The sequence below is a fragment of the Budorcas taxicolor genome, chromosome 8 (assembly GCF_023091745.1).
Source record: "Budorcas taxicolor isolate Tak-1 chromosome 8, Takin1.1, whole genome shotgun sequence".
In the NCBI taxonomy this organism is placed as follows: Eukaryota; Metazoa; Chordata; class Mammalia; order Artiodactyla; family Bovidae; genus Budorcas; species Budorcas taxicolor.
In genome coordinates, this window is record NC_068917.1 from 85,703,441 (window position 1) to 85,775,529 (window position 72,089).

General features: G+C 39.3%; 2 protein-coding genes across 2 annotated transcripts in view; both read right to left on the reverse strand.

Moving 5' to 3' along the window:
* Positions 1 to 1,406: 1,406 nt before the first annotated feature.
* SLC35D2 (solute carrier family 35 member D2) lies at positions 1,407 to 59,683 on the reverse strand. Its single transcript, XM_052645326.1, has 12 exons — positions 59,532 to 59,683; positions 50,414 to 50,447; positions 48,325 to 48,411; positions 37,272 to 37,339; positions 30,969 to 31,040; positions 29,538 to 29,606; positions 23,637 to 23,739; positions 22,082 to 22,174; positions 17,167 to 17,234; positions 3,502 to 3,580; positions 2,307 to 2,389; positions 1,407 to 1,584 (listed from the first exon to the last, which is right to left on the reverse strand). Exons 1-12 carry the CDS (start codon positions 59,681 to 59,683, stop codon positions 1,482 to 1,484), a joined length of 1,011 nt encoding a protein of 336 aa, XP_052501286.1. The 3' UTR covers positions 1,407 to 1,481.
* Positions 59,684 to 64,750: 5,067 nt separating this feature from the next.
* Positions 64,751 to 72,089, reverse strand: part of ZNF367 (zinc finger protein 367) — a 22,771-nt gene continuing 15,432 nt past the window's right edge. The window contains exons 2-5 of the mRNA XM_052645412.1: positions 71,654 to 71,804; positions 68,721 to 68,840; positions 67,570 to 67,708; positions 64,751 to 64,973 (exon numbers count right to left, since the gene is read on the reverse strand). Coding sequence (XP_052501372.1) covers positions 64,751 to 64,973; positions 67,570 to 67,708; positions 68,721 to 68,840; positions 71,654 to 71,804 — 633 coding nt within the window. The remainder of the gene's footprint in view (positions 64,974 to 67,569; positions 67,709 to 68,720; positions 68,841 to 71,653; positions 71,805 to 72,089) is intronic.

The following is a 72,089-nucleotide window of genomic DNA, read 5'->3' on the forward strand; positions in this document are numbered from 1 at the left end:
TGGCTACACAACACTGTGAATATACTTAACACTACTAAACTGTACACTTAGAAATGGTTACACTGATAATTGTATGTTACGTGTATTTTACAATTAATTTTTTTAAAGTAAATTGAAACATGTCAACATAATCATTCTTTCATTTGCTGCCCTGTCCATCTGGTTTGCTGTCCTGTCCATCTGGTTCAGCTTCTATAAACTTAGAAAGTCACAGCTGGCAGGGATTATAGTTATAAAATGGAATACAGTTCCATTTTACAGATTAAAATATGGAGGCAACCATGGCAAGGTGACTTGTGGAGCTCTCAGTGAGTCAGCAGTGAAGACAAGACTGTAAAGAAGGGCCCCTGCTTCCCAGAGTGGGGCCTTACCTTGCACCACAACCCCTGTGAGGACAGTCCATTTCTAAATGGTGCCGTACAGTGCGTGCGTGCACAGTCATGTCAGAATTCTGCAACCCAATGGACTGTAGCCGACCAGGCTCCTCTGTCCATGGGATATCACAGGCAGGAATACTGGAGTGGGTGGCCATTTCCTCCTCAGAGGATCCTTCTAACCCAGGGATCGAACCCACCTTCCTGTGCCTCCTGCATTGGCAGGTGAATTCTTTACCACTGAGACACCTGGGAGGAGATGATAAGAACTGTCATCCAATCCGAGGTTCCTTCCCACACACCATTGGTCTGGGAAGTCAGGCAAGCCCAGGGAAAAAAAATATACCTTGGTTAAAGATGCTGTGATCTGAGTTTCAGAGTCCCCTAAACAAACCTAGAAGGAGAAGAGGAGAGAAATACAACCTACTTAAATGTTGACAGAGCACACTGCGTATTGTTTTTTCCATTGAGTTATTTTGTAATTTTCCCCAACATGAGTCATTTATTACCCTTCAAGGCAGACTGAATAAAATGACTTACTGTTTGCTGCCTGCCTATACATAACAGTATGAGGCATGCATATAAATTACTTTTTATTTTACTTTGATGATTGTGAAGATACCAACATATAAGATCAAATCAAAGCTAACAACTTTACTGGCAGTTAAGTGGTTGATTTTACTACAATGAAGACATGTCTGCTTAAACCAAAAAAATGTTCTCACTGGCACTTTGCTTTGCCTGGGCCCTTTGAAATTAAGGCCAAGGTGCTGATAAGCACCCTCAACAGCATCGGCCTTTGACCGCCTCTGAAGCACTTTGGATACCTGGAAGAGTACACAGGTGTGTGGGCCCCGCAAGTGCCTTGGAAACGATCCCTTTCACCAGTTGTGTGAAAAGAGTCACTTTCAGCTGGTAAGGCTTGCCCGGGTACGTTTCTCGGGGTTGATGATGGCTCCTCGTGCAGCACGTGAGGTAGATTCGCTTTGCATTTTGCAGACATTCCTGTTGTGCCTCAACCAGAGGGGCGCGTGCCGCAGCCAAAACAGCTGGGAATATTCCCCCTCCCCACAGTCTGGAAGCCAGTCTGCAATTCTGCCCCAGGTTCTAGACCTTCAAATCTTGAGAGACGTCTTCTTCATCCACAGGTTGTTTAGGCTTTAATTGGCTGCCTAGAGTTAAAAAGGAATATCTCAAGCCTCCTGCCATGCTGAAAGAAGAAAAAAAAAAAAAACAGTAAAAATAAATTCCATAGGTGGTACCATCAGCAGTTATACTCTTGATAAATATAATCAGCCTAATTTTTTTGATACTTTGGCTACTTATTTCTTTTTTCAAATTTTGTTGAAGTATAATTGATTTACAATGCAGTTGGCCTAATGTGAAGGAAATAATAGAACCCCCTGTTTTACTTCCTCAAATATGTGGATTAATTAATGAGAATTAGCCCTCTTATTTACAAATCTTTGGCAGTAGAAAAAGAGCAGGTCAGATCTAATACATAAACTTGGAGAGAAATAGGCACCTGGTTATTATTGGAATAAACGATATACTATTATCCTAAAATGGTGTCCTACCTCTGAGACCCCAAAATGCCTTTTGAAAGTATCTCCCAACATCTTTAACACAAGTGCTTTGATGGAGCACAGATTTAGTGAGGCCCATTCACAAAAGGAAGGCCACAATGTAGGGTCTTTTCTGTGAGGAGGACACGTGAATTAAATTCAGATCTCAACTCTGAATTTTCATTACACACATCACCATGAGCCACATGAGCAAGTATGTCATAAAGAGATGAACTGAATATTTCAAGTAAAATTTATCCTAGGAATTGTAACATCAAAATACCTCCTGCTCTTTCACTTATAACATATTAATCAGGCTTTTAAAATTCATGTTACTAAAATGAATTCATTTAAAAATCCCACTTACCAAATATTTAACCCTACAAAGTTTAACACAGAGAAAATGTAGTCTCCACCTACTAACATTCCAATGTAGGCCACGGATACATTCTGCAAAAAGAGAGGATTAGTGATCTTAGAAGTAAAAGATTTGGGGGGAAAATACATATATATGGTGAAATCTGAAACAAAATATTTTAGTTACTTTTCAAAGAGATTTGCATATAATAGGGACTCGTGGAATATTGAATATGTGAATAAAAACTATAACATATGGCTTTATAAAGAAAATGAAGTAAACTATAGCACTATAATCACAGAACTGCCATAATCCATACCTTCTTCCACATACTATACCAGAAAAAAGATGTAAGAGTTGGGTTGTAATCAGCTTTTCAGATCTCATCTCTTTATCATCACTGGGTAGGGAATTTTAATCATATTAGTCCTAAATGTAAACTGATCAAGACAGCTGACAAATTCTAAGCAGTACTCTGTCCAGTATATTCTCAATGGTCTTTGGGTAGCCAAAAGATACGTCTACTGATGAAGCACTCACTCGTCATAGAAGCTCATGTGAACAGAAACACAAAGCAGCTGCAGAAAAGAATTCAGAATACCTCACCTTCCAATTCATTAGTGTGTATACTCAAATGCTGTACACACACACAGCATATACACCAGTCCCAGAGTTAATCACCTATAACTGTGTGCAGATCTAGACTGAAAACAGTTCTTTATAAGGATTCCCTTAGTCAGCAATATTCTCCCAGAAAATAAAAATGTAGATCACACTGTATATTGTCACAGAAATTTGTAATTTTTTCAGCTGTTTTACTTGGTTTTCCCATACCATCCCTTCCTTCCATTCCCAATTTAAAAGTTATAGAGGATGAGGTGGTTGGATAGCATCATTAACTCAATGGACATGAGTTTGAGCGAGCTCCAGGAGATAGTGAAGGACAGGGAAGCCTGGCGTGCTGTAGTCCATGGTGTTGCAAAGAGTCAGACACAACTGAGCAACAGAACAACAACCTTTAAATTAGCAGGTCTTCCCTCTGTCTTGTGGATTAAAAGATTAGAAAATGTAAGAAGGGATTACCCAGGCATAGCTGAAAATATCACAAGCCTCCATTCTTACTATACCACGGATAATAACAACAATAAAATCAAACAGTCAATTCCCCAATTCAGTTGTTTATTTCAAGGCTTCAACCACTTACCTTGATGGCTCCAACCACTGCCGTCGTCAGGGCTGAATTGTAATAGCTGCACAAAACTGTGGAGTACATTAACAGAAACCTGGGACAAGGAAGCAAACACCTGAGTGAAGAGTCAGCAAGCATTTAAACACAGCTGTTTAAACAAATAAAAAAGAAAAACATACTATGAAGCTTTTAAAACCTACATTTCAAAACATCTCCTTATTCAACTTTTTACAGGAAAATGGTCTAGTTGCGCATTGGCCAAACTTTCTACCTTAGGTGTCCTTTTCATTTTATCTGTGCATTTCCCATCAGTGTTTCCACAAAAAAGGCATAAAGACAATAAGATTTTTTAAATGATCTGAACTCTTTCACTTAACAGCTATGTTACAACAATGGTTTTCAATCCTCCCTGTGGATCAGAATCGCTTGATGCACTTTTAACACTGTGATGCCTGACAGACAGTCTCCTTCATCTGGTTTGAGGTGGGGCCCCAGACATGTGCTGTATCAAAGATCTGTGGATGATTCTAACGTGCAGCTAGTTTTGAGGAACACTGGTGTTAGCAGGGAAAGCTGCTGAACGATTGCTAGCTTTGGATTAAGAAGATTTAAATAATGGGTTCCACATGCCTATAATACTCCTGTACCCTACTACCAAAGTTAATTCAACAGGTATTCAGCATTGACCAGTATGTCTGACACTGGTCAACAAAATAACTACAGAATCACGACCGAGCATCAGAGAAGAAAATATATATACACATACACAGAAAAGAATGAAGAATCCGATCAAAAGTAAAGAAATACATTTATTTCATTCAAGTAGTAAAGAAAATTCGGTGTAACCTAAGTGGGATGCAAAATTTCATCCAGTGGAATCAGAGGATTAAATGTTGAAAGAGGTTATCATCAAAACTGGTTAAGAATGAAACTGGAAAGATAGATACAGAGAACATAAGATGTGTTGGATTTTAAAGCTAAATCCTAGCTTGGGAACTGTACTCTAAGAAAGGGCTTAGGCCCCAGGCATTAGGGAGACTCCCCCTGGGGCAATGTACCTATCAGTTTCAGGTCCAGGTCCAAATTTCTGATTGTAAACAATAGAATCTAGATCACTAATATGCAACACAATAACCATTTTTGCCTGAATATGTTCATTACCAGGGATGATAGAGAAAAAATACTAGAGATAATATACATCAAGTTTTTATACTAAGTTAAGGAACAAACTCAATTACAAATAAATTTTGTAATCTTCAGAATAATGTATGTCTTTGTTATTTAGGTAATTACAACAATTTGACAAGTGAGAGAATCCAATATCTTGACTTTTGTTGTTTGTATCTGAAATCTGAAATCTATATTAAATTTGCAATTTTCACTTGAAAAGAATACGAAAATCTAAGTCTGTACACAGTATTCTGATGTTTAAAAGGTGATTTACCACATTGCCAAGTTTGGTTTACTAGATTTCAAAGAGTTTCTAGGTTTATAAAACAACCTGGCCCATCAGCTTCTCTAGGTGCTCATAACACCTTGGAATTGCTAGAAAAAAATCAGGTAAATTACATTTGTAAATCACATTTAAGATGTTTATTTTTTTTAATTCACTAAGTTATGAGACTGGTTTACAGTAAGTTGTTTAGGAGATTTCAATCACTTAAACTTCACTTAAACCATTAACCAAATAATGAAAGTATTCTTATATTAATACAAAAGTTAATAATTTTTATAAATAAAGCAAGAGTATTTATAAATTGGCTTAAGAAAATCCAAGTTTTTTTTTTTAGTTTTAATAAATTCAACATTAATTTATAGTCCCAGGTAGCTATAAATAATCCAAAGCATGCATAATAAAAAGATTAAAAAATCAACCCAATGTTGTTTGTTGCCTGCTTTTCTGGGCCTGGGTAGTAAGAGCACATAAGCCACAGCATCTGCCCTGGAGGAGCTAAGAGTCTAATAAAATAACAGAAATCACAACTCCTGGGAGGGGCCCAACCCAGTTTCCAGGACACAGTAAAGCTTCCCGTAGGCTTCCTAAACTGGAGCGGAGCGTTGTACCCCAGACAATCATGGATTTTCTTTATGTTCCAGTTTTGCTTAAAATTTCCTAATCCAGGGTTCCAAATGTGCAATGTTTTCTTCATTCCAAATTTTAGTGAAACCTCCTTGGCCAATATCCATCTACCATGAATGTGGGCCACTAGGACACTCACCCACCAGCTGGGCTGAGTGAGGGGAGGAGTCCCTGTCTCCAGGCTCCTGGGGGAATCCGAATTAGCAGCAGTTCTCCTAAGTGCCAGATGGCGTCTGATACAGGAACAGCCACTCTCTGCAGACAGACAGGCTGCATCTCTTTTGTTGTTGTTGTTCAGTCGCCAAGTTCTGCCTGACTCCTTGTGACCCCATGGAGGGCAGCACGCCAGGCTTCCCTGTCTATCACTATCTCCTGAAGTTTACCCAAACTCATGTCCATTGAGTCGGTGATGCCATCTAACCATCTCATCCTCTGCCGCCCCCTTCTCCTCCTGCCCTCAATCTTTCCTAGTTACAGGGTCTTTTTCTAGCTTCATATCTGGTGGCCAAAGTAACGGAGCTTCAGCTTCAGCATCAGTCCTTCCAGTGAATATTCAGGGTTTACTTCCTTTAGGATTGACTGGTTTGATCTCCTTGCAGTTCAAGGGACTCTCAAGAGTCTTCTCCAGCACCACAGTTCAAAAGCATCAGTTCTTTGGTGCTCAGCCTTCTTTATGGTCCAACTCTCACATCCATATAGGACTACTGGAAAAACCATAGCTTTGACTAGACAGATCTTTGTCACCAAAGTGATGTCTCTGCTTTCTAATACACTGTCTAGGTTTGTCGTTACTTTTCTTCCACAGAACAAGCATCTTTTAATTTCATGGCTGCAGTCACCATCCACAGTGATTTTGGAGCCCAAGGAAACAGTCTGTCTCTGTTTCCATTGTTTCCCCATCTAATTCCCATGAAGTGATGGGACTAGATGCCATGATCTTAGTTTCCTGAATGTTGAGTTTTAAGCCAGCTTTTCACTCTCCTCTTTCACCTTCATCAAGAGGCTTTTTAGTTCCTCTTCGCTTTCTGCCATCAGAGCAGTATCATCTGCATATCTGAGGTTGTTGATCTTTCTCCCAGCAATCTTGATTCCCACTTCTGATTCATGCAGCCCAGCATTTCACATGATGTACTCTGCATAGAAGTTAAATGAGCAGGGTGACAATATTCAGCCTTGATGTACCCCTTTCCCAATTTGGAACCAGTCTGTTGTTCCATGTCCAATTATAACTGTTCCTTCTTGACCTGCATACAGGCTTCTCAGGAGACAGATAAGGTGGTCTGGTATTCCCATCTCTTTAAGAGTGTTCCACAGTTTGTTGTGATCAACACAGTGAAAGGCTTTAGCATAGTCAATGAAGCAAATTTTTTTCTAGAATTCTCTTGCTTTTTCTATGATCCAACAGATGTTGGCAGAGAGAGTAACTATTATATAAAATGACTAGGCCCAAAGGATATTAAAATTTTCTAAGAAATATAATAGTTTTCTATATGCAAAGGACCTATACAGTCCTTTGGCTAAGACCAAGATTCTGAACTAAAAGACCCTCCATTAACTCAGTGCAAAGGAAACCACTTTTAACACCAAAAATGTCAGTCTTCACATGATAGTTTTGATTCTAGCATCTATGAATTAATAAAATGAAAAGACATTTAAAAGCACTGCTGAAGTCTCAGTAGCTTTCTGCCATGCCACACTTTTAAAATCATACTTATCATCTGTGTACATCTGAAAAATGATGGCACAGATACAAGATACATTTATTCAGACAACAGATACCAGCTGGTGTTTATAGGGCCCCAAGGGATGGAGGTGCTCATGTGGAAACGCCCTGGACCAGAACCCCTGCTCAAAGGTTTCTTCCTGTTTCTGAAAAATAACACAAAAAATAACTGATTAACCTAAAAGTTGGATGGCACACTCCTGGCAGTCACAAGCAGAACCTAAATGGCCTTGTTTACATCTTGTTGTTGATTACTATTCCACGTACAAGCATATATAGAAATCCAACACAAATGTTCGAGTACTAAAAGGCCACTTCCATACTCCTTTCACCAATCACAATGATATCCAAGCATAACACTCTCTTATTCCAGATTTCAAAGAACATCAAGTACTCTCATCTTGCCCAACTCTAGTAAGAACTCGCTCTTACCCCAGACCTCAGTGGTGTGCCAAGGAAGCCAAAGTCATGGGATAAATATGGCCCATTTTCCTGGAGCATTGAGTTCACACTAGGATGTGCTTTGTTGGGCAACGATGGGGATATCCAAACTCTTTGAAGGTTCTGTCACTCCAGTGCCCAAGCAATCAGCAGAATCATTTTGTCTTGGACCCTACATCTTGGCAGTATCGGTGAAGTTTCCAAGCATAGAACATTTTTTATACTGTCAGCAGGGAAAACAGATACTCTGGTATTTCTATTAAGGAACATATTACTGCTTCAGTGAGATTAAAGAGGCTGCTGTGTGCAGGCTCAGGTGCTTCAGTAGTTGCCGACTGTTTGCAAGCCTATGGACTGTAGCCCACCAGGCTCCTCTGTCCATGAGATTCTCCAGGCAAGAATACTGGAGTGGGTTGCCACGCCCACCTCCAGGGGATCTTCCCAACCCAGGGATCAAACCTGCGTCTCCTGAGTTGCAGGCAGACACAGGGACATTTAGGCCTTTACTGACTCAGCCAGCAGGGAAGCCCATCAAAGACGCTGCTACTGGGGCAGAAACAGAGTGAAATAATTGCCTCCAGGGCCTGGGGGCTGGTGCCAGCTGCTGGTGGGAACGAACCGGAACCTGTCACTTCTGGGCAAGATTAAAAAGACCAGCAGAGCTAGCTTTTAAAAATCTAGTTTGTCTACTTAAATTTCAGTCTTATTTTACTTTTGCCTGTATTAAATTATCATGGCTCCCACAATCCGGTTTACCTGCCTGATGCAATTTCACTTCATCATAAGTTTTATTTACAAATTCTTGATTACAAATAGCATTCCTTAGTTTAATCCTTAACCATAGCTCAAAATAAAAATCTGCCCTTTTCACCACTTGGTTGGCTTCTTAATGTACATTTTCAAGGTTTTTAAATCACATTTTCAACTCTGGATAGAGGTTGGGTGGTCAGAAAAAGCAAGTTGGAAACGCAAACTTGCAAGCAGTGAAAATAAGAAAGAAACTGACAGAGTTCTCTGAAGTCAAGGGTTGGAACGTGCACACATTAATCCTGTGGCTCCTTGAGCTTGAACCAAAGCGAAGGGACAGTCTGAGCCCAGTCCCAGCTGCTCTGAAAACCAAGGATGTGCTCAGAAGCTTACAATGGTTTGTATTACTGCCAAGAAGAAAATGATCTGATCACAGTGTCTTCCGAGTGAGAAACTGTAAGAAAGCAGCATTCTGAAAAATGCACCATGAAAAAATAGAAGATTTCTTCTAAATCAGTTTCAGACTTAAAACTGACTGAAGATGAAGTACACATAATAGAAGAGATAATAAAAAGGTAGAGGAGCCAGAGATCAAATTGCCAAGATCCACTGGATCATCGAAAAACCAAGAGAGTTTCAGAAAAACATCTATTTCTGCTTTATTGACTATGCCAAAGCCTTTGACTGTGTGGGCCACAATAAACTGTAGAAAATTGTGAAAGAGATGGGAATACCAGAACACCTGACCTGCCTCTTGAGAAACCTATATGCAGGTCAGGAAGCAACAGTTAGAACTGGACATGGAATAACAGACTGGGTCCAATTAGGGAAAGGAGTATGTCAAGGCTGTATATTGTCACCCTGCTTATTTAATTTATATGCAGAGTACATCATGAGAAACGCTGGGCTGGAAGAAGCACATGCAGGGATCAAGATTGCCAGGAGAAATATCAATAACCTCAGATATGCAGATGACACCACCCTTATGGCAGAAAGTGAGGAGGAACTAAAAAGCCTCTTGATGAAAGTGAAAAGAGGAGAATGAAAAAGTTGGCTTAAAGCTCAACATTCAGAAAATTAAGATCATGGAATCCAGTCCCATCACTTCATGGCAAATAGATGGGGAAACAGTGGAAACAGTGTCAGACTTTATATTTTTGGGCTCCAATATCACTGCAGATGGTGACCACAGCCATGAAATTAAAAGACACTTACTCCTTGGAAGGAAAGTTATGACCAACCTAGACAGCATATTCAAAAGCAGATACATTACTTTGCCAACAAAGGTCCGTCTAGTCAAGGCTATGGTTTTTCCAGTGGTCATGTATGGATGTGAGAGTTGGACTATAAAGAAAGCTGAGCACTGAAGAACTGATGCTTTTGAACTGTAATGTTGGAGAAGACTCTTGAGAGTCCCTTGGACTGCAAGGAGATCCAACCAGTCCATCCTAAAAGAAATCAGCCCTGGGTGTTCATTGGAAGGAATGATGCTGAAGCTGAAACTCCAATACTTTGGCCACCTGATGCAAAGAGCTGACTCATTAGAAAAGACCCTGATGCTGGGAAAGATTGAGGGCAGGAGGAGAAGGGGACGACAGAGGATGAGATGGTTGGATGGCATCACTGACTCGACGGACATGGGTTTGGGTGGACTCCGGGAGTTGATGATGGACAGGGAGGCCTGGTGTGCTGCGATTCATGGGGTGGCAAAGAGTTGGACACGACTGAGCAACTGGACTGAACTGAATCATAAGTGATTTGATTTAGGTCATACCTGAATTGCCTAGTGGTTTGATTAGATCTGATAGAGTACCTGAAGAACTATGGATTGAGGTTCATAATACTGTACAGGAGGCGGTGACCAAAACCATCCCCAAGAAAAAGAAATACAATAAAGCAAAATGGTTGTCTGAAGAGATCTTACAAATACTGGGCAAAAGAAAAGTGAAAGAGAAAGGAGAAACGGAGAGATATACCCAACTGAATACAGAATTCCAAAGAATAGCAAGCAGAGATAAGAAAGCCTTCATAAGTTTTGAACAATGCAAAGAAACAGAGGAAAAAATAGAATGGAAAAGACTAGAGATCTTCTCAAGAAAATAGGGGATAGATGCAAAGATGGGCAAAATACAGGACAGAACTGGTATGGACCTAACAGAAGCAGAAGAGATTAAGAAGAGGTGGCAAGAATAAACAGAAGAATTATACGAAAAGGTCCTAATGACCTGGATAACCATGATGGTGTGGTCACTCACCTAGAGCCAACATCCTGGAGTGTGAAGTCAAGTGGGCCTTAGGAAGCATTACTACGAACAAAGCCAATGAAGGTGATGGAATTCCAGCTGAGTTATTTACAATTCTAAGAGATGATGCTGTTAAAATGCTGCACCCAATATGCCAGTAAATTTGGAAAACTCGGTAGTAGTCATATGGCTGGGAAACATCAGTTTTCACTTCAATCCCAAAGAAAGGTACTGCCAAAGAATGTTCAAACTACCACACAATTGCACTAATCTCACATGCTAGCAAGGTAATGCTAAAAATCCTTCAAGGTAGGCTTCAACAGAATGTGAACCAAGAAATTCCAAATGCTCAAGCTGGATTTAGAAAAGGCAGAGGAACCAGAGATCAAATTGCCAACATCTGTTGGATCATAGAAAAAGGAAGAGAATTCCAGAAAAACATCTACTTCTGCTTTGTTTTCTATGTTAAAGCCTTTGATTGTGTGGATTACAACAAACCATGGAAAATTCTTAAAGAGATGGGAATACCAGATCACCTTACTTGCCTCCTGAGAAACCTGTATGCAGATCAAGAAGCAACAGTTAGAACCAGACATGGAACTACAGACTGGTTCCAAATTGGGAAAGGAGTACATCAAAGCTCTATATTGTAACCCTGTTTATTTAACTTATATGAAATGCCAGGATGGATGAGGCACAAGCTAGAATCATAATTGCTGGGAGAAATACCAATAACCTCAGATATGCAGATGACACCACCCTTATGGCAGAAAGCTAAGAGGAACTAAAGAGCCTGCAGATGAAAGTGAAAGAGAAGGATGGAAAAGCTGGCTTAAAACTCAATATTCAAAAAAACTAAGATCATGGCATCCGGTCCCATCACTTCATGGCAAATAGATGGGGAAACAATGGAAACAGTGACAGACTTTATTTTTTGGGGTTACAAAATCACTGCAGGTTACTGCAGCCATGAAATTAAAAGATGCTTGCTCATTGGAAGAAAAGCTATGACAAACTTAGACAGCATATTAAAAGGCAGAGACATTACTTTGCCAACAAAGATCCATATAGTCAAAGCCATGGTTTTTCAAGTAGTCATGTATGGATATGAGAGTTGGACCATAAAGAAGGCTGATCACCAAAGAATTGATGCTTTTGAACTGTGATGTTGGAGAAGACTCTTGAGAGTCCCTTGGACTGCAAGGAGATCCAACCCGTCAATCCTAAAGGAAATCGTATATTCATTGGAAGGACTGATACTAAAGCTGAAGCTCCAAATCTTTGGTCACCTGATGTGAAGAGTTAACTCATTAGAAAAGTTGGGATGCTGGGAAATCTTGAAGGCAGGAGGAGAAGGGGAATGACAGAGGCCAAGATGGTTCCATGGTATCACCGACTCAACAGATATGGGTTTGAGCAAGGTCCACAAGTTGGTGATGGACAGGGAAGCCTGGCATGCTGCAGTCCATGGGGTCACAAAGAATTGGACACGACTGAGTGACTGAACGACAACAACAAAATGCAGAGTGCATAATGCTGGATGAATCACAAGCTGGAATCAGGACGCCAGGAGAAATATCAATAACCTTAGATATGCAGATGATACCACTCTAATGGCAGAAAGCGAAGAGGAACTAAAGAGCCTCTTGATAAACGTGAAAGGGGAGAGTGAAAAAGCTGGCTTAAAACTCCACATTCAAAAAATGAAGATCATGGCCTCCGTTCCCATCACTTCATGGAAAATAGATGGGGAAAAAACGGAAACATGACAGGTTTTTTTTCTGGGGCTTCAAAATCACCACAGACTGTGACTGCAGCCCCAGAATTAAAAGACGCTTGCTCCTTGGAAGAAAAGCTATGATAAACCCAGACAGCATACTAAAAAACAGAGACATTACTTTGCTGACAAAGGTCCATATAGTCAAAACACAGTTGTTTTCAGTAGTCATATACAGATGTGAAAGTTGGACCATAAAGAAAGCTGAGCATCAAAAAACTGATGCTTTCAAACTGTGGTGCTGGAGAAGACTCTTGAGAGTTCCCTGGACCACAAGGAGATCAAACCAATCAATCCTAAAGGAAATCAGTCTTGAATATTCATTGGAAGGACTAATGCTGAAGCTGCAGCTCCAGTACTTTGGCCAACTGATGTGAAGAGCTGACTCACTGGAAAAGAACTTGGTGCTGGGAAAGACTGAGGGCAGGAGAAGGAGCCAACAGAGGATGAGATGGTTGGATGGCAGCACCAACTCAATGGACTTGAGTTTGAACAATCCACAATTCACAGAACTTTACAAATCAGCTATGTAGCCTCATTGTTCCTGTTTTAAAGATAAGGAAATTGAGGCTCAAAGAGAGTAAATAACTAGTCCACAGACTCAGAACTAAAAAGCGGCAAAGCCAGGATTCAAATCCAGGCCATCTGATTTCAGAGGAGAAGCACCAAACTGTTAGATTGATGCCATGAATTAATGTCCTCAAAAGACCCCCTTTAAAAACTGTTGCTTAGTCACCAAATGGTGTCTGATTCTTTTGCAACTCCATGGACTGTAGCCTGCCAGGCTCCTCTGTCCATTGGATTTCCCAGGCAAGAATATTGCAGTGGGTCACCATTTCCTTCTCCAAAAAACTGGGACTTACTAATTTTCATCTTTAAAGTTGTAGAATCTGAAATATTGTTTTTATCACTTACTGATTTATTTTTAATTACTATGCCTTTATTAGATTTTACTTGCAAAATGACTACTCATAAAATAACAATTAAGAACATTTATCAAGAGCATCTTTATTTTCTAGGAAGCACACTATTAACTAGAAAAAAAATGTGTAGAGTTGTAGACAGATGGGGTCAAGATTCTGACAAAGAAGCCCCAGAAGCTGCCAACTCACATCTAGGCACTGCTTACCCCACCACTCACTGCAGACAGCTGACACCAAAGGGTTTGTTTCTTGATTTTCTGAATGTAATGGCTACAAGAGCAAGTGAAAAAAAAAAAAAAAGTAAAGTGCAGTGAAAAAAAAAAAGCAGTATCTCATCAAGTTTCTAATGACATAAGATAAACCTAAAACTTGACTGTGCTGTTTACATATAGGTGAACATTAGGCTTAGGCAAGGAAAGGTACTAGTCTGAGTCTGTGTGATATGAGTTGAATTTTTTATTATCGGAATGGGGGGAAGGTAATTGACAAAGAGTAACACAAACACAGGTTAGTAGATTTTTTTCAAAATTCTTTGTTCTCAGTCAGCAGCTGGGATATAAATATCTTACTATGGTTAGGCATTCAACAATGGCAGCCTAAGTTCTGGGAGCACTTAGTACTCAGCATTGCCAAACAACCAATGCCTGGAAAGAACACATTATTTGAGAGATTGCTGGTTTGAAAGAGGCACAAGAGGTTGCCCAAAATCCCTCCTTTGAAAACAGGAGAAACTGGGTACAGGATCAGAGTTCGTCAGGGCAGAGGCCATTGCGAAACAACACTCTCTGGGCCTGAGCCCTGGGCCAAACCTCGAATGAGAAGAGACACTAGCCCACTGAGCCCAGACCCTCAAAAAGGCCAGAGTGGTCCAAGTCAGGAGCACACCTGGCTACCGATGAGACTAAAAACAATTTGTCCATTCACGAAAGTTTCTCAAATTCCTAATTTTGGTCCATAAAATTATGATTAATTAAGATTAATCCTAACATTCAGATTGAATCATATGCTTACAAATCACAGGTCACCAAATACACAAGAAAACAAACCATAATGACATTCACAAACACATATTGAGTGAACAACCTATACATTTAGATTCTCAAGAACTGCAGGTATTAGAATCATCAGATACAGAATAGCTATGTGTGTAGTATTTAAAGAAATAAAAGATACAGTCACAAAGATAACCAACAAAAGAATGTCATGAATGAACAGATTAAGTTTAAAAAAACTGTGGAACTTTTACAAATAAAATTCTTAAAATCAAAAACTCCAGTGGGGAGGAGTGAGAAAGGAATAAGGGATTAAGATGTACAAACTGCTATATATAAAATAATCTATAGGGATATATAGTACAACACAGGGAATATATCCAATACTTCATAATAACTATAAATGGAGAACTATAACCTCTAAAAACTGTGAATCACTATGCTGTATGCCTGAAACATATATAATTGCTGTTGTTTAGTCACTAAGTCATGTCTGACTCTGCGACCTCATGGACTATATAGCCCACCACGCTCCTCTGTCCATGGGATTCTCTTGGCAAGAATACTGGAGTGGGTTGCCATTATATATTATTGTACATCAACTATACCTCAATAAACTACAAAATTTTTTAAAACTCCAAGAAATAGGTTAAACATTAAATCAGACACAGCTAAAGAATTACTGAGCTGGAGAATATACATAAACACTTTTACTGTATGAGACTACATTGCTGCAAGTAAGATCAGGTTTAAGAATTGAAGACTGTTGATCAAAGACATCATGAGTTGTCTCAGTCAATCTCACAACAATGAAAACTGTAGTACTAGTAATCAAAAATATAATAAGGGGAAATTCATCTTTCTTCATAGGAAAAATCTTTTGACAAGTAATTCCAAGACAGTCATTCAAAGACCCTTTCTCATGGGGTAAGACACAGGTGCTTGCGTGTACATGGAGCCCAGCCCAGGAAGGATATTTCAAAGACTTCAAGCAGTGGAGAGGAGGTCTCTTCAAAACTTCTAAAGAGGAAAACTTCAGTGAGTGCCACAAGGCAGGGAAGAACAGAGGGTAGCTTATGTTCCCCTGTGCAACCTTTTGCAGCTTTTGAATTATTTACCTGTTGTATGTATTATCTTATTAATATTAACATATTACTTAATCTATATTAATTAATTAATATATTATTTAAGAATTAAATTTTCTAATTAATATCTTATTAATATTGTGTGTATTAACTTATATGCAGAGTACATCATGAGAAACGCTGGGCTGGAAGAAGCACAAGCTGGAATCAAGATTGCCAGGAGAAATATCAATAACCTCAGATATGCAGATGACACCACCCTTATGGCAGAAAGTAAAGGGGAACTAAAAAGCCTCTTGATGAAAGTGAAAGTGGAGAGTGAAAAAGTTGGCTTAAAGCTCAGCATTCAGAAAACTAAGATCATGGCATCTGGTCCCATCACTTCACGGGAAATAGATGGGGAAACAGTAGAAACAGTGTCAGACTATTTGGGGGGGCTCCAAAATCACTGCAGATGGTGACTGCAGCCATGAAATTCAAAGACGCTTACTCCTTGGAAGGAAAGTTATGACCAACCTAGAAAGCATATTGAAAAGCAGAGACATTACTTTGCCAACAAAGGTCCGTCTAGTCAAGGCTATGGTTTTTCCAGTGGTCATGTATGGATGTGAGAGTTGGACTGTGAAGAAAGCTGAGCACCGAAGAATTGATGCTTTTGAACTGTGGTGTTGGAGAAGACTCTTGAGAGTCCCTTGGACTGCAAGGAGATCCAACCAGTCCATTCTGAAGGAGATCAGCCCTGGGATTTCTTTGGAGGGAATGATGCTGAAGCTGAAACTCCAGTACTTTGGCCACCTCATGTGAAGAGTTGACTCATTGGAAAAGACTCTGATGCTGGGAGGGATTGGGGGCAGGAGGAGAAGGGGACGACAGAGGATGAGATGGCTGGATGGCATCACTGACTCGATGGACGTGAGTCTGAGTGAACTCCGGGAGTTAGTGATGGACAGGGAGGCCTGGGGTGCTGCGATTAATGGGGTCGCAAAGAGTCAGACACGACTGAGTGACTGAACTGAACTGAACTGTATGTATTATCTATTTATGAAAGGGAATTTTCAAGTTTGGGGAACATATAAAAAGACACAAGCTGCAAGGCCCCTCAACAGAATGATACACCTGAGGAAAATTATAAGAACAAAAGCCTAAAATTATTGGACAATGACCTGGGCAAATCTCCTCAGAAAACACCCTGAATATAACAGGTACAGCACTACAGAAAATGGTTATTTCCACATATTTATGTGAGGTGAGAATCTTGGGAAACTTGGGACACTGGGACGAAGACAAAAAAACACATTTGAATGTGATAGGGCAGCTGACTTTATTTCAAACTAACTTGCAGAAATCAATAGGCAACATCATATTTTGGAGGTCATTGGTCCCGATCCACTCCTCTGCTACAGAGCTTTGTGAAATTGCTCAGTCATGTTCAACGCTTTGTGACCCGATGGACTGTAGCCTGCCAGGCTCCTCAATCCATGGGATTTTCCAGGCAAGAGTACTGGGGTGGGTTGCCATTTCCTTCTCCAGGGCTGCTACAGGGCTACGTCTCAGAAAAAGCTGGAGAAGCACAGACTAAGGGATTTTGACAAAGCAGAGAGAATGTATATTTTGATTTGACTTATCAAGGGATACAAGAGACCAAAGCTTCTTATCTGTGGATTCTTACCCCAAAAAACAGGAAAGAAGAAACTGTATGATAAACAGAACATTCTTCCATTGATTGAACTCAGTAGCCTATTGTTAAAAAAAGCAAAGAAAACTAATGGTTAGAATAATAATACTGGTTTTATCAATCTGCACATTCTAGTACAAATTCCACTTTCACAAACAGAAAAATACAGTTTCAAAACTCCTGGGTAATATCAGCTGGGAGACATGGGGCAAATTACTTTTCTTCTCTGAACCTGAGGCTCATTTCACAAAATGGGAATTATTATTTTAAAAACTGCCTCAAAGGTCAATGTGAGGATTTAATGAAACTGTTTAGAACCTGACAGGTGGCAAGAACAAAATGACAGTTACCATTGCTGTGGCTGTTTTAAAATTTTTACTAATTTCTAGTCATAAAATCAAGGTTGTGTTCACTTTTTAATAATCTTAAAAGAAAGTTTATTATAAAATTAATAATATTGGCAAGACTAAGAAAACTTTTAAGTTCAAAAACTATTTTCAAGAATTTGCACAAAAGGAAAAGAGTGGAAGGGGAATTCCCTGATGGTCCAGCAGCCAGGACTCAGCATTTTCATTGCTGGGGCCCAAGTTCCAACCCTGGTCAGGGAACTAAGAGCAGCAGAAAAAAAAAAAGAAAAAGAATTTATAGATCCTTAAAAGTATCATGAACAAATAAACGATTGTTTCCTATTTACAAACCAATCAAGTAACTGGGATAAAGGAGCTGGTAGAGAAGTTTAATGCTCAGCTTCTTCTCTTAGTCCCTAGGTGAGAAAATAAAATTAACCCTTTGGAAAAGATAGATAACAATAAAAAGGAGTATTTTATTCATGATTTTTCCCTTGCCTGAATCCAAAAATGATTTTACTGTGACTCAAGACTATATGTAAGAATGTGCTGAAGAACATGATTAAATATGACTTCTATTTAGCAATACTTTGTTAGCCAAGTTTTAGTGACTTTATGGATTTAACACTAAATCCTCCTTAAGTTTATAATTCAAATTTTTAAACCAATTAAAGTGGAGTTCTCTTCTCTGACTAGGACAACTTTGTCACACTTTACTGTCACTGTTTCCTCAGTAATACTTTGCCCACCTTTCTTATGAAAAAAATACACATTAAATGTTGATAACCACCAAACCTGGTTGAGTACATGGGATCTGCACACTGTTCTCTTTCCTTCTGAATAGGTTTGAAAGTTTTCATAATAAAACTTTTCTTTTTAACACTTACTTTGGAAATAAAAAATATAGTCAATATGAATCTGTCTTGCTGGCAAGCCCCAAGCCAATCCAAGGGTCAGAAAACATCAGGACATTTTATGCTAAGATTGTCAAAAGATCAAAATAAAACAGAAACTTACAGAAAACACTCTGTCTAAAAAGTTAAATAAAATTGGGAATAAGAGAAAGCCACATGCCCCAAACTTCAAACCAAAGATAGGAAACACTTCTCTACTCAGAGAACTGGGAATATTTCTGAAAACAGTAAATAAAAACTGTATGTTCTTGATACCACATAAGCCATTGAGTACTATGTGGTAATTTTCATAAAAAATATTTGGATTCATTGCCAACTTCAGTAGATTTTAGTTTTATTCTGTTCCTTTAATAATGATGAAGCTGTGCTGGTGGCATTTTAAAAAATCACATAGAATGATACTTATTTGAAAACAGAAAATAATTTAAAATGAGTAACAACAAAGTACTTCCTGCTTTAAACTTACTATTTCTGTGAAAGTATGTTGGAATGTGAATCTTTTTCATTTTTCATTATTTTTTTAAATCAGAAAAAAGTCCTATTATTTATTTCTATCCATCAACTGCAATACATTAAATGTACTTTGAACTTATTGCAGTGATTTAATAAACTAAAGAAAGTTTACACATTATTTTCCAAGAACCTAATTTGTTAACAAGAGGAGCTGGCATTACTGACTTTGTTAATCACAAACAGAATCAAGGTGCTATTACCAGATCTGCTGACTGTGGAAGTCCAAGGTCCAGGAGTACAGTGAGTCACACACATGAGTCTCAACAGAATCTCTGACTCTTCCAGTCAACTGGGAAAAATGACTCATCAAAGTACTCCTTCCATTAACAAGAGAAGTTAACCTTTCACTCAAATTCACCAATCAGCTTTCAATACAATCAAACCAAACTTGGTAATAAAATGCAATTTTATATTGCAGACTAACACACCTAATTACATAGTTTACTACTTTGTTATATTTTGTTCACAGTCTAAAATGGATTCAGCCATGGTTAAAAGTGGCCAGCTGGAAGAAATTCATGATGATTCAGTGAACACAGGGCAGAACAATGAAGTGAAAGAAATGAAAATCTTACCATTTTTCCTACAGAGTTTTTTAAAATTACTGATTACAGTACAAAAATACAAAAGTCATTAAGTTAAAAGTTTGACTAACTTGTTAGTTATACTGATTACAGTATCTCATCTCTTTTAGCATCTCTTACCATATAACAAGTTAGTCAAATTTTTAACTTAATGACTTTTGTATTTTTGTAGAGGCCTTCTCTTATAGAAAAAAATATTTTTCTGATAATTTTTCTTATAGATGTTTAAATAAATCTATATATTTAGCTCTGATCCATCTGGAATTTCAGAGAATAGTTATCATTGCTTGGGCTCTAAGGTAACTATAGGAACTTCTGTTTGAAATCTTAAGAGACTGATCAAATGGAAGAGGCTAGATAGGGTAAATACTGAGATACTCCAGCATGGAAAGTCAGAATAGGAATACAATATTCTCCTAGAACACTAGAATTGAGTAAGCTGAAGAAAATCTAAGGTCTCTTATACTTTCTAAGCTATAGTGATAGGTCATGCTTTTTCATACATGAAGGAAAGAAACAAACACTTTCAATATACAAATTTAAAAACTGAGATTACAGCAGAGGGTGTGTTTCTAGAGCAAGACAGCCTCTTGGATCTCTCACCTACTTTCCTTAGAAAGTTATTTAAATATTGTGCCCTAGATTCCTTGCATATAAAATGGGGATAATTAATAATACCTTCTCCTCAGGCTATTGTGAGAATGTAATGAAACAGTTCATGTACACTGTTTCAAACAATGTCTGATAGAATGATTCCTCGATAATTCTTAGCTATTTTTATTATTAGATGAGAAACTATAATAATTCTGCATAATAATAATAATTACAGCAGGTGGCAACTTCTGAAAGCACCAGGCTATAAGTTTGTAAGTCAATAACTTGAATGTAGAAATACATATTCCTATTGAAATACTGTTATAAATTATTAACATAATACACGTAGTCTATTTTCAAAAGGTGCCTAAAATTCAGTTTCTGGTCACTATGCCATTCATAACATTGTTTCTATGGTGAAACAAGCTTTTAGTTTCAATCAAGTGTTCTAAGAGTTTCTAGATTTATACTTTAGAAATAAATATATATCTGAAAAGCTATAAAGCATCAGAATCTCAGAAGAGATGAATTCCAGAGACTCAAAAGAAAAACTCATTTTTATAATAACGAAAAGACTACTTCATTGAGGGCTCATAATTTCATCTTGTTTATGTAAGGCTGCTGGCACTAAATTGGTTTAACTAATGGTAACTGAAAAATAAGTACTGTGTTTTTAGATATTCTGCCCTTGTTCGTTATTAATAAAGACACTTGCTTTAACTTCCAATATTCTGAATTAACAGTGAGGCCCAGGTTCACAAACTGAGACTCCTATATTAAAACTGGTGTTTCTTGGTAGTCTTCAATATAAACACATGGAAATGGGTGTTTACCCCTGGGGACATTGCTACTAAGCCAGTCCACTATTCCCTTGTTCTGAGAAAGGAATCAGAAAAGGGAGAAAGTATAGTTCTGAGAAGGAACAAGAAGCCCTAATATTCACCCCAGGAGTCCCCAGGAGTATGCAGCCTTCTGAAGTCATTCAAACCCCTGGCGGGCAACAAGGGGCACTGATGCTCAATCAGTGTGCACCACACAACCATGCTGCTAAATGCAGAAATGCTGTCATATGGTAGGTAAACGTCTGCTGTGGTGGCAGGGGTAGGGGGGCTGTAAACACCACCCCAGCCTAGCAACAACTGGATTAATGAGGGTTAATGCCTGGCTACTGGTGCAGGGGGTGGGGTGGGCATCTGTGGGAGAGGCCAGAGGCCACACTGGACAAGGGTTTTGCCTAGCACACCTGTTTCTCACATGAACTTCAAGTGGTGTGTCTGGCAACCTTCTGAGCCAGCACATTTCAAGGTGGCCATTGTGGATGTTACGGGGTGAACATCCACCCTACCTAAGAGATACCCACAGGCCCCAGCTGACCCTCATATCCTTCTGCTAATTTACCTGTCTCTGACAAGTATGCAACAGATAAGTGAACAGGGCAAATACCAAAAGAACAAGACCTCAAAATTCCAGATCCTGGAATATTTAGAGGCAGATGCCATGACATCTGGGATTAGCTTTAAAATCCATCATCAAATCATTCTTTACTTTGTGTGTATGTTTCCAAATGTCCATAATAAAGGTAATAAATAAGTAAATCCATTTTTTAAACTATCAAAATCCCTTTCAATGTTAATTAACTTTCCCAGGGTCCTCACACCAACAAAGGGGAAAGGAAGACTCAAACCCCAGATTTTAGTTATTGTTGTCTTGCTAAACGCTTCAAGGCCAGAGTTTTTTTGACTACTTCCTGCTACTTCCCAGGGATTTAAAGACAAATGCAAAGAAAGGAAAGTGCCAAAGGTATTACTGAGGATATCAAACGTCTTGCTTTTGGAAATCCTAGTTACCTTTAAACACTTTTTTCCTTTATACACTTTTTATTTTAGTGAGTACTGCAGGTTAAATATTAAAATTGTGAAGACTGCTATGTAAGAATGAATGACTGTCATCAGCTTACCTGTCGAAGGTCTCCAGTAGAGACACTAATGATAAGAGTTGGGATAATCATGAAGCAGGCATTGTAGTAAAGCACTCCATATTTCCCTAACTCCTGCAAAAGCCAAGAAAACTCCACTCAATTTTAGAAATATAAAGCGTCAGATTTCCTGGAGCCATTTATTCGCCTGGAGCTATTTATACAACCATGTACTTATGCAGAGTTAGAATACACATTCTGACCAGTTCTGTATTTGAATATTTTCAGCAAACTTCTGGCATAAAATAAAATGCTTCAAGTATACTGTGATTTTTAAAAAAAATTTGTTTTACCCAAAAAAATGAGATATAAAATGGATGGAGCTGGATGGACTCCAAGGTTCCACCAATCTTCAACATGCTAATTGTTCCTTTTTTTTTTTTAAAGCATGCTATTCAGAACAGGAAGTCTGGAACAAAGTCAATAGCATTAAAAATGCTAATATAAACAAAACTTCTTAAAAACATCTGTTCCTTCTATTAAGGAACAGCAGGGTTAAAACACCAGGTATCTTGTTTTCAATCTTGCATAAATTTAATTTTCATTAAAGAGACTACATCCACCACTTTCCATACAGGGTGACATATTGATTCTCAAAAGGCAACAAACCCAGTTACATAAACCTGCCATTAAAAAATAAATGAAAAATACAGTGCAGATAAAAAACAGCTCATAGGAATAAGCCTGTCCATCAAAGCAAACATCCTCAGTCAACACAAAGAACTGGGAACAAAGGAACATATGCCTGGCCCATCCTCCAGAGCTTCCTGCACAGCTGGGGTGGGGGTAAGGGCTTGGAGCTCCAACCCAGGGGCAGCCACATGGGAGGAAAGCCCATCTGCCCACCCGCCCCTCATGAAAGGGCCTTATCATTTATCCATTCCAGTGATCTAACTCCACAGAGGAGGAAACTGAGGTTTGGAGAAGTGAAGTCACATTAACCTGTCAGCCTGGTGGCTCAGATGATAAAGAATGGAGGAGACATGGGTTTGATCCCTGGGTCAGGAAGATCCCCTGGAGAAGGGAATGGCAGCCCACTCTAGTATTCTTGCCTGGAGAATTCCATGAGCAGAAGAGCCTGGTGGACTAGAGTCCATAGGGTCATAAAGAGTCGGACACTGCTGAGTGACCTTCACTTTCACTTTCTTCAGCAATACTTGTATCTGTAACCCACATCTCCAGACTCTCAAATTAGAGGTGCTTTCAGAATACCCCTGACTTTACTTGATCACTGATGGTGATGGTAAAAAAACTTTTAGTTTTACCTTGCCTTTCAAAATGATCCCCTTTCTATGTAGCATTCTTTCTTTGCACCCAAAATAGTGCCTGTTTTTCCATTCCTACCTAATTTTCACCCCAAATTTTGCATGACAAGGAATAACAAGATCTATGCACAGTATAATTTAAAAGAAATTAGTAATCTATAGATCATAACATGTAAATTAAATTACATGCCCGCTTTACAAGTTTATTTTTTCATGTTATTTCAGGGGTCAGATGACAAAGCCTAAAAGCCAAAGAAGTGAAAGTCTGGTACCTTTGGGTCCATTTTCTGTTTGGTGTAAACGCCATTCGCTGCCGTGAAGATATCATTCAGAAATACAAAAATATAGCCTTCCAAGTTAAAAGCAAGGTCAGAACTGGGAGGGAGAATACAAAGGAATATGATTATCAGAAACTCACAGCTTGGCCTCAGAGGCCTTCTGTTTTATCTTTCCCTGATCAAATCCATTTGCAGTGCTGGTAAAACTGCCTTTTCTCTGGCATACTTTCCCCCTGTGTGGCGGTGAATGGCTGATTCTTCTCCCCTGCCTCCAGACAAGAACAAAATCAGGCCACCAGGAAGCCTCAACTTAATCATAACAGCTTAAAACCAGACGGACATTAACCATCTTCCTTTGACTAGGAAGCCCTTCTTTTGCTAATAAATCAGCATGAGCCTTGTTTTCCTAAGGGGAGTGATTTGTTCAACCCACCTGTGGCTTTTCTTGTTGTGGTACACAGAGCCATCCCGAGTACAGCCCTCTGGAGACAGCCGGGCAGTGATAGGCCAAAGAGGTCAAAGGAGGAACTGACACTTCCATCTGGTCCCCTAACAGTCACTTTTACCACCAGTATCCTCACTATCCTGTCTATCAAAAAGGAAAGGCAGGGTCCATGTCCTCTGCTGCTGCTGCTGCTAAGTCGCTTCAGTCGTGTCCGACTCTGTGTGACCCCAGAGACGGCAGCCCACCAGGCTCCCCCGTCCCTGGGATTCTCCAGGCAAGAACACTGGAGTGGGTTGCCATTTCCTTCTCCAATGCATGAAAGTGAAAAGTGAAAGTGAAGTCGCTCAGTCGTGTCTGACCCTCAGCGACCCCACGGACGGCAGCTCACCAGGCTCCTCCGTCCATGGGATTTTCCAGGCAAGAGTACTGGAGTGGGGTGCCACTGCCTTCTCAGATGTCCTCTGCAACTCCTCTAAGGCCTCTTTCTCCCCATTCTTTGAAGCCTTCTCTTCCATTTCCATTTTAAATAAACAACACTAGTATAAACATATTTGAGGGGAATATGGCAAAGGGAGGAGAGGAACCAACAGCTAAGCCCAGATATGATTCATCACCTGCACTTGACCTTGCAAACAGTACCACACCCATGTCATAATTCGTAAGTATGAATAATATACTTATGAATTATATATTGTCAAGGAGGTTTCTTCTATCATCTTTGGGTCAGTATCTGGGGGGCCTGCAAATTTAGCTGACAATAGAGTAACAGGAGAAAAAAATACAAATCATATTAAATATTTTACATGCACAGGAGTTCACAGAAAAGAAATGAAACTCAAGGAGGTGGTTAGACAATGGAGCTTATATACCACATAAACATAGCAGAGGGTGGGAGCTTCAAGGAATAAATAAATTGTGGAAAAGGCACTGGGAAATATATAGAGGAAACTTATGGAAGATAAGGGTTATTTTAATAAGGTTTGCTTATGCTGACTCATCTTGATGCTGACTCTCTGTGTCTGGTGATAAGAACTGCTTTCCTATTCTGACTAAGGACCAGGGACACCTTCACAAAGGGAAATTTATGGTCTACTTTTATGCAGAAAAGGGGAAGGCAGAGAACTCTTCCCACACTTGTTGATTCTCAATTGCCTTCAACTCAAAATAACATTTATGTCAATGTGGCACATTTTGGGGTGGCATATCCTTGTCCCCTTCAGTATCAAAATAAGATTATTTCTAACCAAAAAGAGGGAAATATGCAAAAAGTGCATCAAGATTGGAATGCAAATTAAACCAGACTTTGCCTGAAGCTTCCATTGGTATTACTTACCTACAAATATATTTGTGACATTATAATTTTAAATCATGGTAAATCAGAATTCTGTGGTTCAATCACAAAAATAGAAACTCTCAAAGGAGAGTTTTCCAAATCGTGCCTACCCCATTCAGCTCAGTGTAAAGTAGAACCTGCACAGAAGATGGGCTTATTACAGAGGACTGGCATATGTTACAAGATTCTATGGAAGCTCCTGAGAGTCTAAACTGAATTATCTGGAAAATGCAAAACAGTGTAGATAAAATAAGGATTTTGTATAATCAATAAAAAAAAAAAAAAAGAATCTGCCATCCTTAGGATGGCAAAGAGTTGAACAGGCAAAAACCTGAAGATTCCAGAGGAATGGAAAGGAAGTATTTTACTTACTTCCTCAGACAGCCTTAGGGGAATTCTTGGAGTTTTCACATCTCCTACTTGAGGGGGACCAAGAATTCCCAACATCATCTGTTTAGGCCAGTTGTGAAAGCACAGAAGTTTGAGAAGAATTTACTTGTGTTATAGATGGGGGCAGAGTCATGGTTAACCCTCGGGATTGTCATTTAGGGGTGTTCACAGATATTCTATTTTAACTGTTATTGGCCATGCTTTGGTAACACATGTCACTTCTGGGGAAAACTTTGGAGAGTGAATGTACAATTCCCCACACATCTTCTTCCTTTCTTGATGAGAAAGAAAACCCCCTTTGAGGCAGAGGTTCCATCAGCCTGGGTCCCTGAGTAGCTATTAATGGGCAGAGCACCCCCACAGCATTAACTGATGTTGGTATGTACGTGGAATAGGGGGAAAATATATTTGGTATGTTAAACAACCAAGATGTGGGGTCTATTTGTTACAGCAGCCCAAACTGGCTCATCTATACTTGCATTTGATGAATTAATTTGAGTGACAGCAAAGAAAGGTGGGGTTACAGCTGGCCTGCAGCTAAGACTGCACTCATTACCCATAAGAAGGTTATCCATTCTGTGGGTGCTGAGCAAAGAAAAAGTCGAGGATTACTACTCCAAGCTGGCTCTTGGGTAGAAGTCAGATGTTTCAGGAAACACTATTTACCCTTTCAGCTCTTTAGAGTTATCACATATGTTACATATGAGCTGAATTCCTACTAACCGCTTCTGGAAATGTGCCTTCACACACACAGTACCTGAACTGCCATTCTTCATCAAAGACTTACATTTTTATAAACTAATTTTTGTAAAAGTCTTCAATGATTCTAAGTCAGTGGTTTTCAAACTGAGCTCCAAGAAACCTAGAAAAGAGAGGAGGCCCAGTGGAGACCTCAGAGCCCTGGAGGAGGAAGGCACTTTCAATAGAACAAATCCCATTTTTAGCTACTTTATGTATCTTATTCTGTTTGAACAAAAGTCTTCATGACCAAAACTTAGGCTCTCAGTGTGGCTGCTTAATGTCTGGAGCAGCAATGAAACCAAACAGGCCAGCTCAGACATAGCTAGAATTGGAGAAGAGGAAATTACAGATAAAAATTCAAATAGTAAACCCTGGCCTAGGTAAACGACTAAACACATTTATAACAATAATTTGTTGTTCAGTTTCTAAGTCATGTCTCACTCTCTGCAACTGCATGGACCGCAGCACACAAGGCTTCCTTGTCCTTCACTGTCTCCCAGCATTTGTTCAAATTCATGTCCATTGAGTTGGTGATGCCATCTAACTATCTCATCCTCTGCCATTCCTTTCTCCTTTCGCCTTCAATTTTTCCTAGCATCAGGGTATTTTCCAGTGAGTCATCTCTTTGCATCATGTGGCCAAAGCATTAGAGCTTCAGCTTCAGCGTTAGTCTTTCCAATGAATATTCAGGGTTGATTTCCTTTAGGATTGACTGGTTTGATGTCCATGCAGTCTAAGGGACTTTTAAGAGTGTTCCCCAGCACCACAGTTCAAAAGCATCAATTTTTTGGCGCTCAGCTTTCTTTATGGTCCAACTCTCACACTGGTACATGACTGTTGGAAAAATCAGCTTTGACTATATGGACCTTTGTTGGCAAAGTGATGTCTCTGCTTTTTAATACGCTATTAGGTTTGTCATAGCTTTTCTTCCAAGGAGCAAGCGCCTTTTAATTTCATCGCTGCAGTAACCATCCACAGTGGTTTTGGAGCCCAATAAAAGAAAATATGTCACTGTTTCCACTTTTTCCCCTATTTGCAATATAGCAATAATAAACATCATTATTATTGCTAATATCTGTCACCGTCTACTAGAATGGAAACTCCATGAAGGTAAGAATTCTTGTCTGTTTTATTAACTGCTAGATTCTTTAGCACTTAGAATGATGCCTGGCATACAGTAAATGCTGCAACATGTTTCTGTTGGACTCAGCCATAAATTAGAGTGAATCCTGGCTCACTATTACATTTAATTCTCACAAGTGACTGTATTAGGGGGATGCTATTCTAATCTTCACTTAACAGTCAAAATAACTGAGACACAGGGAGGTTGAGTAGCTTGTTCTCAGTTATACAGCTGGTAAGTGAGGAGACTGGGACTTCCCTGGTGGCTCAGACGGTAAAGCGTCTGTCTACAATGCGGGAGACCTGGGTTCAATCCCTGGGTTCGGAAGATCCTCTGGAGAAGGAAATGGCAACCCCCTCCAGTATTCTTGCCTGGATAATTCCATGGACAGAGGAGCCTGGTAGGCTACAGTCCATGGGGTCGCAAAGAGTCGGACACAACTGAGTGACTTCACTTCACTTCAAGTGAGGAGACTAGAATAAGGTTCCAGACATCCTGGCTCTGTAGCCCACACCACTAATTTGCAATTGATGATCCAGAACTCTTGTTTCTAAATGAGTTAATGAAACTAGTTTAACTGAAATGCCTCCAACCTTTTCTTTCTTCCCTTCACTTCATGTAGGTTTTTCTCTTCGATTACTGTTGTACCTCCATATCCACAGGGGATTGGTTCCAGGACCCCACACCTCTAACCCCTCCACATGAAGAACCCAAATCTGTGCATACTCAGGCCCCTTATATAAATCAATGTGCAAAGTTTGTATGTGACCTATGTTGTTGGTGTTCGTCTCTCAGTCGTGTCTGACTCTGTGACTCCATGGACTGTAGCCCACCAGGCTCCTCTGTCCATGGAATTCTCCAGGCAAGAATACTAGAGCGGGTAGCCATTCCTTTCTCCAGGGGATCTTCCTGACCCAGGGATCAAACCTGGGTCCCCTGCATTGCAGGTGAATTCTTTTACGATTTGAGCCACGAGGGAAGCCCTGATCTATGTACACCCTCCCATATACTTTAAATCATCTCTAGATTACTTATAATACTTAATACAATGTAAATACCATGTAAATAGTTGCCAGTGCACAGCAAATTCAAGTTTTGCTTTTGGGGATTTTCTAGAATTAAAAATATATATTTTTGATCCATACCTTGTTAAATCCACAGATGCAAAAGCCTCAGATACAAATAGCTAAATGTATCATAAATGAGGAAACAGGCACAGAGAGGCTAAGAAAGAGCTAACAGACAGGAGGGTTAAGTTTCCAACCCAAGAAAAGTAACTACACACATACTTTAAACACTGTGCTATAAAGGGAGTCTGAGTGCCTGCTTTCAGATGCAAACTTGAAGTTCTTATTCCTGGTCAGACTTATTAATGAATAAGATAGCAGTCATACACTGGTATTGGCTCATGTCCCAAACATACAAATACATTTAATGAGAGTATTCCACCCTTGGAAATATTGACCGCTAAGTCATTACTGGAGGATAAAACAAATCAGCATATAAGGGCTTTATAAATCTGTTATATTCTTAGCCTAAGAACATCTCAAAACTCTTGGTAAAATTTTTATATTGAAGACAAACATTCAGTAATAAAAGTACACAGTTCATTTCTTTTACGAAGAAAAGCTGTATTAATATCTTGTAATGCTCGCTATACATATTTCTCGGAAATGTTCTGGCCAACTTGGAACTCAGTTTGACTTTCACAGTAATATATGGAGGTTCCACTAACATCAACAGATTTGTCTCTTAGCTGTTCAATTCAACTGCAACCAGATGGAAAATGAAAAATGAGGACAGGGCCAGGCCTGTTGTCAAGACACAAAGGAGTTATTGAGCAGAAATAGTCCAAAGTCTTACCCAGCTGCTATGAAAGCACCAAGAATGATGGCAAAGACACTGACAATGATGTTCAAGGAATATTGTTTCCTGTAATAAATAAATAGTGGAGGGTAGATAGGTAGATAGATAAAGAAAAGGAGGAGGAGAGGAAAAATACAAATTATACTTTTAAATAAACTGAGAATAGACATTGTTAACTGTTTTATAGCTATCATAAAATCTAATGGACAATGCTTTATATAAAAAGAGCACTAAAAGCACATTAAATGGATTAGTAAATCAAACCAAATTTACTCTATTTCTTAAGTATTTGTCTTAATCTAATTATAAATGTATTTCTCTGTTCTCACTAGAGAGATGCTGGGACAAAATGCATAAAAGGTGAAGTGAGTCAGAAAGAGAAAGATAAATATTGTATTCTAACGCATATATACGGAATCTAGAAAAATGGTACTGAAGAATTTATTTACAGGGCAGCAGTGGAGAAACAGACATAGAGAACAGATTTATGGACACGGGGAAAGGGGAGGAGAGGGTGAGATGTATGGAAAGAGTAACATGGAGACTTACATTACTATATGTAAAACAGATTGCTGTATGGCTCAGGAAACTCAAACAGGGGCTCTGTATCAACCTAGAGGGGTGGGATGGGGCGGGAGATGGGAGGGAGGTTCAAAAGGGAGGGGATATATGTATACCTATGGCTGATTCATGTTGAGGTTTGACAGAAAACAGCAAAATTCTGTAAAGCAATTATCCTTCAATTAAAAAAAAAAAAAAAAAAGCAGAAGAGCTCCTGCTGGTAGGTCTAGTTGGTTTATACTTTTATCAAGCATCCAAAGATTAAGATAAAATTCAATAGTAAAGCTTAGAACACTGGACCATCATCCTAATTTCATTGTTTAGTAATCTCCACAGCAAAACCAAGAATCACCATTTTAGAGTCAACCTGAATATCTTTACATGAAAATTTTAAACCAACATTATAAGAATTAATTTATTCTGACGTTACATCATAATTACTGCATCAGAATGAATTTCCCCGATCTCCTGCACACCTACTATAGTATAGCATACATCCTATACATGTGGACAACTTTTCCTTGCCATTCCAGAATCAGTGTATATTCCATTCAGCTCAGAAAACAGATTTACATCTGTTTTGCAGGGGTTGGTTTTTTTAGAATTTTCTACTACAAGTGCATATTATTTGTCTAATTATAAAATTATAACTTTTCTTAAAAAAAAAAACACTCATAACATGTTAAGAAATCATGGAAATAGAAGTCTGCTTTTAAATGAATAAACCATTGGCCCTTAAGTTATTTCAACAAGCACTTCAAACCAACTATTTGTAAAGATGACTAGATGTTGAGAATTTGCTAGCTAAAAATAATGTGGGCGTGTGGGGAGAGGACACCAAAGGAAGAGAGGAAAAAAAAAAATCACCCGAGTATGATGGTTTCCAGCAGTAAAGTAAGTGGAATGGTAAATTTCCTGAGCACAGTGAACATCGGCAAGCTGTCAGAAAAGAATCAAGTATAATAACATCAGACACCGAGTACTTTTTTAATGTTTTACATTTTCAATTAAGCCCATTAATTTTCTAAATTAAATATAAAGAGTTAACTTTCATTACCACGTATATTACTAAGTCATATAAAATAATAAAAAGAAATGGAAATTTAATAATTTCATGCCACTTTTACTTATTAGCAATTCAAAATATCATACTGTCTGACTACTACAAAGTGTTGAAACTACAAAGATTGTGTTAAAAGATTATATGCAATGTGAACCTATACACCCTTTGACAAAACAAGTTAGGACTAAGTATGGACAGTCCTAACCTCGGATCTAATCACTTCTTGTTAGGAAACTTACCCTAAGATAATAACCCAGAGAAAAGAAAAAATTGATGTGCACAAAGATGTTCACTGCAGTAGTGTCTTTGGGGAAAATATCAGAAACAATCTAAATATCAGACAAGGCAATGATCAAACAAATTCGGGTTAAATCCACTTGAGGGAACCTTATGCACTAATCCTATAATATAAAACTTGACCACTCTTAGAAAACAAACGTTAAATAAATCAAGGAGGTAACGAAACTATGTAGAGCCTACAACTGTAATAAGATACATTCTATGTACAGAAAGAGACTGAAAGTGAATATTTAAAATAGGATAAAGTTATGGGTAATTTTCCCCAAAAACTTTATGTAGAAGGCCACATTCACTGCCTTTTAAAAATACTTATGAGCCTTTCACTCAAAACCCAGAGATTCCAGGACACAGCTCAATGCACAGCCACAGACTGCCAGGGCTGGAAAAACCCACCTCCATCTGTTTCCAGTGTGACTCTCAGAAGATGTGACCTAAAGAAGGAAAGTCAGAACCTTAAGGGAGAGGGGGCAGCTCCTCCTGACCAGACCTTCAGAGGGGTTTCCCACAACAACCAGAGAGCAGTGCAGAAAGAATTTTCAGGAACTTTATATCCATACTTAAAGATGTCTTATGAGACTGGTTTGAATGGCCTTTTTCAAAGCAAGATTTTTTAAAAGTCATTATTTTCCATTAAATTCAAAAAAATACTTTTAGATGATGCCTTTTAAAAGCAGCAAGGGAAATCCCTCGTTGTCCAGTGGTTTGGACTCTGCACTCTCAGTGCCAAAAACATGGGTTCAAGCCCTAGTTAGGGAACTAATATCCCATAAGCTGTACATTGTGGCCAAAAAGAAAAAATAATAATAATAAAATAAAAGCAGATATGGATACTTAATAGTAAAAAGCTGAATGTTCTTCCCCTAAGATCAGGAATAAGACTAGGATGTTTGCTCTCACCACTACATCTATTTCATATTGCACTTGAATTTCTAGATAGGGCAATTAGTCCAAAAAAAAAAAAAAAAGCATATAGTTTGGAAAAAAGAAAAGAAAGTTGTCTCTATTTTCAGATGATATATATATATCTAGAAACTCCTAAGAAATCCACCATAAAATTATTAGAACAAATGAAATAAGTATGCACGAAACAGAATATACAAAAATCAATTGCACTTCTATATACTAGCAATGAGCAACCCAAAAAGGAAATGAGCAATTCAAAAAGGAAATGAACAACTCCATTTATGATAGCATCAAAAAGAAAAAAATTCTTAGGAGTAACTTAACAAAAGCAGTGTAAGAACTGGAATACACTACAAACTACCAAATATTGTTAAAGGATGAAAGAAAATTAAATGGAAAGACACTCCATGCTATGGAACAGAGACTTAATGTTGTTAAAATGGAAATACTTCTCAAATAAATCTATAGATTCAACACAATCCCTATCAAAGTTTCAACCACCTTTTCATCCAGCAATGGACAGACTAATTCTAAAATCAGTGTGGAAATGCAAGAAAACCAACAAACCAAAACAATCTTGAAAAAGAAGAACAAAGTTGGTGAGCCCAATTTCAAAACTTACTACAAAGCTACAATTTTCAGTATTATCTAGTACTGGTTTAAAGTTAAACATTTAATCAAAGCATTAAGATTGAGAATCAAGAAAGAAATCTTTCTAATTAATTAAAAATGTTAAATTAATTTTTAACAAGGGTACCAAGACCATGCAATGGGGAAATAACAGTCTTTCAATAAATAACACTGAAACAACTCAACACTCATATGCAAAAGAATGATTTTGGACCCCTACCTCACTCTATATGTAAAAAATTATCTCAAAATATATCAAAGACCTAAATATAGGAAAACTAAGGCAATGGCACCTCCAGTACTCTTGCCTGGAAAATCCCATGGACAGAGGAGCCTGGTAGGCTGCAGTCCATGGGGTCGCTGAGGGTCGGACACAACTGAGCGACTTCACTGCCACTTTTCACTTTCATGCATTGGACAAGGAAATGGCAACCCACGCCAGTGTTCTTGCCTGGAGAATCCCAGGGACAGGGGAGCCTGGTGGGCTGCCCTTTATGGGGTTGCACAAAGTCGGACACGACTCAAGTGACTTAGCAGCAGGAGCCACATAAAACTCTTAAATGAAAGAATAGGATTATATCTTTATGACCCTGGATCAGGCAAAGTCTTCTTAGACACAATACCAAAAGCACAGCAACAATAACAAAAAATAGATATATCAGACTTTACCAAAATGTAAATGTTTATAAATAGATAAAGAACATGTGATAGATCCAAACAGTAGAATCTTATACAATCTTACTAAGGAATGAAATTTTGATACATGCTACAACATGGATGAAACTTAAAAACATCACACTAACTGAAATAAACTGGACGTAATAAAATGACAAATATTGTATGATTCTATTTGTATGAAATATCTAGAACAGGCAAATTCATAGAGACAGTAAGTAAAACAGATTACCAGGGCTGGGGGGGGAGGGGGAATGGGGCATTATTGTTTAATGATACAGAATTTCTGTTGGGGATGATGAAAACTTCCTGGAAATAGGTAGTGGTGATGGTTGCTCAAGACTGTGGATATATGTAATAAACTGTCCACTTAAAAATGGTTAAAATGTTTAGATTAGGTATGTTTAACTTTAATTATTAACTAAATTTTTAAAACCTTAAAACTTTTGTGCTTCGAAGCACACCATCAAGAGAGTAAAAAGACAATCCACAGAATACGAGAAAATTTTGCAATCATGTACATAATAAAGCACCTGTATCTAGAATATATAAAGACTTAAAACTCAATAATAAAAAGATAAATAACCCTATTAAAAATAGGCAAAGGACTTGAATAGACATTCCTCCAAAGAAGCCATATAAATGGCTGATAAGCACATGAAAAGGTGGTCAGTATCATTAGCCATCAGGGCAACGCAAATCAAAACCACAGTGAGATACCACTTCACAGCCACTGCAACAGCTATAATCAAAAAGACAGATAATAACAAATTTGGCAAGAATGTAGAGAAATTGAAACCCTCATACATTGCTGATGGGAAAGTAAAATGGTACAGCCACTTTGGAAAATAGTTTGGCAGTTCCTCAAAATGTTAAACACATATGACTCAGCAATCCCACTCCCAGGTATGGACCCAGTTGATGGCACTTAATCGGGCCCAAAACCATGAAGGCATCTTGGTCTTTCTTTTTCTCATACACTGTATGTTATTAATCAGGACACTGTGTTAGCCCTTCCTTCCAAATATATCCAGCACCCATACTATGGCCTCAATCTTATAACAAAAATAAGTAGGGGACCCTTGGAGAAATGGCAGAAAAAGTCTGATAAACCTGGACATCATGTGCCAGGAAGCAAGGAAGTAATTTAAAGACTACTGGAGTCCTAGAACATAGGAGTCAACTCTAAGAGCTCCCACTGACCTGAGATGATACAATTTAAGCATCAAAAGATGCATATAATGAACTAAAACATTAGGTAAATGAAACAAATAGCTCAATGGAACAGAATAGAGAGCCCAGAAATAAACCCACACAAACAGAGTCAACTGATCTCTGACAAAGCAGTAAATACAGTTCAAGGGAGAAAGGCCAGCCTTTCAAGAAATGGTTTTCAAACAACCAGACATCTACATGTTAAAAAAAACAAAAACAAAAAACTGAATCTAGAGACAGGCTTTATACCTATCACAAAACTTAACTTCAAAATGGACCATACACCTAAATGTAAAACATAAAACCTCTGGAAGATAATGTAGGAGAAAATCTAGAGGACCCTGGTTTGGTAATGAGTTTTTAGATAAAATATCAAAGGCATAATCCATGAAAGAAAAAAAATGATAGTGGAATGTCATTAAAATGTAAACTCCTGCTCTGAGAAACAGTGTTAAGAGAATGAAAAGGCAAGCTATAGACTGAAAGAAAATATTTGCAAAGTGCGTATCTCATATGGGACTTGTAAATAACAATTCATGAGTTAATAATGCTGATAAAAAACAAAACAAACAAAAAACAGCAGTTCACTACTGAAGGTGACACAACACTGGTTTATTACTCTGGCTGCTTAAAAATAAAGCTTTTATCCTGCCTTTCCTGTATGAAATGGTGAATGGAAATTTGTATTCAGGAGGAGAAGGGGACGACAAAGGATGAGATGGCTGGATGGTATCACTGACTCGATGGACGTGAGTCTGAATGAACTCCGGGAGTTGGTGATGGACAGAGAGGCCTGGCATGCTGCGATTCATGGGGTCGAAAAGAGTCGGACATGACTGAGCGACTGGACTGAACTGAACTGAGGAAGTTTAGATTAAAACTGCAGAAGGGGAGATATAGTTTAGAAAATCATCATTTTTCAATTTGTAATGAAATAATGGATCTACACAATGATCATCAATGTGTGCTAACCTCATTAGGTAAAAAATTGATGGGGAACATTCTAATGAAGGGACCAGACTGACCCCTTAAAATCATTAAAGATAGAATTTTTGATCAATTAATTATCATTAAAAGTGGGATAAAACATTATGTGCCCTATGAGGTGATGCAGAAGAAAGAACCCAACATCACTAATAAACTGATCTTGCCTGAAAAACTGAATCTGAATTTGACTAAGCCTCTAGAGCCAACTTCCAGTTTACTGAAAACAGGGGAGACAGAAACATACCAGATGACACCATGTATAAGCAATTTCCTTCCTTCCTCCTCAGTCTTACTTGCTGAAAGCCTTCATCTTCCTCTTCTGCTACGCATGCAGAAAAGTATTGAAGAACACCTCTAATAAAGATGTTCCTAGATCACTAAAAAAAAAAGAAGCCCTCATCTACCCAGACCCCCAGTGCAAGAGCTGGGCAGCTATCAGGGTAACTGAAGGCACTCCCACGCTGCAAGTGGGCTCAGAGACAGGCCAAGGGGTTACACGGCAATACAGCAATAGCACTTGCCACAGGAAGCTTTAATACAAATTTGGAAATTAAGGAAAATTGGTTGATGTAATCCCAGAAAGAAACAACTAAAAGGTATAATCAGAAACAGGATTGCACATTTTGTTTTTCACAACCACCACAATCTGCCCTTTGCAAACAAGAGTGAAAGGCAACAGGTTCTATGTACTTTCTCCTTCTGGTTTACTTCCTACCTGCCTCTTCTCTACTCTTCCTGTGCTAACAGACTTTATTCCACTTCTGTCACCCTTTGCATAAACTTGATTTCTCATTATTCACATCTTTTTCATAAGGTTCGTGACCCGAATGTGTATTCATTAGGCTACATGTTTCACACCACATTTTCCAATTTATAGGATGACTTGTTCATTGTACACTTCCATTTTCATTTTTATAGGGACTATTAACAAAGTCCCTATTTTATAGTCAAAGGACCATAAAGTAAATGCAGATGCACACTTCAGAAATATGTATCACATACTTGAAAATAAAATCTGTCATTAATTTTTCCTCATACCAAACTTGAACGACACAAAAACTGAGAGTGTTCCTGCTTTTATAAAACTGTGATGGAATCAAAAGCTACACAGAACCACATTCGTATAAATGAATCTTCCCGGAAAATCATATGTTCTCTATCTTGATTTCTACAGATCTCCCATTCTATCTTCAGACTTGGACATAAAGAAAACTATATCAGCTTTTTAACATTTCTAAAGCATTATCAAACTCAAAACTACCTTATTTCCTTAAATTATAAAATATTATTATCTTCTATATCGCCCAAGCAATATCTTGAAAAATCAAAGTTTATCTCTGTGACACTAAAAGGAAACTAGTGAAGAACTGACAATGAACCATTATTCTGCACTCTACCTTAATTTACTTGTGCTTGCTAATCCACTTATGTGGTTTCCAACGTAGAGGAGAGGCAGAGGAAACAGCTTCAATAAAAAAAAAAAGAAAGAATATTTGGTTAGAACTCCAATAACATTTTCCTTCATCAATAAAGATGGTGACACTCAATCCCCATTAGAAAGCAAATCATTCAGAGTTCCTTTCCTTCCAATGATTGAATTTTCCAGAATCCAGAACACATACAAGTTTCTCCATGTGATCAAAAAATAGGTATGCAGTGATATCCCCAATCCTGGTGGTGGTGGGGAAGGTGGATAGAAACAGAAATTTTGGCCTTGCCCATATTAGTAGACCATTTCCCTAAAACAAAGCTCTGAACAAGCACCTCTCTTGGGCAGAGACCTCCAGCTAGGTTGGTGAGTTGAGGATGGGTGCTTATAGTTTATAAACTCTATAAATATAGATCATGGATGAGGTTCAGAAAGCCATTGAAAAAGTGTGCAAACTTCTGCTATCTAGGCGTATAAGCACTTTTCTGGATGAAGACAAAGGTTCATATCTCACTGACGTGTCAAATAGTTAGTGATGTTTTCATAAAGCTGTGTATGTTGGCCGCATTACTTTGTCTTAAAGGCCTAGAATACATAAATATCTACCAAGGTTAAACAATGTAGCCTGTTCTTCCAAGAAGCAAGCATCTTTTAATTTCATGCTTGCAGCCACCATCTGCAGTGATTTTTGGAGCCCCGCCAAAATTAAGTCTGTCACTGTTTCCCCATCTATTTGCCATGAAGTGATGGGACTGGATGCTCTTACATTAATTTTTTGAATGTTGAGTTTCAAGCCAACTTTTTTACTCTCCTTTCATTTTCATCAAGAGGCTCTTTAGTTTCTCTTCACTTTCTGCCATTAGAGTGGTAGCATCTGCATATCTTAGGCTGTTGATATTTCTCCCAGCAATCTTGATTCCAGCTTGTGCTTCATCCAGCCCTGCATTTCACATGATGTACTCTGCATATAAGTTAAATAAGCAGGGTGACAATATACAGCCTTGATGTACTCCCTTCTGGATCTGGAACCAGTCTAACCATGTCCAGTTCTAACTGTTGCTTTCTGACCTGCATACAGATTTCTCAGGAGGCAGGTAAGATGGTCTGCTATTCCCATCTCTTTAAGAATTTTCCACAGTTTGTTTTGATCCACACAGTCAAAGGCTTTGGCATAGTCAATAAAGCAGAGATAGATGTTTCTCCAGAACTCTCTTGCTTTTTCGATGATCCAACAGATGTTGGCAATTTGATCTCTGGTTCCTCTGCCTTTTCTAAAACCAGCTTGAACATCTGGAAGTTCACAGTTCACGTACTGATGAAGTCTGGCTTGGAGAATTTTGAGCATTACTTTACTAGCATGTGAGATGAGTGCAATTATACGATAGTTTGAGCATTCTTTGACATTGCCTTTCTTTGGGATTGGAATGAAGACTGACATTTCCCAGTCCTGTGGCCACTGCTGAGTTTTCCAAATTTGCTGGCATATTGCGTGCAGCACTTTCACAGCATCAACTTTTAGGATTTGAAATAGCTCAACTGAAATTCCATCACCTCCATTATCTTTGTTTGTAGTGATGCTTTGTAAGGCCCACTTGACTTTGCATTCGAGGATGTCTGTCTCTAGATGAGTGATCACACCATCGTGGTTATTTGGGTCATGAAGATCTTTTTTGTATAGTTCTGTGTACTGTTGCCACCTCTTCTTAATATCTTCTGCTTCTGTTCAGTCCATATGATTTCTGTCCTTTACTATGCTCATCTTTGCATGAAATGTTCACTTGGTATCTCTAATTTTCTGGAAGAGATCTCTAGTCTTTCCCATTCTATTGTTTTCCTCTGTTTCTTTACAGGCTTTCTTATCTCTGCTTGCTATTTTTTGGAACTCCGCATTCAAATGGTTATATCTTTCCTTTTCTCCTTTGCCTTTCGCTTCTCTTTTCTCAGCTATTTGTAAGGCCTTCTCAGACAACCATTTTGCCTTTTCGCATTTCTTTTTCTTGGGGATGGTCTTGATCACCACCTCCTGTACAATGTTATGAACCTCTGTCCATAGTTCTTCAGGCACTTTGTCTATCAGATCCAATCCCTTGAATCTATTTGTCACTTCCACTGTATAATTTGTCACTTCCACAGTATAAGGGATTTGATTTGTGAAGGGGTGTAAGGAAGTGAAACTAACACATCCCCCTGCCTGAAGCTTGCCACTCAAGGAGATATTTGCAAGAATTAAATGGTCTTTTTACTTTGTTTCCTTACCTCCCCACCATCTCTGATCCATAAAAGAACCTGGCATTCAGGCCTCAACGAGACAGTTATTTTGAGGCCTAGCCTGTCTTCTTAGGCAGCTGGCTCCCCAAATAAAGTCCCTTCCTTGTCTCAATGCTTCATCTCTTGGATTTATTGGCCTACTTTTTATTTATTTATGTGGCAAGTAAAGCAAGCTTGGACTCCTTAACACAACCACAATTAGAAAGCATTTATTCTTTGGCATTCAGCCTTCTTTATCATCCAACCCTCACATCATACATGACAACTGGAAAAACCATAACCTAGACTACACAGTTTTAATTAACAGTAATCTTTTGAAGTTCCAACTGCCTAATCTTTGTTGCAAAAATTTTTACATACGATGGCTCCTCCCTTACCTCTTTGGAGCACTCTCTCAGAGCTATCTCAGATGAGAGACTGCCTCCTGGGCTTAAGTCCTCGTTTTGTCTTCAGAATAAAACATAATTCTCAACTTTCAGGTTGTGTGTTTTTTTCTGGTCAACAATGTTCTGGTTAACAGTGTACAACTGACTCAATCACGCTGCTGCTGCTGCTGCTAAGTCGCTTCAGTCGTGTCCGACTCTGTGCAACCCCATAGACGGCAGCCCACCAGGCTCCCCCACCCCTGGGATTCTCCAGGCAAGAACACTGGAGTGGGGTCCCATGTCCTTCTCCAATGCATGAAAGTGAAAAGTGAAAGTGAAGTCACTCAGTTGTGTCCGACTCTTAGCGACCCCATGGACTGCAGACTACCAGGCTCCTCCATCCATGTGATTTTCCAGGCAAGAGTACTGGAGTGGGGTGCCATTGCCTTCTCCGGACTCAACCATACAGCTGGTGATATTACAGTTTCAGAGGTTCTTAGGTATTGAAGAGAATCAGTTGCCCCTACTACCATATAGAACTCAAAATAAAGGCAGTACTGACTTCCAGTTTTTGGTAACCATGGGCAAAATTATTGTGCTAATACCGCTGCTGAAAACAATTAAAAATGCTAGGTAAAATAATTTAAAGCCTTCATAAGGCATGAAAGGGCTAGGAAGATAGTGAGGAACTCCTAGGTCAAAAATAAAGGGGGAACAGAAACCCAGAGAGAAACAATGCAAGCCAGAGATAGCAGAATTACATCTCTGAAGCTCTGCCAAAGCAGAATTCAAACAAGAATATATTTCAAAAACAAAGGAATTTTTTTTTCCCTTTTTCAGACAAAAATGAAGAGAATTTAAGCAGACCATCAGTAAATTCTAAAGAAGGTAGTTAGAGTCAGGAGGAAAACAGCAAGTGTGAGATCCACAAAGGAAAGAAAAACAAAGGAAGCAGTAAATATAAATGGACATTTTCTTAAAAGAAAATGAAAATGTATTATGAGATTTAGAGTGTTAAAGCACTTAGTGGCAAGAGCATATAAGTTGGGAGGAAAAAGAAATGGAGTGAAAGTCCTTGCATTGTTGACAGGGAGAATACATTCACCATTATAATTTGGTAAGTTAGGCATGCCTGTTTTGGATTCCAGGGAAACACTGAAAGAACTGAAACAAGAGTTCCACCTCGTACAATTAAACACTTTAATGCACCAGGAAGGTTTAACTAACTTAAAATTTTAGGCACCTATACTGGTTAGAGCTCTGTGCTTCCACTGCTGGGAGCATGGGTTCGATCCCTGGTCAGGGAACTAAGATTCCCACATGCTGTGTAGTGGGACAAAAAAAAAAAAAGAAAACCTAGGCACCTAATCATACAGTCTCAAAATACAGAAAACAAAACAAAATAACCTAACAAATACTGAGAGAAATGGACAAATCCATAATCAGAGATAATGGCTGTAACAGTATCTCCATTCTCACATACTCTTAAAAATGTGACTTTCATACTCCCTTCCATCCAGAGGTAGGCTTCCCTTGTGGCTCAGCTGGTAAAGAAACTGCCTGCAATGTGGGAGACTTGGGTTCGATCCCTGGGTTGGGAAGATCCCCTGGAGAAGGGATAGGTTACCCACTCCAGTATTCTGGCCTGGAGAATTCCATGGACTGTATAGTCCATGGAGCCGCGAAGAGTCAAACACGGCTGAACCACTTTCACTTTCACTTTCCATCCAGAGGTAGGGTCTATGTCCTAACAGCAAAAGGTAACTAGAACATAGACAAAATGCATCTCAAATAAACCTCCAGCAAACAACATACTTAATGGCGAAATATTAAAAGTTTTCCCTTTGAGATCAGACAAAAATGCCCAGTATTTACATTTCTAACACTGAATTGTAGGTCCTATGCTATACAAGAAAGCAAGTAAAAGAAATGAAAGAATGTTGCAGATACAAAAACAATATACAAAAGAAAGATGAACATGTGCACCTGAGAAATGGGCTATTTCATGCTATATCACTAAACAAAGGTCATCAGCTATTGCAGCCACCACCTGTGCAGCCACAGCCTATGGTGAGCTGCTGAGGCCTAAGGGAACTCAGGAAGGAAAGAAAACCTGCCATATAGGAGCCATCAGACTGCAGTTGCTCCCACATGAGACTTAAGGAAATTTGGGACATGAAAACAGGATACTGGCCCAGATAGCTGAGGTGCATATCAAAGGAATGATTTCCAAGCCCAGATTTTGCATCTTCTTGTACACAGAAAACTGCTATATACCTAAAGTTAACATATTTGGTTTTCTTTAATTAACAGTAATTGTTTGAAGCTCAGACGATCTTCACTTTGTTGCACACTCCTGTATGTCCTAGCTCCCTGCCTCAACTCTTCAGAGAAGATCTCTCACAATTACTTGAGATGCTGCCTCCCAGGCTTGAAGTCCTAAAAATTCCCACTGAATAAACTACAATTCAGAAATTTAAGGTTTGTGAACAATTTTAAGTCAACACACCTCTAACTTTCCAAATAATCTTTTTTGGCCCATGCCTTGCAGCATTTGGGATCTTAGTTCCCTGACCAAGGATCAAACCTGTGCCATCTGCAATGGAACTGCAGAGTCCTAACACTAGACACTAGGAAATTTCCATGCTTAAATGATATATGCAACAATAACAACAACAAAATCTACTTCTAACAAAAAATATTAGAACTCTATGGCAACCAACTCTAGTATTCTTGCCTAGAGAATTCCATGGACAGAAGAGCCTGGAGGGCTACAGTTCATGGGGTTGCAGAGTCAGACATGACTGAGCAACTAACACATGCACATATATAGAGAAAATTATAAAACTTTACTGAGGACAATTGGAAAGGGAGTATGTGCTTCCCTGGCGGCTCAGATGGTAACGAATCTGCCTGCAATGCAGGAAACTTAGGTTTGATCCCTGGATCAGGAAGATCCCCTAAAGAAGGGAATGGCAACCCAGTCCGGTGTTCTCGGCTGGAGAATTCCATGGACAGAGGAGCCTGGCGGGCTTCAATCTGTGGGGTCACAAAGAGATAGACACAACTGAGTGCCCAACACTTTCACTTTTACATATACCATGTACATAGATTATAAGATGCAACACTATAAAGATGTCAATTCACTCCAAATTGCTTTAGACCTTCAATGCAATCCCAATCAAAATCCATAAAGGTTATTTTCCCTGAAAATTGACAATGTGCTTCTAATATTCATCTAAAAATGTGAAGAACCAGGAATTCGGGAGCTAAAGACTTGCTCTATCAGACAGCAAGACTTTGGATCGTGAAAGTCGCTCAGTCGTGTCCGACTCTTTGCAACCCCATGGACTGTATAGTCCCTGGAATTTTCCAGGCCAAAATACTGGAATGGGTAGCCTTTCCCTTCTCCAGGGGATCTTCCCAACCCAGGGATCAAACCCAGGTCTTCCACATTGCAGGCGGATTCTTTACCAGCTGAGCCACAAGGGACTTTGCATAAAGCAATAGTAATTATGACTGTGAGGAAAGAGTGCAGAAACACAGACAAACGGAAAAGCATGGAGAGTCCAGAAACAACAGCATCATGATATAAGTGGCACAACATTAAGGATAAACTTCTCAGCTGATTCTGTGACAACTGAGTACCTAATTGGAAAAAAATAAATGAAATTGGACCATTACCTCACACCATTCACAAAAATCAACTCCAAACAGATTAAAAACCTAATTCTGAAAAACAATATACTTTTTATCTGGAAAAATATCTTTATAATCTCAGGATGGGGAAGAATTTCCTAAGTAAGAAAAATAGTGATTAATTATTAAGGAAAAGACTGATGAAATATAACTGTTTTAAAATTAAGATTCTTTTTCATGATAAGGAATACATGATAAAGAAATACAAGATAAATATATAATAAAGAAAATGAAAAGACAGGTCACAGAAGGGGAAAATGTATTTGTAATGCTATAATAACTAACAAGAGGACTATCATTAATATATTTTTTTAAACTCCTACACAGATCAGTAAGAAAAAGACATAAACCCAACAGAAAAATGGGCACAAGTCTTAACAAGTACTTCACAGAAGAGGATATCCAAATGGGCACTAAAAAATGAAAAGGCACTCAATTTCATTAATAACCAGGGAAATGCAAATAAAAGCCAAGAAGATGTCATTACACACCCAGCATCGGCAAGAATGAGGAGCAATAGGGACTTTCATACACTTTTGTCAGGAGTGTGAATTGGTATAACCACTTGGGAGAACAGTTTGCCATTATCTTTTCAAGGTGACAATACGCTCACTCTAGGAGTCAGCAGTTTCACTTCGTGATAAGTCTCCCAAAGAAACAACATGCACATGTGCTGTTTTGGACTGAACTGTGTCTGCTCTAAACTCACATCTTGAAGCCCTAGACCCCAGGTGACTGCAGGTAAGATAGGGCCTGGAAGGAGGTAATTGAGGTTAAGTGAGGGTTCTAAAGAATAGCAAGAAGAGATAAGAAAGCCTTCTTCAGCGATCGATGCAAAGAAATAGAGGACAAGAACAGAATGGGAAAGACTAGAGATCTCTTCAAGAAAATCAGAGATACCAAGGGAACATTTCATGCAAAGATGGGATCAATAAAGGACAGAAATGGTATGGACCTAAAAGAAGCAGAAGAGGTGGCAACAATGCACAGAAGAACTATACAAAAAAGATCTTCATGACCCAGATAATCATGATGGTGTGATCACTCATCTAGAGCCAGACATCCTGGAATGTGAAGTCAAGTGGGCCTTAGAAAGCATCACTACGAACAAAGCTAGTGGAGGTGATGGAATTCCAGTGGAGCTATTTCAAATCCAGAAAGATGATGCTGTGAAAGTGCTGCACTCAATATGCCAGCAAATTTGGAAAACTCGGCAGTGGCCACAGGACTGGGAAAGGTCACTTTTCATTCCAACCCCAAAGAAAAGCAATGCCAAAGCATGCTCAAACTACCTCACAATTGCACTCATCTCACATGCTAGTAAAGTAATGCTCAAAATTCTCCAAGCCAGGCTTCAGCAATATGTGAACCGTGAACTTCCTGATGTTCAAGCTGGTTTTAGAAAAGGCAGAGGAACCAGAGATCAAATTGCCAACATCCGCTGGATCATGGAAAAAGCAAGAGAGTTCCAGAAAAACATCTATTTCTGCTTTATTGACTATGCCAAAGCCTTTGACTGTGTGGATCACAATAAACTGTGGAAAATTCTGAAAGGGATGGGAATACCAGACCACCTAACCTGCCTCTTGAGAAATCTGTATGCAGGTCAGGAAGCAACAGTTAGAACTGGACACATAACAACACACTGGTTCCAAATAGGAAAAGGAATATATCAAGGCTGTATATTGTCACCCTGCTTATTTAACTTCTATACAGAGTACATCATGAGAAACGCTGGACTGGAAGAAGCACAAGCTGAAATCAGGATTGCCAGGAGAAATATCAATAACCTCAGATATGCAGATGACACCACCCTTATGGCAGAAAGTGAAGAAGAACTAAAAAGCCTCTTGATGAAAGTGAAAGAGGAGAGTGAAAAGTTGGCTTAAAGCTCAACATTCAGAAAAATAAGATCATGGCATCCAGTCCCATCACTTCATGGGAAATAGATGGGGAAACAGTAGAAACAGTGTCAGACTTTATTTCTGGGGGCTCCAAAATCACTGCAGATGGTGACTGCAGCCATGAAATTAAAAGACGCTTACTCCTTGGAAGAGAAGTTATGACCAACCTAGACAGCATATTCAAAAGCAGAGACATTACTTTGCCAACGAAGGTCCGTCTAGTCAAGGCTATGGTTTTTCCTGTGGTCATGTATGGATGTGAGAGTTGGACTGTGAAGAAGGCTGAGCGCCGAAGAATTGATGCTTTTGAACTGTGGTGTTGGAGAAGACTCTTGAGAGTCCCTTGGACTGCAAGGAGTTCCAACCAGTCCATTCTGAAGGAGATCAGCCCTGGGATTTCTTTGGAAGGAATGATGCTAAAGCTGAAACTCCAGTACTTTGGCCACCTCATGCGAAGAGTTGACTCATTGGAAAAGACTCTGATGCTGGGAGGGACTGGGGGCAGGAGAAGAAGGGGACGACTGAGGATGAGATGGCTGGATGGCATCACTGACTTGATGGACGTGAGTCTGAGTGAACTCTGGGAGTTGGTGATGGACAGGGAGGCCTGGGGTTCTGCGACTCATGGGGTCGCAAAGAGTCGGACATGACTGAGCGACTGAACTGAACTGAGCTAGTAAGTGTGGGGTCCTAATCCAATAGGATCTGTGTCCTTATAAGAAGAGGGAGACACACCAGGAGTGCACAGGCACGGCATAAAGGCCACATGAGGTCACAGTGAGAAGGCGGTTGTCTATATGCCAAGCAGAGAACTCTCACCAGAAACCAATCCTATCAGCACCTTCATCTTGGACTTCCTGTCTCCAGAAGTGTGAGAAAATAAATTTCTTTTTTTTTTAAGCCACCTAGTCTATGGTATTTTGTTATGGGAGCCTTATCTGACTAATACATCGCGCATCAAGATCCAACTCTCAGTACATTCAGAACAGTACTTTTTATTTTTCTAGTGCCCAAACCAGAAACAGCTCCAATTACCATAAACAGTAAAACAGAAAAGTTATATTTATACAAAGAAAATAAAAGAATACAGCTACACACAACAGTGTAGATGAATCTTACCATCATAATAAACTGAAAGCAAGATACAAAAATATATATAGTTTAATTCCCTTTATATAACCTCCAAAAACAGGCAACACTAAATTCAAGTATACGTACAAACTTAGAAAACTTACAAAGAACTCAAGAAAATCATTACGACAAAAGTCAGAATAATACGTAAGGATTCTGTGACCCCATCTCATGACCTAGGTAATGATTACAAGGGTAATTATTCATTCAACTACACATTCATGGATGATGTCTTTTTTTCCTATGTCTAGATATTTCACAATTGTTTAAAGTATTTAAAACTATATCATAAACTAAATGTAGGCAAGCCCAACAATATTCTGATTTTTCTTATGATGACTGGGTTAATACCTTTCCTACACTTCAGTGGTTTGTTTTTCTCTGTTTGTGGATGTCCCTGATTATTGATGAAATGGCACCCCACTCCAGTACTCTTGCCTGGAAAATCCCATGGAAGGAGGAGCCTGGTAGGCTACAGTCCATGGGATCACAAAGAGTCGGACAGGACTGAGTGATGACACCTTAAGCATGTTTAGTCAGCCTGATGAATAATCCAGAGCTAGATGCCAAAGTTTTTCCAGGCCTTAGAGACATGGAGGAACAAACCATGTGAACTCTTTACTTTCAATCTTTACTTGCAATCTGATTTAACCTCCCTAAATCCAAAAATGTCACCATGATCCATTTAATACCACTGGTCTCAGGGGACTGTTCTAGGAATTAAATGTCTGGCCTCATGCCTGGCACCTAGCAACTGTTCAATCAAATTAGTTTCATTCCACATATCCAGGAAGAAATGGCAGGTCTCCTGTTTGTAGTTCTACCATGGGGGAAAAAAAACAAACTATGTATATCAAATTGTATTTACTCTTTATTCCACTCACAAGTTTTATCTACCCAAGCTAAAAATGAAAATTTAAAGCAGAGATCAGCAAACTGGGAGGGCCCAAGAGATAAATCTAATTCATCTTCTATTTATGCAAATAAAGTTTTATTAGAACACAACTCGGAGAAGGCGATGGCATCCCACTCCAGGACTCTTGCCTGGAAAATCCCATGGACGGAGGAGCCTGGTAGGCTCCAGCCCATGGGGTCACGAAGAGTCAGACACGACTGAGCGACCTCACTTTCACTTTTCACTTTTATGCATTGGAGAAGGAAATGGCAACCCACTCCAGTGTTCTTGCCTGGAGAATCCGAGGGACGGAGGAGCCTGGTGGGCTGCCATCTATGGGGTCGCATAGAGTCGGACACGACTGAAGCGACTTACCAGCAGCAGAACACAACTTATACACATATCACCTACAGCTGCTTTCAAAGAACAAAGCTGAATAGCTGCAAGAGATAGTCTGGCCCACAGAGTCTAATTATTTGCTATTTGGTCCTTTACCAAACAAGCTTGACAATTTCTGTTAGAGAGTTTTCCTATTTCAGAAGACACATAATATTTACTTAATATCCATTGCTAAGCACACACTTTTACTATCATTTTACATTAGTGGACCACTGAATCATATGAAATCTTTATTAAGAAGTTTCTAACCAGCAGGAAGCACAGGGTATATGGAAATGGACCTGTACTCTAAGATCAATTTGTAATTTTATAGCATTTTCACATCTTCCAACAGAGCTATATGTACTTTCCATCACATACCTTTGTAGGAATTTTCTTGTCAAAATCAGGAAAGTGAATTATTTTATTTAGCTTGGACACATATAGTATCATTATGGTAACTGCCATCTAAAGAAAACGGAAGAGAAAAACTTCAGCAAAATATCTAGAAAGACTATTTGAGGTACAAATACATCATCAGAAGAAAAAAGATTCACCAAAAACATATGTATCAGAAAAATCTATTTTCTAGGTTCCAAAAAATTATTATTCCTTAAAATATTAACTTTTTTTGTCACTGCAAAGATTGCATTAAAACTATAGGCAAAAAGTATAACATTAAATAGACTCACACATATACACGTGATCTCAAGCAGCTCAAGGAACAAGAACAGAGGGAAAAAACAATGGTGTGCCCCAAACAGACCAGTGTGACCACAGTCAGTGAGGCTGCGTCTTGATCCTGAACCATGCCTCCCATGTGCTAAGCATATGGTCACCCTCCCCCATAAAGTAAGTGCTGGGGTGAAAGGAGTGGGGGGAAGGGAGGCAAATTCCACACATAAACGTATTTTGTAAAGTACACAATTTCTATAACACAGAAGACATTTTCTCTCCACCTAGCCAGTGTTACAAAAAATATCTCATTCAAATGCTTTTCAGCTGGGTTACACCAGGTATATCAGGAATACTCCAGATTATTATTATGAAATAAATAGTTTTAATACCATCTTTCTATGCAAATTTTAGAATTTATTCACTTTTCTCCATATTAGGATGCAAAAACATAAGGACACCTTCAACATGATTGTTGTCCTAAACCTCGAGCCTGAGTGTACAGATACTTACGATAGATTTATATAACTCCAGCCCACTCTGAATAATAACTGTAGTTTGTATTTATGACTTACCTTATAATTCTTAACAGAAATATACCAACAGTATGTAAACTATTCTGCAACTCAAATTTTTAAAATTTGGTCTGCTGGCTTCTTCCCTTACAAACTGCACATCGGAAAGGTTTTTTCCTTAATTAAGTACAAGACAGTGAATTTATTTGCCTTGGGCATTACATAGGGTGTATTACCACATACTATTGATCTTTTAAAGTACTTCTTTAAACATACTTTCACACTGAACCATAAAGATATATTTTTTATTATCTTAAGGAAACACTGTTTCCTTGTTATTTTTTCACCCTAAAATGATATGCAAAGAGTATCTTATTAGCAAAACATTTTACTAGAATAATGTTTATCTGTATATTTTTTATTACCTTAAGGAAGCAGTTTCCTTGTTATTTTTACACCCTAAAATGATGTGCAAAGAGTATCTTATTAGCAAAACATTTAACTAGAATAATGTTTATCTGTATAAATTCCAGATTCACAATTTAAAATTTAGTTAACAGATAATAATTTTAATAATTTTTTCCTTCCTGTAAACTAAAGAAAAACAACAACAAAAACACCTTCAGTACCTGTTGACATTTGTCTACTAGAAATTACTAGCATATGACCAAAAAAAAAAAAAAATGTAAGCAAGTCACAAAATAATATTAATAGAAAATTTCAGAAACAGCCAAATGTGGGTAAGTTTGAAAGTTTATCCAAGCTGACCCTTACATTTGAGAACAAACATCACAAAGTTCAGGAAGGAAACTGCAAACCTGTTTAGCTTGGCCCATAGAGAGTTTTATGAAATAATATTAATCTGTTGCCACCATTTACAAATTGGGAGGTTTGCTGTGAAAATAAAATTTCCCTGATTCCTCGTGAGCCTCACCTCATGCCCCCAGTCCTTTTCTTAAACAAGCACAGTGACTTCAACTGTGCACACTCATCTGTAACCCAGCAGACCCTGGAGGCTTTCAGTCTGCGGCCCCCTTACTTTAGAGTAACTAAATTCTATTAAGGAAGTTAGAATTAGTCATTTTTCCTACAAATGCAACTATTCCTAAATTGTAAAATGAAATGAAATGTATCAATACTTCACATTGTCTCACCCAAAGCACCACAGTCCTCTGCCAACTGAACAAATTCGTAAACCACAGTCTTAAACAAAAGCACTTACAATTTTATCATATGTACTAACAAAGAATTAAGAGGTTAATTTATCATTTTTCACTTACCTGTCCAACTCCAAGAACAATTGGTGATGGGAAACTACAAAAAATATAGAATGACAATTTTAGCAACTGATGAAAAAATTTGAAAACAATATACAACACAGAATGACGGGAGTTATTAAAAGTTTATGTTATTAAAAGCTTATTAAACTTATTAAAAGGTTATTAAAAGGCCTTAGACTATTTTTTCTGTCTTAGTGAAAACATCTAATTTGTTCATTGTTCATTTCTTTTCCATTTTTTAAACTGATCATTGCTAAACTGGGCAAACTTCTATTTCCTCTGAGGCAGACTGTCATATTAACAACACAGTTGTATACGTAGAAAGTCAAAGTAATCTGGGGATAAATAACTAGAATTAATAAATAACTTTAGCAAAGTTACTGGATAGAAGATGAACATGTGAAAAAAAATCACTTCTAGGTCTATATACCATAAAGACACAAAGAACATAATAATTTTAAAGGTGTTCACTTGCAATAGCACCCAAAAACATCAAATAATACTAACTGGGTATTTTATGGTAATAAAAAAATATTTTTACTTTTTTAAGCATGAAATGATATTGTGGTGGTTTTTTTAAAAAAACAAAATAGTACTTCTTATCCTTTAGAAATTCATAATAATCTGGGGGGAGATATTGGAATTGAGAAGAGGAGCAATATAAATGTAACAAGCTTGTTGAAACTGGTTGATGGCTACATGGAGATTCATTATACTGGTTTCCTTTCTTCAAAATAATATACCCAGGTACAAATCTAATAAAATATTTCCAAGAACTACCTCTACATAGAAAACTATAAATCTATGTTTAAAAAATGAAAGAAGCCCTAAATAAAGTTTATGGATTAGAATCAATATTGTAGTGAACAATTATCCATAAACTCAAACCTCTCTTTACAAACAAGAACAGGTATTTTGTATTGACCCTGAAACTGAATTTCAAGGCAAAAGCAAACATGATCTAAGATAATCATGAAGAAAAAACGTTGGAGGACTGATTCTGCTGGATGCCAGTATTCTCTTTCTTTCTTTGTTTTTTTGGCTGCAGCATGCTGGAATACTAGTTCCCAGACCAGGGACTGAACCCATACTCTGCAGTGGAATCGCAGAGCCCTAACGACTGGACCACCAGGGAATTTTCCAGGATTGATTTTAAAGTCACAACAAATGAGAGAGTGTGGTATTTGCACAATGATATTCTAACCAGACAATGCATGAAAACAGATGAGGACAGATACACACCCACATGGAAACCTGACTCATGACAACGATGACCACACAAAGAAGGAAAAAGACAGTCGGTCTTTTAACAAATGGCACCAGGCAACTGGATACAGAAGCTTACTCCCCACCTAATACCATACTTTACAAGGCAGCACATCCCCTGCCAGGCTCACTCACTGTCCAGCCCTTCACTGGCTCCCAGTCATTCTGTCCAGCTACTAAAAAGAGGGAATATCACTCAAAAAACCACCACCACCAACACCACCACCTCATCCCCTAAACTGCATGTCACAGGGAAACATACCTATTTCAGATAGGGTGAGAAAAGAATAAGGAACTAACCTACCTTGTCAAAGAAAACAGAATGACTGGACAGTGCCACCATGAAAATAAAATGAACGCTAATGGATGCCGCATGTGCCACCCAGACATCTGCTTCTGGACTGAAGCCCTCATTCCCCAGTTTCCCAAGAGCATCCTCAGCAGGAGAAAGCTGCCTTGCCAACAGCCCCCAACTCCCTGAGACCAGCCTGCGTTCCAAGCCTGTACATCTGTGCAGAGGTATAAAGGCCAAGGGCACTCGACCCAATTCAAGACAACTTTGTTGAGCCTCTCCAGCTCCAGCGATCCTGGGATAAGGTTCTGCTGCGATGAAGCATAGCCCAGCTTCTCTCTCTTCTTAATCCTGCTTCCCTCACTCTCCCACAGGAGTGGGTCCCAAGAGCACTGCCCAGAATACTTTCCTCGAATATGAGAGTCTCCTTGCCCAGGAATACAACCTGCTGCTGCTGCTGCTGCTAAGTCGCTTCAGTCGTGTCTGATTCTGTGCGACCCCATAGATGGCAGCCCACCAGGCTCCCTCGTCTCTGGGATTCTTTAGGCAAGAACACTGGAGTGGGTTGCCATTTCCTTGTCCAATGCATGAAAGTGAAAAGTGAAAGTGAAGTCTCTCAGAGTCGGTGTCCGACTCTTAGCGACCCCATGGACTGTATCCTTCCAGGCTCTTCCGTCCATGGGATTTCCCAGGCAAGAGTACTGGAGTGGGGTGCCATTGCCTTCTCCAATACAACTTGGAACATCAAGCAAAATAATAAGACTAGGACATAAACAAACAGTAAAACAACAACAAAAGGTTTATGGAAGGAACACAAAGAGCTCAGCCTGCAAGAGAATGTAACACAAGGAGAGAAGGCACCTTTTGAACTGTTTCCAGCTACAGAACACCTTAATAAGAAGATATCAACAAAACCAACAGCTCAAAATTGAGATGACAAAGCAAACAAGTGAGATGAAAAGGGAAGCACAGATCTAAGGAAACCAACTGAGGAAGAAAACATAACTGCCATATGAGTAATTTAGAAACAACACAGAAGTAAACGACTGCTGCTGAAAAATGAATTACCAAGACGAAGTAATCACAGTGAATGAAAAGGAAAAAGATACATTCCCAAAGATAAACAGATTTCGAAGATAGATACCACCAGAAAGGGCTAATTTCTGTGCTGTTTTCTCTCAATAAAGAGAGAAAATAATTCAAAGAGAAAAAAGGCAAATGTGTTTCCTTTACATGAGGAAAAGAAGCAAACTCTCCAGATCTAAAAGCACATTTGTTGCATAAAAAGTTGTTAAGAATATTCAACATGATTAACACAGCAGCCATGAACTCTCCATAAAAACGCTACCCTGCAATGGAATCCACCACTTAGGAGTCAAACCAAAATACTGAACTCTGGAGTGGAGACACTGCGAAAGGCTACTGACTACTGTATTCATTTAACATAGACCAGATTCAAACAACTGAGGGATTATACTTATACAACAGGATGCTACACCATAAAAGAGGACATGGAGGGGAGGGTAGATAGGAAGAAGTACACAGGTGTCATGCTTCATAGCAGAGAAGCCATACATATGGTCAGAAACTGAAGAAACATATTTGAAAGTCAACAATTCTTTTCATTGAACTCTAATTTCTCTTCCCTCCATTCAATTCAATTAAAACTAAATTTCATACATACAGGCAACTTGCAGCCCTCACCTTAAGCCTTCAAGTGCAGCCAGAATGACTAATGGTGTTACAACCCCTCATATGATGCAAGCTGAAATTTACAGGGTCCACTATTAGTATAAAGCCAAAAAATGTTTAATCTGAATGTAATCAAGCCTTTAGATCTAACTTTCAGTTAAAAAAAATAGTAAGTTAAGTGAAACTTCAAAAAATAAATCAAACAATCCATAATAGGGGACACTTTACAACACACCTGGGTCAGGCATTTCAAAGTCAATATCAAGGGGAAGTGGAGAAGGAAATGGCAACCCACTCCAGTACTCTTGCCTGGGAAATCCATGGACAGAGGAGCCTGGCGGGCTGCAGTCCCTGGGGTCACAAAGAGTTGAACACAACTTAGCGACTAAACAACAACAATAATCAGGGGGAAGAGGTGGGTGGGGAACTTTTCTAGATTAAAATAAACTAAAAAGATGTATCTGTATACATTGCATGAAGTTCAACTGGATCTTGATTCAAATGTTTAAAACAATCATAAAAACATCTTGGAGACAACTAGGATGACTATAGATTTGGTATTAGGTAATTTTAGGAGATTACTGTTAAGTTTGCTAATAGCAAAAATTATACTAATGTCAAAGAATATCCATATTTCAGGAGACATATGTTGAAATAGGGCATCCCAGGTAGCTCAGTGGTAAAGAATCCACCTGCCAATGCAGGAGACACAGGAGATGTGGTTTCCATCTCTGGGTCAGGAAGATCCTCTGGAAAAGGAAATGGCAACTCACTCCAGTATTCTTGCCTGTGAGATCCCACGGACAGAGGAGCCTGTCAGGCTACAGTCCATGGGGTCGCAAAGAGTCAGACAGGACTGAACAGGCACACACATGTATGTTGGAATATCTGAGAGTGCAGTGTCATGATGTAGGAATGATGTATTCAATGGTTCATGCAACCCCACGGACTGCAGCACACCAGGCTTCTCTTCCTCCAAAATCTCTCACAGTTTGTTCAAATTCATGTCCACTGAGTCAGTGATGCTATCTAACCATCTCATCCTCTGCTGCCCTCTTCTCCTTTTGCCTTCTAGCCTTCCCAGCATCAGGGTCTTTTCCAGTGAGTCATCTCTTCGCATCATGTGGCCAAAGTATTGGAGCTTCCGCTTCAGCAAGTCTGTCCAGGGAATATTCAGGGTTGATTTTCTTTGGGATGGACTGTTTAGATGTCCTTGCAGTCCAAGGGACTCTCAAGAGTTTCCTCCAATACTAGAACCCAATAGCATCAATTCTTCAGCACTCAAATATAGCAAAGTGTTAATTACTTAATTTCAGTGGAGTATGTACAAATGTTCAGTGTACTTTGCTTTCCACTTTCCTGTGTGCTTGAAACTTTTCATAATAAAAGTGGTAGAGGGACTTAAGTGTTAATTGCTCAGTCATGTCGAATTCTTTGCAACCCCATGGACTATAGTCCAACAGACTCCTCTCTCCATGGGATTCTCCAGGCAAGAATACTGGAGTGGGTAGCTATTCCATTCTCCAGGGGATCTTCCTGACCCAGGGATCGATCCTAAATCTCCTGCACTGCAGGCAGATTCTCTACCATTTGAACCACCAGGAAAGCTCAGGGGGACTTTGGTGATCCTCAAACAATCGAATAATTAAATGAAAGCCCCCCACTCATTTCCCACTCCATTTTGAATTAAATAATTTATAAAGAAATGAGCAAATAAGTAGCTATATCTATAAATATACTTTATACAAAAAGTAATTCAACCTATCTTTCTCCAATCCATCATCTAAAAGATGTCTGAAGTTATTACCTAATGTCAGCTATAGTAATTTTTAAAATTTTACCCTAATATTTTTCTCTTGTTTGAATACTTTATAATGATCACACAGAATGACTTTTCTTTTAAAAAATTCAAAATATTGATTCTAGATAGTGGGAATATGAACAATTATTATTATCATCTTCTTTGTACATTTGTATATTTAAATAACACCCAGTTTTTAGACTGAATTATTTTTGGAGTGAATGCAAGGAAGTGAAGACAGTGTGTATACACAACCTTTTAAAGTTTGACTCTGAAAGGATCAGAGAAATGAGCACCCACGTGGATCAAGGGAGGGTTATTTTTGCTTGAGAAACCTAAACATGTTTTAAGCTGGCAGAGAGAGGCGGCTGATGCAGAATAGAGGATAATGAAAGGAGCAAGGAGGAGGGGACATCCAGAAATGGGGAGCTGGGCCCTCCACAGGAATAAAGCACTCCCTCCATCACAGCAGAAAGGGGACCTCATCTGACAGTTTCTATTTTCCTCCATGAAGTATCAGAGGAGAGTGGAGGATGGGGGTGTGGAAGGTTTCAGGGTAAAAGAGAAAGCAGGAAGGAGACATTTCTGAAACAAGGAAAGCAAGGCTCCAGAAGAAACTAGCAGGTGGCAGAAGAGCTGGTTTTGAGGTTTGTGATCATCAACTTAAAGTCAACCCCGCCACACCCAAAGTGATTTTTTCTCGCTCAGTGCTGAAGGAAAGTTGCAAAAGGTAGGCTGTGTGAGGTAAGTACCAGCCAAGGCAAGAGCTGGGAAGGAGTCTTAGGGGCTTTCAGGGAGGGGCCCGCTGGCTAGACCAGGAGAGAAGGGACGCCTGGAGGGTGGGTGTGGCAGAAATACCTGGGCTGCGGCACTAAGTGTGGATATCCTGCACAGGGACTGGAGAGGCTGGCAGGGCCACCCCGAGCACACGGCCGTGGAAGCGACACGGAACATGGGACACGACGGGCTTTGACGGTTCAGCACACGTAGCACGAAGTCTCGAGGGCTTAAAGAGTCTGGGTGGAGAGAAAGACCAGGACTCCACTAAATCAGCCACAGAAGCTCAGAAGGCACTATAGAGAGGACAGAAAGGGAGTGCCAAGCTGGACTCGCCACAGAGCAGAGGCAGTGGGGAGCTACGAGGACCCAACCCCACCTCCTGGCAACAGGTGGGGCATGACCAGGATCCATCTCCTTCCCAGGAGCCAAAAGGAGCAGTGTCTTTAGGAGAGAGCCAGTTTTCATCAGAGTAGGAGAAAATTAGGAGGTTTTTTTTTGTTGTTCTTTTTTTTTTTTTAATATAAACTTCCAGTTGCCACCACCGGAGCCTCTGATTCAATAGCTTTAAGAAGAAAAAAAAAATCTCTCCTAGGGATTCACATTACCAAGCAAGTTTGGAAACGACTGTGTTAAATGATCTCAAAGCCCTGGATTGCGTAAACAAACAGCAAGTACCAAGCACATATCTGTTGAACTAAATACAACTAAGTTTACACTTTTTATTAAGTATTACTCATAAAATCTTGCATGTCAGAGAACAGTATTAAAATAGTAACAAAAAAAAAAACTGAGACTGCCTGCACAAGCCTCATGAATGTGACTCCAAAGAACCACTAGTGTTCTCCCTGTTGGAGTGAGAGGGAGAAGAATCTGCGGGACAAGATGGGCTTTGATGGTTCGGCGCTAGTGTTCTTCTTTGCGGTGCCTCCTGAGCTTCTGTGGCTCATTTAGTGGCGTCCTGGTCTTTCTCTCCACCCTTCAGGACTTCGGGCTACATGCGCTGAACCATCAAAGCCCATCTTGTCCCCCAGATTCTTTTCCTTCTCACTCCAACAGGGTCTGACTCCAAGTCCTTCCAAGGCTCTCTCTCAATGACCTAAGACTAACATATAACTAAGACCACTCATCAGTCTGGTACTCCAACCAGACACAACCTACTCAAATTGGAAGAGAAAAAAATATTCCCTGAGCTACAGTCCCATAATCCTGTGAACTAGGTAACTACAAAAAGTTCTTCCTTCTACTCGACAACACAACATTCTATCCTCAAACAGTTAATGTCTGGATCAGATTTCTATGGCTTATTGTTATAACCCAATAACCCCAACTCTCTTCGCCTCAAAACATGCTCCGAAAGCATCCTGAGATGAGAGACTAAACAATGTTTTTTGAACAGGGCTCTCCAACTGTGTATCACATTACGGAAATGTGAAACATATAAGGTTATAAGGGGCTTTGCCTTGCTGAGACAAAAACAATTTCCTCCTTCAGTCATGGAACTCAAAATTTTAAAGATGGAAAGGTTAGAGCAGGAGATGCCTCATATAATTCTTTTCAGAGCAGGAGATGCCTCATATAATTCTTTCCAGTCAAGCACTGTCCTTCATCTTCCAAGCACTTAACCAGTGTTTACCGGTCCCTGCTTCCAACAAGAAGACGCATGTTTTTGGACTCATTGACTGTCCTGGTCAGCGAGCAGACTGCTCAGTCAAGAGCAGAAAGGAGAGATTTACCATCAAACTTCAACTGATACATCTGTCAGCCACTCCCCAAAAGCCTATTAACAGCAGTCTCTTTTTATGATACGTGTCTATTGCATATTATTGAATGAATGAAGGATCTGATCCTACCAATCTCAACACTCTCTCCCCGACCACTGGCTCATTCAGTTCTAGCCAGATCACCTTCTCTCTATTCCCCCAGTAGGCCAAGCTCATGCCCACTTCCAGCACATTTTCTTCTGTGTGGAATGCTCTCCACCAACCACTCCACCCCAGGAACTCTCATAGCAAACCTGAAATCACCCTGCTTACTCATGAGCCCACTTGCTTACTTCCCTCTCTACCACTGATAAGGTAGGGGACTCCACCGCAGGGTGGAGCTGCTTCTCTGGTGCCAGGGATTGGCACCTAGTAGGTGCTCAGTAAATATCTGTTAGAGGTGGAACCAGCCAAGCTCACCTAGGTTTCAGCTTCTGCTAGTTTAAAATAAGGAGGCTGAAGACACTCTGAGGTTTCTTTGTTGTTGTTAAGTAGTGTTCACCCTTTTCATGACCCCATGGACTGTAACCTGTCAGGCTTCTCTGTCCATTGGATTTCCCAGGCAAGAATACTGGAGTGGGTTGCCATTTCCTTCTCCAAGGGATCTTCCCCACCCAGGGATGGAACCTCTGTGTCCTGCCCAAGCAGGATGATTCTTTACTACTGAGCTACCAGGGAAGCCCTTTGGACTCTTTATAAAATTCTGATTTTACATTCTTGTAGCACAGTATAGTTTACAAGGAGCCCTCACTTATGACCACTCATGCGGAGCTCTGGGAGATAATTTACAAAGATGTAATTATCTGGTGGAGCTAGGTCTAAATTTACAACCCTTTCGATGCCTATATAACCAAAGCAGAATTAAACAGGCTTTTCTATCTTTACAAATACGTTCAAGGAAACATAAATTTGCTGGTTTACTACATACTCAAAAAAAAAAAAAAAGAGAGAGAGAGAATATGAAATTTTGTTTTCTCCAATTTCCCATGAACATGCTGGTAATTTGAGAATGAATGATCAAACAACGCGAATAAACTCATCCATTCAGGACTCTTCTGATGGTGGAATATCTAAACTTGTAGAAATAGCTGACATTTGAAAGACACATTCGGATCGCTAATTTCAGCTCAGTGGTGCTCGTGAAAGCACAGGTGCGCTTCCTGTCCTGCAGCAGTAAGTCGCGGTAAGGTGCGCCCGCGCTGCCTTGCTAGCTTGCGGTTTGGTTTCCAGAACAGTGCAAAGGTCCGGACTCTGAATACGTGGCCCGTGCGCAGTGCACTAGCCGCCCAAATTGGCTCCGGAGTTAGCAGCGAGGCTTCCCGCTCGCCGTTCCCACCCACCCGCTGACCCGAGTGCGCCGAAGTGCACGAGGGCCGGCAGCCCCGCGGCTCTCCCCGGCTTCGGGACGTCCGGAGTCCGGCCAGCACCCGCCCGGCGCGGCGCCGGAGCGGGAAGGTCCCGGAGTCCCGCGGAGCAGCCAGGCGCCCCCGCGGACTTCTCCTCCCAGCCCCGAGGCTCCCGCCTCACCGGTAGGTGGTCAGCAGCGCCTTGTTGACCAGCACGAGGAGGAAGGAGCAGGTCCCGTAGAAGAGGGCCGACAGTAGCTTGGCCACCCGGGAAGGCAGCCGCGCGGAAGCGGGGTCCGCGCCCGCGCCCTCGGCCTGCCCGCCGGCCGTCATGTCCCGCGGCCGCCCGTCTGGGCCACCCTCGGGCCCGCGCCACCCCAGTTCAGTCCCCGCCCCCAGCCAGCGCAGGAGGAGGCGCGGCCGAAACAGGAAGGGCCGCCGAGGGAACCCCACATGCCCCGCGCCCGGCGCCCCGAAGCTGCGCGCACGTAGGAGCGGCTTCGGCTCAAGTGCGTCGTCAAAGGCACGACCCTCTGACTCTTGTCTGGGTTTGGGAGAGTTTTTAAAAACCCTGTCTTCTAAACTGCCGCCTTGGGGAAAAATGTTAAGACTTAGGGTTTGTTTTGCCCTTTAAAAAAAAAAAAAGTATTTTCAGTCCTGGGTGTTCATTGGTAGGACTGATGTTGAAGCTGAAACTCCAATACTTTAGCCACCTGATGCGAAGAGCTGACTCATTTGAAAAGACCCTGATGCTGGGAAAGATTGAGGGCAGAAGGGGACTACAGAAGACGACAGAGGTTGGATGGCATCACAGACTCAATGGACATGGCTTTGGGTGGACTCCGGTGATGGACAGGGAGGCCCGGCGTGCTGCGGTTCATGGAGTTGCAGAGTCGTACACGATTGAGCGACTGAACCGACCTGAACGTTTAATTTACATACGGTGAAATGCAGATTTTACAAGTCCACAGCCGCTGTTTTGACAAATGCATACAGCCGTATAATCACCCAAATCAAGGCACAGAACATTTCCACCACCCCAAAAAGTGCCCTTTGTGTCCCACTGAAGTCGATCCCCCTGGCACTGCATTCAGATTTCTATTACTGTAAGTTAGATTTGCCTTTTCAGAAAGCTCATATAAATGCACATGTACTGTTTCAAGGCTCTTGTCGCCCAGTTTATTGTTTTTGTGACCCACCCATGTTTGAGTCTTCAGTGTTGAGAAAGTACAATTTGTTTATCCATTCCCTAGGAAAGTGGTGGCCATGTTTGGTTGTTTCCAGTTTAGGGCTATTAACCAAAAAACGGCTTCCACCAACATTCCTGTACAAGATTTTGTGTGAAAGTATATTTTCATTTATCTTCGGAAAGTACCTAGTAGAGGGGCTAGGGGTATAGTGGGTGCAAAGTCTCCAGGCTTTTCTTGGGTTAAGGCAGGTTCTCCCCTTACCTATTTCTTTTCTACAAGGGTATAGTTAAACATCGGTTTGTTGTTCATGTTAATTCAAGGAGGGCCTCCCAGAACTGCCTACTCTGACCAGTCTACCTGCTCTAACATTCTTTCAATTAAATGTCCCATATTTTCGTTCTAAATAAGTAATTTTAAAAACTTGAAATCTCAACTTTTTAGAAAAGCTAGTTTTCAGGTTAAATAGAGATTGAAGCTATGCCATGCAATAGTTTTCTGTTGGAGGTAATCAACAACCAAGAACATTTTTAGTATTGATAAGAAAGATCAGTCCTGGGTGTTCATTGGAAGGACTGATGTTGAAGCCGAAACTCCAATATTTTGGCCACCTGATGCGAAGAGCTGACTCATTTGAAAAGACCCTGATGTTGGGAAAGATTGAAGGCAGGAAGAGAAAGGGATGACAGAGGGTGAGATGGTTAGATGGCATCACCAACTCAAAGGACATGAGTTTGGGTAAACTCCGGGAGTTGGTGATGGACAGGGAGGCCTGGCATGCTGTGGTTCATGGGGTCGCAAAGAGTCGGACACGACTGAGTGAACTGAACTGAAGATGTGATGTGGTGTGTTAGTTGCTCAGTGGTGTCCGACTCTGCAACCCCAGCTTTTAACAAATAACTAGCACTAAAAAAGCCAGAAAGGAAGTCTACATTACCCAAAACAGAAAAGGAATACACATGACTTTTAAAATAGAAAATAAATTCATACTCAGGTTAAATCCAAAATCTGAAATTGGAAGTCATTTTAGTTAAGTTCATCAAAAAGATCAACTAAGTTTCCAGTGAGTCCCAGAGTCTCCAACTAAGTTTTGGCAATGAGACACTTTGGGGTTTGTTTTTTTTTGGCCACACCACAAGACATGTGGGATCTTAGTTCCTAGACTAGGGGTCAACACCTGCCCCCGCTTTCATTGGAAGCCTGGAGTCTTAACCACTGAACCACAAGTCCAAGACAGTATTTTAAAGTCACTTTTCAAGACAGCCTTAATCATATTTGCATTTAATTTGCTTCTGTGTACATACTTCCTGGAACTTAAGTCAGTCAAAAATCTCATCCTTTCTGTGTTTAAACCACAACTTACACTGAAGAGTTGCTTGTGAAATTCTTTTGCACAAAGCCTGGACAGGCTGAAACCTTGCCATTGCAAGTAAACAACTGAAGATCTACCAAAAACAATTTAAAAATTAAAGCAATTTGCTTGACTCAGAAAAGTAAATGAGCCTTGAGTGGATTCTCCAGGGTTGACTTCAGATTCAACACATCCTGGATATAAGTGAAATAAAACTCCAGTTCCTGATTACCCTAATATAAAGCCTGGGATAGAGCTGGCAGTAGTTTGATGATTTTTTTACATCAGTATTTTTATACTGTAATAATGAAAACAGATGAGGAAGTTAAATGATTATCCATAGTCTAAAAGGCCAAAATTTTAACGGAAAAGGAATTCACACAATGGTTCCAACTATGCTAAAAAGATACCTGAGACTGGAATGAAATATAAAATGCACCAAAATAATAATGACAGGAGAATGTATGGCTACGTGATATTGCTTTCCATCTTTAAATTTTCATATCATGGTTATTGTATTTTTAAAAGGAAAACAAATTATAAAGGGTTTAAGAATGAGCATGTACTTTAAACTGTAAATTAAAGTAAGTTTTTATTCAAAGCAACTTTTAAAATTACAGCATGTTTATTCTTATGCTGTTAACTCTGCCAAACTACAACTTAGCCATATGAAGCATAAAACACTTCAAAAATTTGAATGTAAACCACATTTTTAACACACCTCAAATTTTAGATGCCAATGTATTTTTCCAAATATATAGCTTATATCAAAAAAGGAACATTTTAAATATTTTCTATAGTAAATAATTGTAATAATTTCTTAAAACTTCCAATTATACAAATAAAAAATGTTTGTGAATATAACTAATATAGTTGACAAAAGCTGACAGGAGAAACAAACAAAAACTCTTACTTTTGAAGGCCTTAAATTTTATTATGTGTGAACAGGCAAGTATTTGTATTTTTTAAATTCCTACTGCATTTCCTTCTTTAGGTAAGTTCATTAAATTTCCCAAGACTGATGAAGCTTTTTATAGTTCATTTAAGTCATATTTGAGAGGAAAAATTCTAGAGAAAAATGTTGAAACCTAAACCAAGAAAATTCAGATGCTATAGTCTGTGCTCATAAGTGCTCCAAGTTAAAATTCTATATACCAGATTACAAAAAAAAATTCTTAGACCATTACAAATATAAATTCTCTTATTACAAAAAAAAAAAATCCCTCAAGATTTGTAATTTACTGTACAGAGGAATTACATTTTTAAAGTATGTCCTCATCATACACATTATTTGTTACTATTATCTTTCATACTTCTGCCTCATTTCAATACATTTACATACAGCCCCTTCCCCATGGCTACATATTTTAAACTATCTGTGTACTGCAACACACTGGGATTTTGAGATAAAGAAGCCTACATTTTAGATGTTTAAACTACATCTGTAGGCTACTATTTCAATATAAAAAAAAGAGAAAAAGGCACTGACGAGCCCTTATTTCCCTTATTGTGACATTTACTCCAATTAAGCAATCTATAAAATTACCATGCTATGCATGTTATTTAGTTTCTGCTTAAAACAAGGTAAAATGATGGAAGTTTATGCCTACATAAAGGAGGTGAACTACTCTGCTCTTCATTTCTCTATTCATGCTTCAGTACATAAAGTGGTGTTTAAAAATTTCATCTATTTTGGAAAAAATTATTTAAAACCACCACACAAGTTAACACACTTGCAGTTAAAACTATTCTGGAAGCCTACTTATTTGAGTAGCTAATATTTTCTGCAGTGTTTAACTGATAGCTAAATTTAGTGAACACAAAATAGCTTGGCATGTTATTCTGAAGTAAAGCAAGAAGGTGGCTTTATGCACTGAAAATATAAATAGGAGGCTTCCATTTGCTAATAATTCTAAACAAGCAGTACATTTAAATTTAGTGTTTGCTAACAAAAGATCTAAAACGGTTCACTACAAAACAACCCTGTAGATGTCCCTTTTATTAATAAAAATCCAAGTGCCAAATCTCATTACAGGGCCCATAATATATTTTTAAAATACCGATTACCAAGTTACCTAGACTTTGCAAGATTAACCATTCAATTTCAGCAAATGAGAAACATGAAATGTGCAAAAGTTCCCAGGTTAACAAGCTAGGGATGACAAGTGCTTTCAAACCTAAACATCATAGTGAGTTGTAAAACCTCAGAAAGATAGACTAAGACTGATTTCAATACAATTTTGAAAAATTTTAACTACTGTTCATCTTACCAAGATCTTCAAATATCTGTTTTCTTCCCAAGTCCCAAAGTTAGAAAGTCTTCTGAAAGTCAGTTTTCCATCTCTAGTCTTATTAGGCACACTATTTTGCAATTTTAAAATATATACCTTACTCACATCTTATACTTTCTGCTTGCTTCCGAGTTTACAGTATTGTTAAACATACTAATATACATTGTTAAAAATGATCTTATAAATAATCTATTTAAACCTTCTTTGGCTACATGTACCATGTTTTTTTTATCCCCATACAAGTGTCTTATTCAGAAAGTGCTTTCTGTGAGAACTGCTTCCAATGAATGCATTAAACTTGCAAAATCTAGCCTCCCACAATACGTAGTTTTCTACGCTGTACTAGAAGTCCCATATTTACAAAATATTTTAAACTTTACAACAAATCTATTACCATATAAAAAAGTGCAATTCTCTCTCACCCCATATTCTGGGGCAATGACATTCTTCATACATTTCTACAGAATAGCAGCCTATGATAAGCAAATAAGGTGCTTAGCTTATGCCCAAGGATCTACTTTTTAAGTATGCTGGGCAGTACTTTTGTACAGTGGAAGAGTCAGTGTTCGGGCTACTGGCGGAGTGGTGCTCCCGTCAGGTTGGCGAGCTCGATGAGAGCGAGGGCTCCGTGCAGGCGCTCCCGCTGCTCCTGGAGACGCCGCTGCGCACCACTCTTCTCGTCGTCTTCCTCGTCAGACTGGAGATACTCCAGCGGGTCCTGCTGCTCCTGATCAGCCTTCTGAACCAGCTTTCCTTTCAAGGTAGGAGTGCGCTGCTCTCGTGTTTCCCAGTACCTGTATGAAATGCATCCACATTACTTACACGTATAGGTAAGACTCTCCAATGTTCACTTTTCTAAAAAAAAAAAAAAGGTGGGGGGAGTGGAGGGGGTCTTTACTACAGTATTATTTTGTGTTTCAGTTTATAAAGTTACAAAGTGAATATGTTACATGTTTCCATGCTGCTGCTGCTGCTAAGTCGTGTCAGTCGTGTCCGACTCTGTGCGACCAGATAGACGGCAGCCCACCAGGCTCCTCTGTCCCTGGGATTCTCCAGGCAAGAACACTGGAGTGGGTTGCCATTTCCTTCTCCACATGTTTTCATAACAGAGGGGAAAACTCAAGTTCAGGAAACTGAAGGACTTGCTTAGAATGCCACAATCAACAAATAGCAGCTCAGATTCAGCTCTTGGAGTCATGTGTTTTCGTCATTAAACTGATTTCAAGATCACATGTGAAATTGCCTAGAGTAAAATATAGAAATAGAATAATCATAGAAGCCTATTTATCCTTTCCACAGAGGGAGAATGGCTTCTGATAGAGCTAATTATGAGAAAGTTTAAACCCACCAAAAAGAGCACAAATGGATTAATAAGGGTAACACATGGAGCTTACTCAAGAATTTAAGAGCACCATCTTTATTCTACTGCATGGTCAACTGATAACTCACAAGAGAAAATGCAAAGGTTCCACCTTTTTTTGAAAACCAAAGAAAGGCATATTTAAATCACAGTACCATTACCTACAAAAATGTCCATTCATGTTCATAGCAGCTTTATTTGTAACAGCCAAAACCAACATAAAGGCCCATCAAGAGGTGAATGAATAAATAATTGGAGTTACGGCCATACAACAGATTACTGCACAGCTATAAAAAGGAATGAACTTATACACTCAACAACACCATGACTCTCAAAATAATCATGGTGGTTGAAAGAAGCCAGCCAAGTACATAGTGGCCGATTCCATTTGTAAAAAACTCTAGAAAATGTGAATGAACTGCACAGAGAGAAAGCAGATGAGTGTTTTTGGGGGCTGGCAGTGGCAGGAAGATGCAGGCTTACATCAGTGGATTACAGAGGGACATGAGGAGGCTTGTGGAAGTGATGGGTATGCTCACTATCTTGATTTTGGTGATGGTTTCACATATATCTCCAGATGTCACAGCACATCAAATTATGTATTTTAAATGTGTACAATTTATTGTTTGACAATTATGCCTCAATAAAGCTGTTTTTAAAATTACATACAAAAAAAAAATACAACTACCAGATTTCAGGAAACCCAGATTACTCAAACCAGAAAACTTTTGGAAATACTCAGAAATGTAAAAAGAGAAATGCAAGAAGTTCAATATGACTTCAAGGACAACTAGAAAAGGAAAACAGCAAAATATAAGTCAGCAAGATCAGCAAGGACTAGGTAAGGGCTTTGAATGCTATAATAAAGGGTTTAGACTTCATACTGAGAACCATATTAACATTTTAGAAAGACTCCTCTGGCAGCAGCATGACATAGATTGAGAAGACTTAAGTGGCTGAATCTGAGAGTTGTTAAGGAAGTAGAATCCATAGGTTGATCACTGAGTAGATGGGAGAAAAATAAGGTAAAGACAAAGATAACTAGTTAGTTTCTGGCTTGGGCAAAATTAGATTCAATGGGGCAGTGGAGACCAGCAAAGAGGAAGAGGGAGGAAGAAAATGGTGCATTACTTGAGACAAACCCAATCTCTGCCTTTGTGGAGCTTATGATCCAGCAGGGAAGATAGTCATTGAACAAATAAATGTGTGATGGAGGTTTTGAGATAGAAAATACAATGTGTTATAAAATCATCTGTTAAGTGCACTTAACCTTGTTTGTTTGGGGGGTTACTGGGTAGGTTAGGGAAGAACTTCCTGAAGTGATGTTTAATCTGAGTAAGAAATGAAGAATGAACAGAGTGGCTAAATGAAGAGAGAAGTGAGCACAAAGGGCTAGAAACTACAGTAACAGTGCTATAGAGAGACAAGGAACCCAGGTAGCTGGAGACAGCTGTGTTCTACAGGGAGGCAGAACCACAGAACATAATTAGGGATTCTAGAGTTTATCCTCAGTGCAGAGGAGACTAGTGAAGCTAGGGATTGCACAATCAGCTGCTGCTGGTGTGTGATGACTCCTTAAATCAAAACATCCTTACAGGAATGTTTTTATACTGGTCCCTTTGTTGCCATTAAACAAATTAAACTGGATGCTTTTGGAAATTTTACTTTGGAAAAACCTCTAGTCTCTCTCTCTCTAATAACACATCACTAAATTCAATATAAAGAAAATGAAGATGGATTGTACTAATGACAAATGAAATACATAAAAAAGATTATTTTCAAATGGGGTAAATCCTTGCTTTATAAAAAACTGTGGTCTGAGCACTCAGACTAATATCATACAGTAGTCTTCTACCACACACAGATCCAAATAAAACTAACAATTCTGTGCTTTAAAGAAATAAAGTGCCATTTCAAGTTATTTTTAAAAAACGTGTACAAAAGCAACTTAAACTGAGAACTGCCTAAATCCCCAGCTTCAACCCACACACTGGGTAGTGTTCCGCTGTAGACTCCAGGGAGAGCCTTACTTTGCCAACCACTCAGCGGCAGCCTGGTTGTCCACAGCCTGGGGCTTACTGAGAGCATCTGTGGGTTCCTCTCGCTTCAGCCTGGCATAAGGGTGCTTCGGACAGTGGCGGTTTGCATGGGTGAATCTGCTTAGGCAGCCTTCAAAACACAGAAGGAAACACTTTATCAAAATCTAGATATCCAGCAGACATGGAAAACGTTTAGTTTCACTGGTATCCGAAAAAAATAAAATAAGATGATGAGAGTTATCATTCTATAACTTGAGAAAAAAAAAAAAATAACCTTAAGCTGGTATTATCAATGCCACTGAGAGGAAGGTGAAGACTGTTCTTTCACCTCCTGGTCATTGCAATGTAAATGCATTAAACCCCAATGGAAAGTAATTTATTAGCACAAGTCATAAAAATATTCAAAATCTCTGACCCAAGACTTTCGTTCTTGGCATCTGTCATAAAAAAATCCCAAAAGGTAAATAAAGCTTTAAATATGAAAACAGGCCTCTCATGTTTGTTGATAACAAGCAAATTTTAAAAGCAAATTAAATATTCAATATCTTACACTGAGGCAATCATTATGTACATGTGCTACGTTTGTAACAACTGATATTAATCAAGAAAACCACAGAGCAACAGAACAACACTGTACTGAATTTCAAATATAACTGTGTAAAAATGTACATAAGAAAAACAGATTAAGAAACTGGTAAAACAGTAAGTAAACACTGGAGAAAATGTTAAGAAATTACCAACAGTAGCAATGTTGAGCTGGTAAAATCCACCCCCCCCCCCCCGCCCGCCCCTCCTGAAAATTTAGACAATAATGTGCTTCCTTAACAGTTAAAAAGTTTAACACCAAAGTAAAAGCCTACCCTAAAGGCTGTATTTACTTGAATAGTTTTCTACTGCCTACAATTGGTTATAGATTTTAAATTGCCCTTTATAAAGATTTTCACCTAAAAAGAATACTTTACTTAAAAATCAATCATTTCCCAGCAATTGAGCCTGGATCACATATTAGCAAGGAAATATTAACTTAAGAGGTTTGATAAAATCTCTATCAAAAATTTCACTTCCTAAAAATTCAGGCAAAAGATATTTTAACCTTTAACTCACAACTGGTTATTCCAAAAACTTAACTTCTAACACCATACCGTTTTCTGAACAAACAAAAGGTTTTTCTCCGGTGTGAAGACGCTGATGGGTTTTGAGCTGTCCACTCTGAACAAAGGCTTTTCCACAGTCTGGATAGTCACACAGATAAGGTCTCTCACCTAAGTAAACAGATGTTGTTATATTTATGAGACAATAAGGTGGGGAGGGGGAAGGGGCAGGGAGAGAGAATCAACCTTTACATAAGTCATGACTGCAAACAATAATAAAACATGCTACAGCCTCTACAGAGCTGGAGATGAAGTGCTAAGGGCACACTTGGATAATATCAAGCAGGTGATCACTTGGAAGCACAATGTTTTCTTTAGCCCTTGAGCTTCTAGGTACCCAGGTTCACAATCTTTGCAGTTATCATCTCAGCTTATCCCATATTTCCCCCACATCTTAAGTCGCTAGCTCTTGCTGATTATTTAAAACGTCTCCACTGCCACCCTCCTCTGGTCAGACTGGTCACCACCCCCACCCCACCCCACCCCCACCTAGAAGGAAGCCTGGCAGGTCGCTGGTCTCTGACTCTGTATAGCACTTTTGGAGTAGATGGCACAGAGCACTTGCTTTTTCCATCCAACTACCCTCTAAAACTACCCCAAACCTTACTATTCTCCCTGAACAAGCAAAAACGGTCTGCTGACTTTTAAATGGCCCTCTAATACCTGTACTATAGCTACTGGGTTCGGGAGCAGGGTTTACCTTAACTTCCCTCCTGGAGATTCATTCCAGCCACGAGGCAGTTCCCTATCTTCTACTCCTTGAAATCCCTATCTTTCCTGCCCATTCAAATCTTCCCAATCCTGTACAGGCTCCCAGTGAAACTTCTTCTACCCCCAACCACCCCCACCTCCAAATAATTAAGCGACATATCCCCCCACTAACTTAGTATCCTATATTGTTTATGTATCATGAACTCTCCTTGTACAAAGATGAATAGCACCTTGTACTCCATTTCAATTTCTGTACACAGCACAGTGTTAGGCTAAACAAAGTGCTCAAAAAGATTGTTGTTCAATCATAATTAAACTCATTTCCTGAATAAACATTCTTTGGTCAACAATTATACATTGGTTCTTCCAATATGACTCAAAGAACAGTAATGAGTCTTCCCTAAATTTTTTATTTAGAAATGTACTAAATGAATGTAACAGTTGGACACAAGTTAATAAACATAGACTACAGTAACAGAAAAGTTTTTCTACCCTCTAAAAGCATATACTATTAGAACATAACTATAGCATGGAGATCTTGGGCTCAGGTCCCCGGTACACAGTGTAATAGGCATAGAAGTATTGGGTGACACACAATGGATCAGTGGGAGATCAGTACTGGACTCAAGCACCTTTTTATGCCACGTGATCTTGAATCTTGGCAACTGATTCCACACTGGCTACATGTACTCTATAGCTGTGAACCGCTTATTTGGGGTTATTTCAGGCTGCTGCTGCTGCTGCTGCTAAGTCACTTCAGTCCTGTCCAACTCTGTGCGACCCCATCGACGGCAGCCCACCAGGCTCCTCTGTCCCTGAGATTCTCCAGGCAAAAATACTGGAGTGGGTAGCCATTTCCTTCTCCAATGCAGGCATGCAACCCCATAGATGGCAGCCCACCAGGCTCCTCCGTCCCTGGGATTCTCCAGGCAAAAATACTGGAGTGGGTTGCCATTTCCTTCTCCATATTTCAGGCTAAGTTGATTGAAAAAAATTCTCTGAATCAGATATGCATAAAATAATAGTTTTACTGAATGGTACCTGAATTCAAAACCTCTTGGCACCTTAGTTTATAATGATTCAAAATTAAACCTTTACCCCTTTTCAGGGATTTAGCTAAGAACACTTATATTCTAGCATGTCATTGAACTATATCTTTTCAAAAACTAAAAGAAAAAAGAAACAGGTGATAACTGTAAAACAGTGGAACAAACAGGGGACTACAGGTTAAAAACACAAATTCTAGATCAGTACTGACCAAGAGAAATAGAATGAGAACCACTTCTAATGGCCACATTCACAAAGTAATAAAAAACAGGTAAAACTAACTTAACTATGTACTTTAACTGAATACATCTAAAATTTTATCATTTCAGTTTGTAATCACCATCAAAAATTATTAAGGACACTGTTTACTCTCTTTTTTTCATACTAAGTGTATTTTATACATACTGCTCATCTCAATCTGGCCTAGCCACAGTTCAAGTGCTCAAGGGCCACATCCGCTACTGTATTGGCCAGTATACTTCTAGGCTAAAGAGTATGAGGAGTTATAAGTCAGTGGTAACTGGGTGCTTTCGTGCCTTGGTTTCCTCATCTGTAAATTTTTTGATGTCATTGTTAGAAATATACGGCTCCTTCAGGGACCCACTTTCTCTGCGGCAAGAACAAGACCCTCTTTATCTTTTTGTTCTCTGTATGGCATTTTAAATGCAAGTATGACTTCTTCACACAAATAAAGATATATGATAGTCTTGGGATAGCTACCTACAATACATTTATTTCTGAAAAATTATTTCACTTTAGATCTAATAGTAACATCAAGTATCCTGATGGGACTGAGGACTCTAGACATTCTTTAAAAATTTGACAATTAGTGATTTAGGATTTGACTTACAAATCAGTTTTAACCAGTCAAACAGACAAAGGCATATCAAGTAAAATTTGGACAGATAGGATAGAACCAAATTTAGTAATAATATTCCTGTGACAGCTACGCTAATTATCATGACAACTTTAGAAATCACATGGTATCAATGTTCAGAAAACTATCCCTCCCCACCAAAAGAGAAGCTGACTACACAGTGCCCGCTTTTAAAATTTTACAATAAGGAAATGTGAGGCAACTAAAAAATTAATTTATAGGCCTAAACAGCAAATCAGTTTTCATTTAAGTATCACTTTTGGCATTCGCTAAAATTTGCTCAACTTACCTGTATGAGTCCTTTTGTGAGCCTGGAGTGATTTCTCCCGTGGAAACACCCTATTACAGATGTTACAACGGATTCTGCTGGATGAATGCTCTCCTTCATTTATTAAATCCCGTACAGTATCTGCTCTGGGTCTACCACGTCGGATTCCATCCTGTCAACAATTTGTAAAACATTAATATAATTTATTTGACTCCGCTCATTAAAATATAGTATCATAATCCAGGCATACTTTGTTTCAGTTCAGTCACTCAGTCGTGTCCGACTATTTGTGACCCCATGAATTGCAGCATGCCAGGCCTCCCTGTCCATCACCAACTCCCAGAGTTTACCTAAACTCATGTCCATCAAGTCAGTGATGCCATCCAGCCATCTCATCCTCTGTCGTCCCCCTTCTCCTGCACCCAATCCCTCCCAGCAGCAGGGTCTTTTCAAATGA

Coding starts and splice junctions, on each gene's coding strand:
- SLC35D2 (XM_052645326.1), bottom strand. CDS start 59,683: ATGACGGCCGGCGGGCAGGCCGAGGGCGCGGGCGCGGACCCCGCTTCC. Junction 22,175..23,636: donor AACAGAAAATGGACCCAAAG/GTACCAGACTTT, acceptor TGGCTTTTGCAG/GAGTTAGGGAAATATGGAGT. Junction 17,235..22,081: donor CTACTGGAGACCTTCGACAG/GTAAGCTGATGA, acceptor TTTTAACAATAG/GCTACTGAGTTCAATCAATG.